Source organism: Acipenser ruthenus, chromosome 60 (assembly GCF_902713425.1).
Source record: "Acipenser ruthenus chromosome 60, fAciRut3.2 maternal haplotype, whole genome shotgun sequence".
NCBI classification, from domain to species: Eukaryota; Metazoa; Chordata; class Actinopteri; order Acipenseriformes; family Acipenseridae; genus Acipenser; species Acipenser ruthenus.
Window position 1 is genome coordinate 1,951,111 of NC_081248.1, and position 71,316 is coordinate 2,022,426.

The 71,316-nt window shown below is 44.1% G+C and overlaps 4 protein-coding genes across 8 annotated transcripts; all 4 read right to left on the reverse strand.

Moving 5' to 3' along the window:
- Positions 1-470: 470 nt before the first annotated feature.
- On the reverse strand, positions 471-21,476 carry LOC131696620 (protein tweety homolog 1-like). Of its 4 annotated transcripts, none has more exons than XM_059018573.1 (14): positions 20,723-21,476; positions 16,994-17,205; positions 15,525-15,636; positions 13,308-13,591; positions 12,955-13,050; positions 11,953-12,025; positions 11,554-11,629; positions 7,607-7,662; positions 7,378-7,470; positions 6,996-7,088; positions 6,748-6,887; positions 5,505-5,565; positions 4,742-4,820; positions 471-1,539 (listed from the first exon to the last, which is right to left on the reverse strand). In XM_059018573.1, exons 1-13 carry the CDS (start codon positions 20,846-20,848, stop codon positions 4,782-4,784), a joined length of 1,461 nt encoding a protein of 486 aa, XP_058874556.1. In that variant the 5' UTR covers positions 20,849-21,476; the 3' UTR covers positions 471-1,539; positions 4,742-4,781. The 4 variants fall into 4 exon arrangements, with proteins under 4 accessions (XP_058874556.1, XP_058874553.1, XP_058874554.1 ...); XM_059018570.1 differs by having other exon boundaries at positions 5,383-5,565; positions 20,723-21,475; XM_059018571.1 differs by having other exon boundaries at positions 5,383-5,565; positions 16,994-17,324; positions 20,723-20,851.
- A 715-nt stretch (positions 21,477-22,191) lies between these two features.
- On the reverse strand, positions 22,192-29,712 carry LOC117409930 (leukocyte receptor cluster member 9). Its single transcript, XM_059018579.1, has 5 exons — positions 29,379-29,712; positions 26,906-27,068; positions 26,134-26,239; positions 24,871-25,484; positions 22,192-23,906 (listed from the first exon to the last, which is right to left on the reverse strand). Exons 2-5 carry the CDS (start codon positions 27,030-27,032, stop codon positions 23,125-23,127), a joined length of 1,629 nt encoding a protein of 542 aa, XP_058874562.1. The 5' UTR covers positions 27,033-27,068; positions 29,379-29,712; the 3' UTR covers positions 22,192-23,124.
- Positions 29,713-32,637: 2,925 nt separating this feature from the next.
- Positions 32,638-45,893, reverse strand: LOC131725071 (josephin-2-like). 2 transcript variants are annotated; one of them, XM_059018559.1, is made up of 4 exons: positions 45,630-45,893; positions 45,173-45,298; positions 40,950-41,070; positions 32,638-34,906 (listed from the first exon to the last, which is right to left on the reverse strand). In XM_059018559.1, the coding sequence occupies exons 1-4, from the start codon at positions 45,755-45,757 to the stop codon at positions 34,838-34,840; spliced, it is 444 nt and encodes a 147-aa protein (XP_058874542.1). In that variant the 5' UTR covers positions 45,758-45,893; the 3' UTR covers positions 32,638-34,837. The 2 variants fall into 2 exon arrangements, with proteins under 2 accessions (XP_058874542.1, XP_058874541.1); XM_059018558.1 differs by having other exon boundaries at positions 40,876-41,070; positions 45,630-45,884.
- A 6,381-nt stretch (positions 45,894-52,274) lies between these two features.
- LOC117966760 (pancreatic alpha-amylase-like) lies at positions 52,275-67,469 on the reverse strand. Its single transcript, XM_059018557.1, has 11 exons — positions 67,182-67,469; positions 64,694-64,897; positions 64,073-64,219; positions 61,730-61,927; positions 61,195-61,425; positions 60,427-60,560; positions 57,260-57,382; positions 56,284-56,383; positions 53,805-53,926; positions 53,340-53,465; positions 52,275-52,490 (listed from the first exon to the last, which is right to left on the reverse strand). Exons 2-11 carry the CDS (start codon positions 64,862-64,864, stop codon positions 52,301-52,303), a joined length of 1,542 nt encoding a protein of 513 aa, XP_058874540.1. The 5' UTR covers positions 64,865-64,897; positions 67,182-67,469; the 3' UTR covers positions 52,275-52,300.
- Between the last annotated feature and the right edge of the window lie 3,847 nt (positions 67,470-71,316).

Consider the following 71,316-nt stretch of genomic DNA (forward strand, 5'->3'; position numbering starts at 1 on the left):
ACTGCAATAGGAGCAGTCAAGGAGTGTGTGCAGGCTGTCTGTCGGTCTGTCTGATACTCTTGCATTTTCACGCATATCTAGAGAAGCGTTGGTCTGATTGTGATGACACTTTCTAAGGGCCTTCTTTAGCACAAGTTAATGAGAGTTTCAGAATCTGGGAGTGTCTGTTTGCCACACATTTTCTCATATATCTAGAGAACAGCTTGTCTGATTGTGATTAAACCTGGTGTAACATGATTTACCAGGAGTTATTGAGAATATCAGAATCCGTGTGTGTGTGTGTGTGTGTGTGGAGGCTGCCTGCTTGTCTGTACATCCATCTGTATGTCATGAAACTTGGTATTATTAGCATCAGTAGCTTCAGTGCCTGAGAATATGAGATTCTGTGAGTGTATGGAGATGTAAGTCATTTCCTCATTAATATGAAGCTGTCATCATAGATTCCACATTTAAACAGAAACCAAACCACATTTAAAGGTAAACAAATTGTTTTATTAAAGGTTAAGTTTTAAAAAAACACACAAGGGTGCAAGACGACAGTGAGAACACCATTTCCACTTCCCCCTAATCGTAGTGCATTTACAGGGGAAGTTTCTACATAACTAAAGGGTTATTCTATAGTAATAATTGTATATTTCAGTGCATTCTTTTCCATCAATAATTTACTAGAGATCTACAGCAGCTACCCAACATGGTGCCTATATAATGTTGTAATCTAATGCGCTGGCATTGCCTGCTGTGTGCTGGGCAGAGCCTCGCTGTGCTGTACTGTACACAGGGCAATGCTGGTGGGTCCACACTGTATAACACTATGCAACCCTGTGTATAATTACAACAGCTACCCAACACACTATATAATACAAAATAACCCTTTAGATTATTTGATATCTATATAATAGTCATAATATTAAATAATAATAAAAAAAAAAACATAATATAATTTTGTTCGTACAAATATTGCTTGGGGTAAAAAACGTTTTTACAAAATATTTCTATTCAGGATTTCACATGTTCAGGGAAAGTATTGCTTTAAATATTTTAAAATATGAGTATTCAAGATAAGTGACAATGTAACATTACAAACTCCAGTTACAATGTAATTCTAGCACAGTCTAGTAAAATGATATTAAACTCCAGTTCCAATGTAATTCTAGCACAGTCTAGTCAAGTTTTATATGTTATACAGCAACACCAAACATGATTCAGACAGTCCCCCTGAGTTTCAATAGCCATACTTGTATGCTGCAAACTATGGAGATTGAAACTCAGGGGGACTGTCTGAATCATGTTTGGTGCCACTGCTATATAATCTATAAAAGTTAGAGGGGCTGAATAATTAACAGGTAGAAAAAAGGTATTAATACATTTAAAATTACAAACTTTGAAGGTTATTATATTTGTATTTTTTCTTGCATGTCTGTCCACATGTCCAAATGTCCACTTGTCTGTCCAACATTAGGACAAGAACTCAGTCCTGCTATGTCCAGCTGCACTGTTTAGTTGTGGGTCTCCGAATCCTGTTAACATGCTTGGAGAATACTGTCCAGTCAGAGTACAGGGAGAGCCGGAGGGGGAGGAGTCACGGGGGGAGGAGTCAGAGGGGGAGGAGCCAGATGGGGAGGAGCCAGGCAATACCGTAGTTGAAGGAATGTGTGTGGGGGGGGGGGGGTTGGTGGAATTTTGTGGGTTAGTTCGTTTTGTTATTTTTTAGATTGATTTGGGTGTGGAAAGATTTTAATGTTTGAAATAATACATTTTTTTACAAATGAACAAAAAATATATATTTTTAAAAACAGTTGATTTTGGAGGATAAATCAATTTTAATTGAAGAAAAGACAGAGAAAGGGAGGAGGAGAAAAACAAGAGTACAGTTTATTAAATACATCTAGAAAATGTAACGTATTAACATATTGACAAGACTGGACACTTGTATTAGTTCAGTGAGGAGACAGACAGTAGTCTTGTACCCTAAGAGACAGGGAGAGGGGGGTTGACTGGACTCTTGTATTAAGCCTCTTTCACACTGGTGCTCCTACCCGAGTCTCAACCCCGGCAGCGACCCGCCTCAAGATGTGGATCGACGCGCTTTGACCAGGATCGAGGGAGACAAAATGCATGATGGGCGTTCGTAAACTGGATTACTTCCGCAAGGAACTTTTCTGTTTATTCTGTTTAGCCTTGTTTCTGTTGATTGAGACACACCATGAGGCCGATTGCAGCAGGGATGAAGAAACATTCGCTCCAATCAACTGTAGCAAGAGCCCTGCGTGTAGATCTGTGATTTTGTGATTTGAAAAAGAATGGATTATTGTTTTAGTTTGATGTGGTTTGGCAGGGGCGATGTTTGCCTCTCATCTCTGCCAGACAACATCCTGTGAGAACGCACGGTCAGCAGCTAATGATGTATTACAAGTTGGCTGTTGAGCATGCATAATAAGAATCTCATGCAGAATGTAGCCAGCTCAGCATTGATGAAATGATTGCTAGTTTGGAGATGGCCACATAGATGAAAACCTGCAGCTATTGCTGACCGGGTTTTTGAATGGAGAAGGAGCGAGAGAGAGAAAGAAGGAAGGAGGTAAAGATTAAGGACCTGCACAATACTTGTTTTGGGACGGCGTTTTTTGTGTTCGAGATTTGTTTTTGTTTGAAACTTTTATTTTGGCTCTGCAAGCTGTGTTTTTGTTTATTTTTGTTTCAATAAATATGCAGTTAGCGCTTCAACCTTGTGTACTTGTAAGAACATAAGAACATAAGAAAGTTTACAAACGAGAGGAGACCATTTGGCCCATCTTGCTCGTTTGCTTGTTAGCAGCTTATTGATCCCAGAATCTCATCAAGCAGCTTCTTGAAGGATCCCAGGGTGTCAGCTTCAACAACATTACTGGGGAGTTGGTTCCAGACCCTCACAATTCTCTGTGTAAAAAAGTGTCTCCTATTTTCTGATCTGAATGCCCCTTTATCTAATCTCCATTTGTGACCCCTGGTCCTTGTTTCTTTTTTCAGGTCAAAGAAGTCCCCTAGGTCAACATTGTCTATACCTTTTAGGATTCTGAATGTTTGAATCAGATCGCCGCGTAGTCTTCTTTGTTCAAGACTGAATAGATTCAATTCTTTTAGCCTGTCTGCATACGACATGCCTTTTAAACCCAGGATAATTCTTTGCACTCCAGAGCAGCAATATCTTTTTTGTAACGAGACGAACAGAACTGAACACAGTATTCTAGGAGAGGTCTTACTAATGCATTGTAAAGTTTTAACATTACTTCCCTTGATTTAAATTCAACACTTTCCACAATATATCTGAGCATCTTGTTGGCCTTTTTTATAGCTTCCCCACATTGTCTAGAGGAAGACATTTCTGAACATAAACTCCTATTTCTTTTTCATAGTTCCCTTCTTCAATTTCAGTATCTCCCATATGATATTTATAATGCACATTTTTATTGCCTGCATGCAATACTTTACACTTTTCTCTATTAAATGTCATTTGCCATGTGTCTGCCCAGTTCTGAATGCTGTCTAGATCATTTTGAAATGGTGTTTGCTACTCCTATTTTTGTATCATCTGCAAATTTAACAAGTTTGCTTACTATACCAGAATCTAAATCATTAATGTAGATCAGGAATAGCAGAGGACCTAATACTGATCCCTGTGGTACACCACTGGTTACCTCGCTCCATTTTGAGGTTTCTCCTCTAATCAGTACTTTCTGTTTTCTACATGTTAACCACTCCCTAATCCATGTGCATGCATTTCCTTGAATCCCTACTGCGTTCAGTTTGAGAATTAATCTTTTATGCGGGACTTTGTCAAAAAAATGAACCATGTCGTATGCTTTGCAATTATCCATTGTTGATGTTGCATCCTCAAAAAAGTCAAGTAGGTTAGTTAGACATGATCTCCCTTTCCTAAAACCATGCTGACTGTCTCCCAGGATATTGTTACCATATAGGTAATTTTCCATTTTAGATCTTATTATAGTTTCCATAAGTTTACATATAATAGAAGTCAGGCTTATTGGTCTGTAGTTACCTGGTTCGGTTTTGTCTCCCTTTTTGTGGATCGGTATTACGTTTGCAATTTTCCAGTCTGTTGGTACAACCCCTGTGTCAAGAGACTGTTGCATGATCTTGGTTAGCAGTTTGTAAATAACTTCTTTCATTTCTTTGAGTACTATTGGGAGGATTTCATCTGGCCCAGGGGATTTGTTTATTTTAAGAGCTCCTAGTCCCTTTAGCACTTCTGCCTCTGTTATGCTAAAGTTATTTAAAACTGGATAGGAACAGGTCGACATGTGGGGCATGTTGTGTGAGTGTCCACTTCCTGGTCTGGGGACGTCACCACTTAGCTGTCCTGTCACATCAACATTTGGGCCAACGATTCAATCCAGAGAAGCTGAACAGATGAAAGGATGGTCCAGTGAACGATACTGCTTCCAGGGCATTGGGTACGCACGTTGTGTGCTTGCTTCTGTCACCCAGGGTTGACCCTGCTTCTTCAAAAAGCAGTGTGAACTCACATAGCCAACCCAGGTAGAGCATGCCAGTGTGAAAGGGGCTTTAGTTTAGTGAGGAGGCAGACAGCAGTCTTGTACCATAAGAGACAAAGAAAGGGAGGTCGACTGGACACTTCTATTAGTTTAGTGAGAATACAGACCATAAGACACAGGGAAAAGAGTTCACATATGTAGTAATGCATTTAGTATTATTCTTTAAAAAATAAACTATATTTTCTTACCGAGGGGGGTGGCGACTGTCTTTCGATCAGCGGGACGCTTTCAAATCGAGGACTGCCACTGAATAAAGCGTTTTGAGCCCTGGAACAATATAGAGATCATATAAGCACAAGGATCAGTCTGTATATTGAAATAACAGACCTGTATAACTGTAAGGTCTGACATACTGTATTACAATGTCTGGGTTAGAATAAAGCATTGTGAGCCCTGGAGCAATATAAAGACCAGTGTTAAAGGCCATATAAGCTCTAGGACCGGTCTGTATATTGAAATAACAGACCCATGTAACTATAAGGACCGGTCTGTATAGTACAGTGATACCCTGCTCCTGCTCCATCTCCCAGCACCCCAGTATAGTGTGGGTGTGTCTCTGTGTGCTTTATATCAGTGCTTTGTGTTGTGGTATATTGTGTTAGAGTGTATTGTATTATATTGTGTAGAATTGTGTCTCAATGTTCAGTGTTTTGTGGTATTGTGTTGTGTCTCTTCACTCACCTGCAGTGAGAGAGGGATGGGGTGTGTGTGTACTGTATTGTGTAATGTGTTGTGTTGTATTGTGTTGTGTTGTGTCTCTTTGTATTGTGTAACGTGTTATATTGTGTTGTGTGTATTGTGCAGTGTTGTATTGTGTCTCTTTACTCACATGTAGTGAGAGAGGGGCGGGGCACTGGAGAGGGGAGGAGCCGAGGCCCCCCCCTGGTAACTATAGAAACCTGGCAGGACCCCTGATGGCCCCGCCCTGCTCGTGGGCATCTGTCTACGTGCCTGATGAGAGCCGAAGGGGTCCTCGCTGTCATCATCAGAGTCGTCGTAATCACCAGAGTCACTGAAAGACAGAGCGAGAAGGGGAGAGGAGGGAAAGGAGGAGGGGAGAGAGGTGAGAGGAGAGAGAGAGGAGAGAGCAAGGGAGAGAGAGAAAGGGAGAGGAGGGAAAGGAGGAGAGAGGGAGGAGGGGAGAGAGGTGAGAGGAGAGAGATAGGAGAGAGCAAGGGAGAGAGAGAGAAAGGGAGAGGGGGAAGAGAGAAAATGTAAATGTGACAATATAGATGGACGGATGTATGGACAGACAGACACCCCCCTATATCCCCAGAGTCTGATAACTTCCACGAAATAATGTTAATATCAAGTGTCATGACAATCTGAGTCGCGATTCTCCGGATACATGGAAATGTGTGAAGTGTGACACGTACGAACGGCCACCTGTATTTAAAGATGGGTAGCACTCCTTTAAAGGAAGGACCAGTGATAATATTAATAAAGACAATAAGATGTAAGAGAACACATTTTAAAGATGGTGTAACAGGGGAGATCTGTGCTGACTGTCTGGCGCATGCGTGGTACTGCAGGAAGGGGGCAGCAGACTCGTAGATCTGCCTGTCAGTCATGGCAGTGACACAGAGAGGTGGGGAAGAGGGTGTGTGGGCTTTCCCTCTCTCTGAGTGGCTGAGAGGGGGGCCTTGGGGGATTGCTGACCCTATAAGATAACACTCTGTTGTTCACTCAGCCTGACCCTCTAAGACAAAACGAGCCAGCTGGCGGAAGCTCTGCTGCCAGACCGAGCACGGCCAGAGAAGAACGAGCACAACAACCGATTAATTAAAAAGAAAAAGAAAAGGAATTTTTAGGAGCGGGGAAAAGAACTTGGGCAGAACCCCGAACAGTATAAGCAGGTTGAGGGCCCTGCGGATCGCGACAGTCGGGGTAACGCTGCCTGTAGTTTTATTACAAATAAAGTTGTCTCCTCTGTCAGTGAATTGCCCACCACCCTTCCACAGATGGTTAGCACTCCTTTAAAGGGGGCAGTGATAATGTTAATAAAGCTAATAAGAGGTGAGAGAATGGATTTTAAACATGGTCAGCACTTCTTTAAAGGGAGGGGCCAGTGATCAAGTTAATAAAGCTAATAGAGGTAAGAGAATGGATTTTAAACATGGTCAGCACTGATTTAAAGGGAGGGGCCAGTGATCTTGTTAATAAAGCTAATAAAAGGTGAGAGAATGGATTTTACCTGTGAAACTGGTCCCAGGCTCTCGGCAGGGTGCAGAGGAGAGAGGAGAATGAGAGAGCGGAGAGGAAAGAGAAGAGAGAGAGATACAACACTCCCTCCATCCCATCATAACACAGGCCCTTTATAGCATCTAGATAGTCCTGCAGAGAGAGAGAGAGAAAGCGAGTGAGGGAATTAGAGAGAGGGGCAGACACACACACACACACACACACACACACACACACACAGAGACTCTCACACACACACACCTTGTTCAGTGCTCTGCAGTTCAGTAGTGCCACCAGCTGCTGGAAGTTTCCCTCGGTGACGTTGAGAACCTGCTGCAGCTCAGAGAGGCTCTTCTAAGGAAACAAGAAGAAAAATACAAGGAATACATATTTATTGATGATTACATAAATAATTACATCAAGAGAGGAGAGGACAGGGGGAGATGGAGAGGAGGGGGGAAGATGGCAGGTGGGGAGAGAATGGGGAGGAGAAGGAGAGCGAGAACGAAGGGGTAGAAAGATGCCTGAGCAAGATACATCAAAATTGTGAGGAAAGGGAGAGAGACAGACAGGCAGGGAGAGAGACGGAGAGAGACAGGCACAGACTGGGAGAGAGACAGGCAGCTGTGTGGGCAATACTGACTTCAGCCTGAGGGAATTGTGGGATAGCCATGGCCTCCAGGCCAGTGAGTTGAGCATGGATATTAGACAAAGCTCTCTGAGACTGAGTGAGTCGCTGACAGAGGGAGAGAGAGAGAAGAGAGAAAGAAACGTGTCAGAAATGTGTGCCCAGTCTAATATCGCAGCCTGCAACCTCCTCATTGGAAGTGCCTTTCAATACATCTGCCTTTCAATAAGAATAATAAGAATACCTGTTGGAAAGGACTTCTCATTCCCTTGTTGCAGAGCAGGTAATACTCCAGGACATCTGAAACAAACAATGATGTAAACAAGGACGAGAGAGAGGGAGAGGGAGAGGGAGAGAGAGAGAGAAGGAGAGAGAGAGATTGAGATTGAGATTATCCCTTGCCCCCCCCCCCCTCTCCCCAGCACAAAGTTTTTGGCTTTCGATGGCATCCAATGGGGATCTGAAAGAGACACCAACACAACCGCCCCCACGCCCCCAAAACACATGCACTTTTAACATTAATTCTCATGCTGTGCTCTGTTAGGGGTGTAAGAACATAAGCAAGATAACAAAGCATGATGTCATGTTTCACCCTGCATGCTGTGTGCTTGCAAACAACACTGTGTGGTCCAGTGGTTAAAGAAAAGGGCTTGGAACCAGAAGGTCCCCGGTTCAAATCCCACCTCAGCCACTGACTCATTGTGTGACCCTGAGCAAGTCACTTAACCTCCTTGTGCTCCGTCTTTCGGGTCAGACTTTGTTGTAAGTGACTCTGCAGCTGATGCATAGCTCACACACCCTAGTCTCTGTAAGTCGTCTTGGATAAAGGTGTCTGCTAAATAAAAAATAGTAACCACAGTAATACAGCATCGTGGGAATACAAGCTTTTTGCGATTTTGTTACATTTCTTTTTATTCATATTTTGGTAAGATTCTCATTTTTATTATTAAAATGCCACCTACAAGTTGGAGGGCGAAATGAGATTGTTGTAAAAAAGAAATGAGACAAGCTGAGCTTGCTCATCACACAAATGTTTTTTCTTTACAAAACACTGCATTAAGGAGATGATTTAAGGATACGTGCAAAGTGATTTGCGGGTGCAAAACCCACACATATGTGTTATTTCAACTATCGATGTTTTCCCTTGGCTCTTTTTTCGCTGTGCAGAGATTTCCGTCCTTGTCCGTGTCCCTGTCCACTGAAGTCCAGAAGTCAGACACGGGGCATCTTGCTTTCAACTGAATATCGTTTTGAAGATGAAGAATCTCCATTTCCAGTTCAACACAATCCAAATTAAACTGTTCAGAAATGTCACTAACATTCACATCCATAAAGGGATTCGAAGCAAACATTACATATTCCAGCTGCTGAAAATCATGAAATCTGTCATTAAATTCTTGCCTAAGGATTTTTTTTTTCTGCAGCTGTTGCACCCAATACTCCAACTTTAATTTGAAAGCCTTCGCAGCGCTAATCATCATGTCTGGCATTGTAAAAATGCCAAGCAGTCAACACACTGTGCACAGCTTTCATTTCTTGACTCCAATGAAGTTGTAATTTCTGACACAAGAGAATGAAATTGGCACAGTACTCTCTCTCTGCTAAGCCACCTCAAATTCAAATTCAAATTCAAAAAAATGCTTTATTGGCATGACAAAATGGAATTGAGTCTTGCCAAAGCAATTCAAAAATGAACATTATCACAAAACAATCCAGACAATACAATACAACAACAACCCTCCCATTTCCCTCCCTCCCTCTCTGTATTTACAGTGGACATGGGTGCGCATGAGTGCCTGGTCCCCGTGCTCCAGGGTGTCTACACCAGGTTCTGTCTCGCTGTCTCTCTGTCTCTCTGGCTGTGGCAGGCAGCTACATGCTGGGCAGCTAGCTCTGCTGTCTGCTGCTCCTCTCCTAACAGAACTGGCAGTTTTTCAGTCAGAGAGCAGCTGGAATGTTGTGGCCTGATTGGCCAGTTTGGGGAAGTACGTGTCCCTGATTTGCTTATACTGGGGACAGTGTAACAGGAAGTGCATTTCTGTTTCTACCTCTCCCAGATCACAGTGACAGCACAGCCTTTTTTCTTTGGCAATCCAGGTTTTTTTGTGCCGGCCAGTTTTGATGGCCAGGCTGTGGTCACTGAGTCTGTACTTGGTCAGGATCTGTCTATGTTTTGTGTTTTTGACCCTGACCAGATATTCTGCCAGGGTAAATTCTTTTTTTAGGGCCAGATAGCATTGTAATTTATTGTGAGATTCAATTTTGTTATTCCAATGTACTTTATAATTGTTTTCCAGATTTAGATTAATTTGTTTCATTTTTTGTGCTGGGAGTTTTTTGTTGGTGGTGTTCTGAAGCTCGCTAGTGTTAATTTGGCTCAATTGGCTGAGTTTCAGTACCATTCTACTGAGGGGATTCTCTTGTGGGGGCTGTGTGCAGCTCCGCAGTGCAGTGTGGTGGTAGGACTGCAGATCAGCCTGCTGTAGATTTATTTCACAATAAGCCACCTTATTTCACAAGTTTTGGTCCATTCTCTGAGGATCTCTGAAAAAGCTGGTTGCTGTTTGGTCGTATTCAGAAGTCTCTGCCTTCAAAGACAGCTCTTGTCTTTACTTACATTCTACAAAACACTTCCCTATAGTGGAATGTAAGCATAATCTTAAATTTATATCTCACTTATATTGAAGCATTGCTATAGGGATGGGAGTTATGTTTTAGCTTTAGAAAGTGACATATTAGATGCTTTAGGATTTTTAGCAGTGGGTGTTTATTAGCGTTTTGCATGTCTAGCCCAAGGGCAAGATATGTTATAACCATAATTGTTTGAAGTATTAACGCTGTTACGTTTGTAAAGGTACTGGACCTCCCAGATTGCCTATTGGCTGGGATCCGACGTGGTCTGTAACCACTGGATCCATTTTTAAGCATTTAATAACTTGAAGGAGTACGGTTAATGCTCTAAATCGTTGAAACTTCAAATTGAATGGGTCTGTGAGATTATTCTTGATTAAAGGTTGTCAAAGGTAGACAAACTATGTACTTTAGGGTCTGAACCATCTATATATCTCCCTGTTAGCCTCCCCTGGGTTCTCTGATCAAGAACCAAGGAGGCTGTGTGGTCCAGTGGTTAAAGAAAAGGGCTTGTAACCAGGAGGTCCCCGGTTCAAATCCCACCTCAACCACTGACTCATTGTGTGACCCTGAGCAAGTCACTTAACCTCCTTGTGCTCCGTCTTTCGGGTGAGACGTAATTGTAAGTGACTCTGCAGCTGATGCATAGTTCACACACCCTAGTCCCTGTAAGTCGCCTTGGATAAAGGCGTCTGCTAAATAAACAAATAATAATAATAACTAAAGTAGTGCTTGAAATGACAAGCTCCACAGCTTTTACAGCTGCCTGCACCTGACACATCGCTTTCATCTGCGACACAAGTATGAACCAACCCATAAGGCCATATTTATTATTGGGATTAGTGGGTATTTGGTTACACGCGTTATACCTTTCTATATATTCGTTCCATCAAAAGTTCTCAATTATAAATAAAGTATTTTAAATGCATAATTCCCACGATCAGCTAGTTTATTTATTTGCTGACTAATGACAATTTCGACTCCCGTTTGTACTTCTCCCCTCCATTTCAAACTTATAAATAAATCATGTTATCAATTTATTCAATGTCATATTTACTGTAGATTCCCCCGATAGGTTGTTTTTCTTTGCTGTGTCTGCGATACAACCCACAATACTCACACAGGCTTTTGTATATCTTCAGTGTTTTTTTTGTTTGTAATTCTAGTTTTATGTTTTTGAAATGAAGTTTGGCAGGGATAGGGTTAAAATCCCATCTCTGTGATAAGCCATGTGCAGAATGCGGCTGGGTGCTGCTTGTTTGTCAATGAATCCTGGCCACATGATATAGAAGAGCAGCCAGCCCCTTTGTTCAGGGCAGGAGTTCGTTTAGGAAAAGGACTGGGAGCAGCAGGCTGAGACAGCCTTTGCTTGGGTACGGATTTTTCTTTTGTGCATTTTGTTTGCTTAGTTGTTTGTTTTGTTTTGTTTAAAAAAAATATCGCAGAGAAAGCGCTCTCCTGTCTCTGCTGCTCCCTCCACTAGTCTTGACAACAACATTAACTTCCACAATACATTCACCCTGTTATATATACATACTTATATATATATATAAAATGTACCTTGTCTTACTCCGAGATCCAACTGTGTTGTATTTAATATGTAGGTGTCTGGATCCACGCAAAAATCACTGAGAGCCTGAGAGAGAGAGAGAGAGAGAGAGAGAGAGAGAGAGAGAGAGAGAGAGAGAGAGAGAGAGAGAGAGAGAGAGAGAGAGAGAGAGAGAGAGAGAGAGAGAGGCATTACTATTGTTCTTGTACTGGCTGACACAGTTCTGGCCGAGAGCCCAAATGAATTATCTGATGAGTAAATAGAAAGAATAGGAGCCATCGCCACTGCAGACAAACAAACAGACAGACAGACAAACAGACAGACAGACAAACACCCGACCCAACAGTTTATTCACAGCACTGACTCTCTCATTCTCTCCCAGTCTCTCTCACTCTCTCCCAGCGCCTTACCACAGCAGTAGCAGTCTCCAGACCCAGTGAACCCCAGCTGAGAAACAGAGCGAGCCAAGAAAGAGATGACATTCTGAAAGAGAGGAGAGAGGAGAGGGGAGAGAGAAGAGAGAGAGGAGGGGGGAGAGAGAAGAGAGAGGAGGGGAAAGAGGAGAGAGGAGAGAGAAGAGACAGAGGAGAGGGGAGAGAGAAGAGAGAGAGGAGGGGGGAGAGAGAAGAGAGAGGAGGTGGGATAGAGAAGAGGGGGAAGAGAAGAGAGAGAGGAGGGGAGAGAGAGAAGAGAGAGAGGAGGGGGAGAGAGAAGAGAGAGGAGGTGGGATAGAGAAGAGGGGGAAGAGAAGAGAGAGAGGAGGGGAGAGAGAGAAGAGAGAGAGGAGGGGGGATAGAGAAGAGGGGGAAGAGAAGAGAGAGAGGAGGGGAGAGAGAGAAGAGAGAGAGGAGAGGGGAGAGAGAAGAGAGAGAGGAGGGGGAGAGAGAAGAGAGAGGAGGTGGGATAGAGAAGAGGGGGAAGAGAAGAGAGAGAGGAGGGGAGAGAGAAGAGAGAGAGGAGAGGGGAGAGAGAAGAGAGAGGAGGGGGAAAGAGGAGAGAGAAGAGAGAGAGGAGAGGAGAGAGAGAAGAGAGAGAGGAGAGGGGAGAGAAGAGAGAGAGGAGAGGGAAAGAGGAGAGAATGGTCATCACCTTTTTCCTCACACTGACAGCTCTAGTTTTGAATGCGCAGCCATGGCGATGGGGGCTGAATGTTACTGAAATACATCCATAACAATTACACTTTATAGTGCTGAATTAAGTATACCGAATACATTCAATAAATGAAGATCTTTCTCTGTGTCTTCAATGTAAATTCAGTGAGAAACAACTGGAGGTCTTTCTCAGTGTCTTCAATGTAAATTCAATGAGAAACGACTGGAGGTCTTTCTCAGTGTCTCCAGTGTAATTCAATAAGAAACGACTGGAGATCTTTCTCAGTGTCTCCAGTGTAATTCAGTGCCTCAGATACTCACAGCACCAGCAGCCAGCGTGTTTCCTTAGCGAGAGCCAAGAGGATGAAGAGACAGATGAGGAGGTCTAGAAGAAGCAGAAGAACGTAGGAGAGCCATCTGCGAAAGAGAGGGAGAGGGGAGAGATTTCACTGTGTTAGGAAAGTGTATGTAGTTATACATGTTTTGTTTTAAAAACTGACACATACACACAAAAAGCACACCAAAGTGTAATAAAGCTCAGTGTAAGCATGGTAAAGCACAAAGAGATGTGGCAAAGCATGTTAAAAAACAACAGGGAAGCATTGTAAAGCACAGAGAGGTAGATCCATGGTAAACTTTCTCAATATGAGACTGATTCTCTCTCTGTCTCTCACCTGTATTCCTCGAGGGACCCCACTCTCTGTGCTGCCCAGTCCACACTGACTGCGCTCTCTGTCTGATTCTCTGCAGTATAATTCCCCTGGGTGGTTAGCTGCGCTGCACTCAGGGGGGGTGTGGCCTGGAGGGGCAGGTTCGACAGCAGGTCAATCACAGCCTCCGCTTGCCGACGGGCATTCCGAGCGACGATAATGAGGTCATCGCGCCGGGACAGGAGCTCCTCCAATCTGGTGAGCTGATCAGAGACTGCCAGACCCAGCAAGGACACGGTGTCTGAGACCTGTCAATGACGAGACACAGACATAAAACTACAATACAGAGACCTGTCAATGACACGACACAGACATAAAACTACAATACAGAGACCTGTCAATGACGAGACACAGACATAAAACTACAATACAGAGACCTGTCAATGACGAGACACAGACATAAAACTACAATACAGAGACCTGTCAATGACGAGACACAGACATAAAACTACAATACAGAGACCTGTCAATGACGAGACACAGACATAAAACTACAATACAGAGACCTGTCAATGACACGACACAGACATAAAACTACAATACAGAGACCTGTCAATGACACGACACAGACATAAAACTACAATACAGAGACCTGTCAATGACGAGACACAGACATAAAACTACAGTACAGAGACATGTCAATGACGAGACACAGACCTGTCAATGATGAGACACAGGCATTATAATACAATACAGAGAGACAATACAATACAATACAAACACACTGAAACATGAAAAACGAGACACGTGCACACTGAGACACACACATATACACACAAAGACAGACTGACACATGCATACACACACAAACTGATACAAACACACACACTGAGATACACACATAAGAACCTAAGAACATAAGAAAGTTTACAAACGAGAGGAGGACATTCAGCCCATCTTGCTCGTTTGGTTGTTAGTAGCTTATTGATCCCAGAATCTCATCAAGCAGCTTCTTGAAGGATCCCAGGGTGTCAGCTTCAACAACATTACTGGGGAGAGACAGTGTGTGAGAGACACACACTGAGACACACACACTGCTAGACACACTCACAGGCACACAGAGACACACACACCAGACACACAAACACACTGAGATACACACACACACTAAGACACACACACAAACAAACACACACTGATACACACACACACACACATAGACACACAGAGTCACACATGTACACAGTGACTCACACACACACACACACACACACAGTGAGACACACACACAGTAAGATATACACACACACAGTGAGACACACACAGTGAGATACACACACAGTGACATGCACACATGCACAAACAGACACACACACACATTGAGACACACAGGCACAGAGTGAGACACACACACACACAGTGACACACACACAGTGAGATACACACACAGTGACACGCATACAGTGACACGCATACAGTGAGACACACACACATGCACAAACAGACACACACACACATTGAGACACACACACAGAGACACACACACATGCATACAGTGACACACACACAGTGACACACACAAAGTGAGACACACACACAGAGACACACACATGCATACAGTGACACACACACAGTGACACACACAAAGTGAGACACACACACAGAGACACACACATGCATACAGTGACACACACACACAGTGACACACACACAGAGACACACACATGCATACAGTGACACACACACACACAGATACACACACAGTGAGACACACACACAGAGACACACACATGCATACAGTGACACACACACACAGTGACACACACACAGAGACACACACATGCATACAGTGACACACACACACAGTGACACACACACAGAGACACACACATGCATACAGTGACACACACACACACAGATACACACACAGTGAGACACACACACAGAGACACACACATGCATACAGTGACACACACACACAGAGACACACACACAGTGAGACAGAAATCTCACATGCCTATGGAAGCGTAGCTAGAACTGAAGAGCAGCTCCTGAACTCACAGTGAAAGCAACACAGACTGAGCAAATATTAAAAACAGTAAATGATTTGAGTAATTGCAATCATAAGAAACATTCTGAATGATTGCAAACATCATAACAAGGTAAGGGGGACAATTATATTTTTTCCAAACACTTGACAACATATGACATCATACTGCTTGCCTCTGATTGGTTACTCACCAGAATGTCAATGGAACTCAGCGTGTGATTGGCTGTCGCCAGGGAGTAGGTCATCTGATACATCCCATCATTGGCTTCGCTATTACCATAGAAACCAATTCCAATAGCAGCACTGAGAGAGTGAGGAGAGGGGAGGGGAAAGAGAGAGATGGAGAGAGGGAGAGAAGGGGGAGGAGAGGGAGGAAGGGAAATAATAAAGAGAGGGGTGAAAGAGGGAGTGGAGGAGAGAGAAAGACAGAGGGTTATTTTTTTGTTAACTTACACCCCCAGATTCTGATACTCTCAGAAATATTAACTTCTCTAGAAATATTTCCAAATATAAGTGGTACAGACAGACAGACAGACAGTCTCCTTACACCCCAGATTCTGTTTCTCTCAATAATTTGTGTTAAAGAAGGACATAAGAAAGTTTCATCACAATCGGACAAGCGGTTCTTAGATATAGATACATGTAAAACTACTGTCGTGGTTAACTCCTTTAAAGGGTGGGCAGTGATAATGTTAATATTAAAAAAGTATGTCCTCCCATTCTCTACTGCTAAATGGATTGACCCAGCATCTGTCTCCAGAAAGTCCCCTTCTCATCCAGCACAGATGGATCAGTCCAAACTTGATTTGAAAAACTGACCCAGATACTGTGAGGCAAGAGTGAAAATATAACACTGAGCCTGAGGGAGGGAGAGAGAGAGAGAGAGAGAGAGAGAGAGAGAGAGAGAGAGAGACTTTCCAATGCATCTGCTGCTCTGTTCAAACTGGGAGTCTGGTATATACTGAGGATATAGTGTGAACATTATTTAGTTACTGAGAGTATCCATTTCTGGGGATATAGGGGGTGTCTATCTGTCACACTAGACACATTATTATTTATTTCTTAGCAGACGCCCTTATCCAGAACGACTTACAATTGTTACAAGAGATCACATTATTTTTACATACAATTACCCATTTATACAGTTGGGTTTTTACTGGAGCAATCTAGGTAAAGTACCTTGCTCAAGGGTACAGCAGCAGTGTCCCCCACCTGGGATTGAACCCACGACCCTCCGGTCAAGAGTCCAGAGCCCTCACCACTACTCCACACTGCTGCCCTATTAAATGAATATACTATTAAGTGAATATACTAATTGTGTCCCTGATTATAGTTATGGATGAGGTTTTAACATAAACTGCCTCGATGGGATTCAAATTCCAAGCCCCGTCTACAAGTCAGGGTTCCCAAGTATTTTCAACCATTGAGGTATTTTGTGGTGAGATATGGAACTGCAAGCATTACACATGTTTCCATTTATCTGAAGAGCCGCTTATCCTGGGGACTTTTTAAAAAGTTTAAAACAAACCATGTGGTCTCAATAGAGCTCTCAGAATCATGTCTGAACTACATCAGGTACATCAGAGTGGAACCATTATTAACCTGCCCCCCTGCAACACTCTGCCCCCCTAGTGGATGGAAGCAACACTACATTTCTTACCAGCAAATCACAACGGCCCCGACAGTACCCCATGTGACACAGCAGAGCCGACGCCCTCCAGTGACATCATCACACTCGTCATCGTCATCGCTGTCATCGACCTCCTCGTGGTTACCACGCCGACGGCAGCACCAGCCAATCAGAGAGGAAGAGACCCCGAGCAATGAGAGGAGGAGACAGAGCGCGGAGAGAGAGGAGAGAAGGAGTAGAGTCTGAGAGAGAGGAGCAGAAGAGAGAGAGAGAAAGACAGGGGTGAGGAAGAGAAAGAGAAAGACCATTTAAAAACAATGCCGCACGTTCAGTCTGTATCTGTTACAGAATAGTTAATTTACTATGAATAAGGCAAAGGGACAGGAGAGAGGGGAGGGAGGAGAGAGTGGAGAGGAATAGAGGGATTAGGAAAGAGGCAAGATGAAGGAGAGAGGACAGAGAGAGGGGAGAGACGAGAGAAGAGAGGGGAGGGAGGAGATAAGTCATAGGACAGGGGGAGAGTGGAGAGGAATAGAGGGATGAGGAGAGAGGCAAGATGGAGGAGAGAGGACAGAGAGAGGGGAGAGGAGAGGAGAGAGGAGAGAAGAGAGAGGAGAGAGGGGAGGAAGGAGATAAGTCATAGGAGAGAGGGGAGAGTGGAGAGGAATAGAGGGATGAGGAGAGAGGCAAGATGGAGGAGAGAGGACAGAGAGTAGAGAGGAGAGAGGAGAGAAGAGAGGGGAGGGAGGAGAGGGGAGAGACGAGAGAAGAGAGGGGAGGGAGGAGATAAGTCATAGGACAGAGGGGGAGAGTGGAGAGGAATAGAGGGATGAGGAGAGAGGCAAGATGGAGGAGAGAGGACAGAGAGAGGGGAGAGGAGAGGAGAGAGGAGAGAAGAGAGAGGAGAGAGGAGAGACGAGAGAAGAGAGGGGAGGGAGGAGATAAGTCATTGGACAGAGGGGGAGAGTGGAGAGAGTGGAGAGGAATAGAGGGATGAGGAGAGAGGCAAGATGGAGGAGAGAGGACAGAGAGAGGGGAGAGGAGAGGAGAGAGGAGAGAAGAGAGAGGAGAGAGAGGAGGAAGGAGATACGTCATAGGAGAGAGGGGAGAGTGGAGAGGAATAGAGGGATGAGGAGAGAGGCAAGATGGAGGATAGAGGACAGAGAGAGGGGAGAGGAGAAGAGAGAGGAGAGAAGAGAGAGGGGAGAGGAGAGAGGAGAGAGAATTTAAACAGTGCTGCACTTTCTGTTTGTATTTGGGACTCCATAACAACATGTTATCATCGTTTAGATGCTAAACAGCACACTGAAGACTGAAGCTGTTCAAAGACGGCGCTCACATTAAAAACAATGGTAAGTAATAACTTTAAAATGAGCCGAATTGCACAAGCGCGGCTGCAGAGGATTCGATACACACAACAAGACAATAGACAACCTCTGTAGATACCCCTCCTAAGGTAGAGAAGGAGAAGCAACTTCCAGGGGAAATATTCCACTTCTGGATGCCACTTACAGGCAGCATTCCCCTCAATAAACCCTGTGCTTTCAAATACTCAAACTACAGGACCTTACTACTGTCTGTCACACTTCACACATTTCAACATACAGGCAGTGGACAAAAAAATGGAAACATCTGGGTAAAGGAGGGACACCAAGTATATTGAAAGCAAGGGCTTCCACACAGGTGTGGCTCATGCGTTAATTAAGCAAATAACATCCCAGCATGCTTAGGGGCATGTATAAAAATGCTGGACAGGCCTGGTTGCCTATAATTATGGCTAGCATGGCTGCAAGAGGAGACCTCAGTGACTTTGAAAGAGGGGTGATTGTTGGGGTGCGTTTGGCAGGAGCTTCAGTGACCAAGACAGCTCAACGTACTGATGTTTCACGAGCAATGGTGTCTAAGGTGATGTGGGCATGGAACTCTGAGGGAAAGACATCATCAGCAAAGGGCAGCAGTGGGCGGAAGCGCATACTCCAGGATAATGATATCTGTGCATTAATTCGAAGTGCAAGGCAAAACAGGCGAGCAAGTGCAGATCAACTGACTGCAAACTTCAGCCTGGGGCACGAGCAGCCAGTTTCATCAAAAACGGTCCGCCGAGAACTCCACAGAGCGGGATACCATAGTGGCCCAACACCCTATTAAGTGAATTTACATTGGTGCTTCCATTTTTTTGTCCTCTTCCTGTATATCTGGAGAACCGCTTATTCGATTCTCATGAAACTTGCTATTGGCATTGCTTAGCTATTGAGAACATGCGATTCTGGGTGTACAGGGGGTGTCTGCCTGTCTGTACAGCTGTCCATACATTTCTGCATCTATCTGGAGAATCGCTTATCAAAATTTGATTAAACATTTCATTGCCATTTCTTCTTCTGTTCTGTACATACTGTTGATATACAGGGGGGTGTCTGAATATTGAATTCAGGGGGTGTCTTAATACTGAATACAGGGGGTGTCTGAATATTGAATACAGGGGGTGTCTTAATACTGAATACAGGGGGTGTCTTAATACTGAACACAGGGGGTGTCTTAATACTGAATACAGGGGGTGTCTTAATACTGAATACAGGGGGTGTCTTAATACTGAATACAGGGGGTGTCTTAATACTGAATACAGGGGGTGTCTTAATACTGAATACAGGGGGTGTCTTAATACTGAACACAGGGGGTGTCTTAATACTGAACACAGGGGGTGTCTTAATACTGAATACAGGGGGTGTCTTAATACTGAACACAGGGGGGTAGTTTTAATATTAAATACTGGGAGTGGTCTTTTTTTTCAAGTCCCTCTCACTGGTTTTTATTTATTTATTTTTTTTGCTTTTTGTTGCAGAGCTACTAAACCAAGGATTAGAATAAGCATCCAATCCCAATGCAGTTGAGAGGAGAGATTAACTGTAATCTCACAGAGGCGACACAATACTAAATGCTTTTTACTGGAGAATGTCCTCAGCAAGTTTCATTACAATCAGACAAGCGGTTCTGTAAATGGGCGGTTCTGTAAAAGGGCAGCAGTGTGGAGTAGTGGTTAGGGCTTTGGACTCTTGACCGGAGGGTCGTGGGTTCAGTCCCAGGTGGGGGACACTGCTGCTGTACCCTTGAGCAAGGTACTTTACCTAGATTGCTCCAGTAAAAACCCAACTGTATAAATGGGTAATTGTATGTAAAAATAATGTGATATCTTGTAACAATTGTAAGTTTCCCTGGATAAGGGCGTCTGCTAAGAAATAAATAATAATAAATATAATGTGAAAATGTAAGTGTGGCAGACAGACAGACAGACAGACAGCCTCCACAGCCCCCCAGATTCTGATCACTTGTGCTAAAGAAGGTCTGCAGCAGGTTTCATCACAGTTGGACAAATGGTTCTGTAGATAGTTGTAAAAATGTAAGTGAGATACAAACCTCAAAATTCAAGTTTCCCTCATGCTTTCCCATGGTTATGCTATGCCATGTCTTTTAATATGCTTTACCAGACCTCTCTGTGCTTCACAATGCTTCCCTATGCTTTACCAGACCTCTCTGTGCTTTACAATGCTTCCCTATGCTTTACCACACTTTCACTGTGCTTTATCACACTCTGCTGTGCTTTTACTGTGGGACACTTCTATAAGGGTTAGTTTATCATGGTTTGTTTTTTAATCTGCCTCCCACGCCTCTCTGTGCTTTACACTGCTTGCCTATGCTTTCACTGTGCTGCTTTATCACACTCTGCTGCGCTTTATGAAGATCAGTTAACAGCTCTGATCCTACCTGCTGATATTCCCACACCTCCGGCTGGAATGTGTTCCCTCGGCTCTCCAATCCGAAGTCCAACCTGGGAATTCTGTGGCAGAGCAAGACCCACTGGGAAGGGGAGTATCCCAGGAACGCTGCCATGGCGACGGGAATACCAGGAATTCCAAAGAAGTAGTATTCCAAACAGTGTAGTGAGGGAGAGAGAAATGGAAAGACAGAAAGAAAGAAAGAAAGAAAGAAAGAAAGTCCAACTGGTTTGGTAAATGAATAAAAACGACTCAATCAATAAATATGTGATTTTAGTAGAGGGGTGGAGAGAGAGAGAGGGAGTGATGGAGAGGTAGAGAGGGGATGAGAGTTAAAGAAAGTTTAGGGAGGGAGAGGGAGTGAGGGAGAGGTAGGGAGAGGATAAGAGTTAGAGAAAGTTTAGAGAGAGGAAGGAACATGCTAGTTTAAAAAGAGAATGGAGACAGCAGAGAGGGATGAGAGAGAGGAAGAGGTCGTATCAGAGAGGGAGTGAGAGAGGAGGGTAGCAAGGGAGAGAGATCATAGAGGAGAGGGGTAGAGAGGAGGGAGGTCAGAGAAATAAACAGGGTAGTATTGATACAGCGAGTGTGAAGGAGAAAGCAGGTGGTAGAATAGAGAGAAGTGAATGGAAAGATAGAGGTACTAGTTTAAAAACATGAGTTTAGATATAGAGTGAGAGAGAGAGAGAGAGAGAGAGAGAGAGATGGAGTGCTGATCTCGCTGCTAGTGCATCTGCTGTAAACATCTCTCAGAGACACAGGGAGGGAGAGGGAGGAGTTTGTGTGTGAGAAACACAGAGAGGGGGAGAGTGTGTGAGAGAAAGAGATGGCTAGAGAGGGAGGGGGAGGGAGAATTAGTCTGTGTGAGAAAGAAAGAGTGAAGGGATTAGAGAGGAGGAGATTCTGAAAGAAAGGAGGGAAGAGAGAGGCAGATGGAAAGAGAATTAGAGAGCATGGGGAAGGAAGGGGAGTGTTTGAGAGTGAGGAGAATTGGCAACAGGAGAGTCTGTGTGTGAGGGGGAATAAAGAGAAGGGAGAGAGGGAGAATTGGAGGAGTGTGTGTGAGAGAGGGCTAGAACAGGAGGGTATGTGAAGATTTCAGAGGAAGACGGCGAGAGAGCTTATCCAGTTCCCATTAAACTCTTCATTGGCATGTCTTATTCTGCACGGCTCTGTACATGCTGTTGATACACGTCATGCTCATGGTCTTTCCCTCACACTGAGAGCTCTGATTGTGAATTGCCAGGCACTGAGTGAAATAATCACAGCAGTGCTCTGTGTGCATGCAGGGAGTGTTTATCTAACAATGTGTGGAAAATAATCTGTTTCTAAACCTGTCTGTCTGTTCGGTGGGTCTACAGTATGCACCTGTCTCCAGTGTGAGTCCATTAAATCCATTTGCTAGTCGTGTCCGTCTGTGTCTGTCTATCTGTCTGTCTGAAATAATGAGGGAGGCAGTTATAAAATTAAAGTATTTTAATGACATCATAGTGTTGTTTACAGTATAGGACATACAGGTAGTGGACAAAAAAATGGAAACACCAATGTAAATTCACTTAATAGGGTGTTGGGCCACTATGGTATCCCACTCTGTGGAGTTCTCGGTGGACCGTTTTTGATGAAACTGGCTTCTCGCGCCCCAGGCTGAAGTTTGCAGTCAGTTGATCTGCAGTTGCTCGCCTGTTTTGCCTTGCACTTCGAATTAATGCACAGATATCACGATCCTGGAGTATGCGCTTCCGCCCACTGTTCCCCTTTGCTGATGTCATTCCCTCGGAGTTCCACGCCGTCATCACCTTAGACACCGTTGCTCGTGAAACATCAGTACGTTGAGCTGTCTTGGTCACTGAAGCTCCTGCCAAACGCACCCCAACAATCACCCCTCTTTCAAAGTCACTGAGGTCTCCTCTTGCAGCCATGCTAGCCATAATTATAGGCAACCAGGCCTGTACAGCATTTTCATACATGCCCCTAAGCATGTTGGGATGTTATTTGCTTAATTAACGCATGAGCCACACCTGTGTGGAAGCCCTTGCTTTCAATATACTTGGTGTCCCTCATTTACCCAGGTGTTTCCATTTTTTTGTCCACTACCTGTAGTTCATTCACTCTTTCCATAGGCACTTTATAAATATACATTTATAATTCTATATTCTCATTTATTAATTTACTATACAGGGTATAAATAAAGAATTGGAAACAGAACGCATTATAGCTAGTGAAAAAGGGGAAATCTCTGAATCATGTTTGGTGTTGCTGTATAATATATAAAACTATGAAGATTGAAACTCAGGGAAATGGTCTGAATCATTTTTGATGCCACTGCTGTATAATATATAAAACTATGGCTATTGAAATTCAGGGGGACTGTGTGAATCACACTGTGTGGGTTCAGTGGAGTCGGATAGCAGCCAGGGTGTTATAAAACCCATCACAGCCCCTTGCTTTCCCCATAGAGCACAGCTCTAGAGTGTCTACAACCTGGCAGCCAAAATCAGCCGCAGGAGCCTGGCTGTAAAGCTCTTCTGGGATGCACTGGACAGTTTGGGAGCTGGCCTCCGTTCCTTTGGGCAATTTCCGCACCTTAGCCAGCGTTGCGTGCAGTTTGATGCCTTTAGGACAGAGATTCTCACTCGGGCACGTCACAGACAGCCCTTTGTCTTTAAACGCCCTATCCAGGGACCTCACAAGGGCATGGAGCCGGGCCAGAGGCTCGGGCTGAAGGTACAAGACTGTGGATTTGAAATCTCTGAGCCCGTGAGGGAAGGACAGGACTAACGGCGGAGGTAGGAGGCGTCTGTTATTAAACCCGAACTCCTGTAATGCGTCCCTGGCTCTCTGCACATCCGCCTGGGTGTCTAGTCTCAGGAGACACAGGGAGATGTGAAGGGTCTCAACCGGTACAAAGTGTTCCGCTAAACCGCTAACGAGTCGCGTCAAGTAGTCCCGGATTTGTACGGAGGCCTGCCGGAACTCCTTTCCCAAGAGGCGGATTGCTACGAAGTGGTTCGGTCTGCGGGGGCGTGGCATGGTCGGGGTCTGTCCCAGGTGCTCTGGTTCTGGTTCGAACTGGTCTGCGTCGTGTTCCGTATCGGAATCTATTGTTTGAGGTCGGTGTTGGACAGAGAAAGAGCTCGTTTCTATTCTGACGTTTTCTAGCTTTGTGTCAATTCCTGTGAAGGTAAAAAATACAGAAAGGGGGGGGGCGGGACAGAAGGACCAAAGTGTTATAAGATATCTCACTGCAGACACTGAGAAAGACTTCTCATCAAAACGTGCGTCACTGAACTTACACTGAAGATGCCGAAAAAGACTATTGAGTATTATGGATGACTACTGGACTAGTCGATGCAATTAATGAATTAATCAGGTTTCAGGTTTCAATATATATCAGGCTGGTGCCACACACCCCAAAAGTACTGGCTATGTTAATTTAGTCATTCACAAAGCGGGACAGGTGGAAGTATGTCATCACAACACCATCCAATCAGTGACGAGTGGGCGTGAACATTTACTCCACATGCGGGGTGAGCAGGTTTCTCAGGGCTTAATATTCTCATATCGTTTTTTTTTTTTTGTAACAAAAAGCTTCAAAAAATTGTTAGGATTATCAAAACATGTGACCTTAGCCGCAAGGCTTGCTGGGAAAGAATCACCAACAAGCCTTACAATGCATTAGTAAGACCTCGTCAAGAATATTGTGTTCAGTTCTGGTCACCTCATTACAAAAAAGATATTGCTGCTCTAGAAAGAGTGCAAAGAAGAGCGACCAGAATTATCCCGGGTTTAAAAGGCATGTCGTATGCAGACAGGCTAAAAGAACTGGCTTTTGGAAACGAGGTACAAGTGCGGTCTGAGCAGTGCATACTCACACTAACATTTTTGCATATATCTGGAACTTATCCAATTCCCATTAAAGTCTTCATTGGCATGTCTTATTCTGCACGGCTCTGTACATGCTGTTGATACACGTCATGCTCATGGTCTTTCCCTCACACTGATTGTGAATGGCGAGCCGGTGCAATGGGGGATAGACGTTACTGACAAGCTTGTTCTTATTATAATTGCTATTATCATCATTATTATTATTGCACAATAACTATCACTATCATTACTAAAATTAACATTCTTTTCCACCTTTTTCATTCCCTTCTTTTTCTGCTTGGTCTTCGGTTGCTTCTTCGTTCGCCCGTTCATCTGTTTTCTGTAATTCTCCATCAAATTCTTCATTCTGTAGCGTCTCCCTGCCTTCCTCCCTCTCCCTCTCCCTCTCCCTCTCCCTCTCCCTCTCCCTCTCCTCCTCCTCTCTCATCACGTCCCCGATGCTCCTCCCCTCCCCTGTAGATCCGAACACCAGGTCTATCCTCTGGTTCTTGTCCCAGACGATCCGGTCCCGGTATTTGAAGTACTGGATCCTGTGCTGGGGCACAGCCAGGGTCTCGTACTGGTCCACAGAGGCTAGGTCCTCCCAGGAGAACTCGGAGAAGGGCCTCTCCAGCACCCCCACGAAGCGATCGAGGTACCCCACCGAGAACTCCTCTGCTCGGAGCTCCGGGTCCCACTGGACCCTGGCGATGACGTCCTCCGCCGTCTTCATCCGGGGCTTCTTTCCTGCTTTCTCGCGCGGCCCCTTTTTGTTTTCGTTTCCGGGGGGTTTCATTTTCGCCTTTGTCCCTTGGCTGTTTTTCTGGGGTCCCCCCTCTCCCTCTCCCTCTCCCTCTCCCTCAGGAATATTTCCTCTCCTAAGATTGCTGTTGAAAAAAAAAACCACAAGAGATTGGGATAAAATTAATGTTTTTCTTACAGGATAGAAATCAGACTCCTATTGCATAGCAGTCTCACCCACTCCAGGTTTTACTACGCACTTGATCAGCCCCAGTGTACAGGTAACACGCTCAGGGGAGTCTTATTAAACTCACAGGAAAACCAGCAATGGATCAAACTGCTCTGCAATCGGACTCCTATTTCCAGTCCTGCATAATATAATTACTCTTGCTCCTTTTCAATATTAATTTTTCAGGGGCTCACAGAATACTGTAATAAATCCCTCAGCTGTCAGAGTAACTTATTGTCTGAGTAGTACACTACAGTGCCTGAAAGTACCCTGTACTACCTCACTGTATAGCGCAGTATACTGTAGTATCTGACACCACAGTATCTCACACTATAGTGTACACTAGGATCTCGTAGGGCATATACAGGGATGAAAATCAAACCCCTATTGCATGTGTCACCCATTCCAGGTTTTACGATGAGCTTGATTAGCCACAGTGTGTATAGGTAACAAGCTCAGGTGTGTCTTAATAAACTCACAGTGAAACCAGGAATGGATCACACTGCTATGCAATGGGATACCTCTGTTGTAGTGCAGTGATATCACAGCCCGGCACACACACTCACCTGTGCAGATTTCGACACTTCGACCCGAAGTGGCAGCGTCCCAGCAAGTAGAACTTGCACAAAGCAGCCCCCTCGCCTGTCACTTCCTGTCCTGTTACATCTGTTCCTGTAACGTCAAGAACAAACGGCAAAAAACTACAAAACCCTTCCCACAAAGCAGTCTTTTTTTCTTCCTTCCTTCCTTTCTTTCTTTATCTATAGTCTAGGAAGAAGGCTAAACTGAAAAAATGTAGTAAACTAACACAGAAGCCAAGAAGAAGGGATTATATTGTAGCGTCAAACTAAACAGGATTGTGGGGCTCTGTCTGTCTGTCTGTCTGTCTGTCTGTGTGTCTGTCTGTCTGTCTGCCAGTCTGTGTGTCTGTCTGTCTGTCTGTCTGTGTGTCTGTCTGTGTGTGTCTGTCTGTCTGTCTGTGTGTCTGTCTGTCTGTGTGTCTGTCTGTGTGTGTCTGTCTGTCTGTCTGTGTGTGTCTGTCTGTCTGTGTGTCTGTCTGTGTGTGTCTGTCTGTCTGTCTGTGTGTGTCTGTCTGTCTGTGTGTCTGTCTGTCTGTCTGTGTGTCTGTCTGTGTGTGTCTGTCTGTCTGTCTGTGTGTGTCTGTCTGTCTGTGTGTGTGTCTGTCTGTCTGTGTGTCTGTCTGTGTGTGTCTGTCTGTCTGTCTGTGTGTCTGTCTGTCTGTGTGTCTGTCTGTCTGTCTGTGTGTGTGTCTGTCTGTCTGTGTGTCTGTCTGTCTGTATTTTCATTCTTAAATAAAATAATAAATTAATAACAGACCTTTCTGCTCATTACTCAGCACTTCCTGTTCTTTCCCTCCATTTTCTGTGACATCACAGGCGGTCCCTCCTCCATGATTCTCATTGGTCAAGCTGTGGTGTGTTGAATCTCGACTTTCAAATGCCATTTAAAGCAATTAGAATTTTTTTTTAAAGATTTCTTCCTGCAAAAAAAAAAAGCCAATTTCCTACATGCCAATTTTGATGATACACTTCAAAAACACAGGAAACACGTCTACACTGCGTATTTTGAAGTTCATTAGGACAAGATCGTGGGGAGGCTTTCTTGACTGTACGCGACTGCTGCATCACCCCGTCATTCACACGTTTACTGCTTTATCACCATATAGTAATACAACATGTCTACCTTTTTATTAAGTATTATTATTATTATTATTATTTGTTTATTTAGCAGACGCCTTGATGTATACTTGTATACTTCGTTGTGATGTTTGGTTTATTTTTCAGTTAACCAGCGATGGTGCTTAAAACAGTGATAAATGGTGGGGCTCCCGAGTGGCGCATCCAGTACAAGCACTCATGTAGAGTACAGGATGCTCCCTATAGTCTGGACGTCGTCGGTTCGGATCCAGGCTATTCCTTTGCCGACCGAGGACGGGAGCTTCCAGGGGGCTGTGCACAATTGGCCAAGCGCCGCCCAGGGGGAGGGAGGGTTAGGTCGGCCAGGGTGTCCTCGGCTCACCGCACACCAGCGACCCCTGTAGTCTGGCCGGGTGTCCGCAGGCTTGCCTGTAAGCTGCTCGAGAGCTGCGTTGTCCTCCGACGCTGTAGCTCTGAGGTGGCTGCATGGCTGTAGTGTGCTGACGGCACGCGCTACGGAGGGCAGCGTGTGTTCGTCTTCGCCGCTCCCGAGTCAGCGCAGGTATGGTAGCGGTGAGCTGAGCTAAACAAAAATAATTTGACACTATTAAATTGGGGAGAAAACTACAAAAAAACTAATTGGCGACTACTAAATTAAAAACAAACGAAAAAAAAAAACAGTGATAAATGAATCACGTTCTGTTTTAAGCAAAATAAATCGACGACTGTTTTACTATTTCAATTTGACTGCGGTTTCCTATTAATTTAAAGCCGAGGGGATGCTAGTCTACATATTGTAAGAAAACTGAAAAGGGATTTTTTTTTTTTTTGTAGAAGGTGCAAACTTTAACTTTGGGGGAACTGTATCAAAGGAGAAGCAACATTACATCATAGGAATAGTAAACCAATGAAAAGTCATGAGAGAATGGCTGGCTAGCTATCTCGCCGGGAAAGGCTGAGAAATAATGGAGGTGAAGCCAGTGTAGGGTGTTGTCAGAGAAAGTCTCCTGATGGATTTTTCCAAGGTGGGTATTGTATATATGCAATATAAAGTTATAGTTAACTTGCATACACTTTGCTGGTCTCTGTTAACAATACTTTACATGCATGGTTCATGTATGTATGTGTGTGTGTGTGTGTATGTGTCTAACTCATCTCGACAGATAGGAGAGGGAGGATGTCTCTCTGAGAAAATTAGAGGTAGTCTGTTTTTATTTATTTATTTAAAAAAAAAAATGAATATACATTTTTTTTTTAAATGCAACACAGATCTGAAGATCAGTCTATTAATTTTCCTGAAAAACACAACTAATGTTTTTTTGTTGGTTTTTTTCTGGATTCCTGGGGGGGGGCTATCTGAGGACGCCCATGGTTATAGGTAACAAGCATAAGAACATAAGAAAGTTTACAAACGAGAGGAGGCCATTCAGCCCATCTTGCTCGTTTGGTTGTTAGTAGCTTATTGATCCCAGAATCTCATCAAGCAGCTTCTTGAAGGATCCCAGGGTGTCAGCTTCAACAACATTACTGGGGAGTTGGTTCCAGACCCTCACAATTCTCTGTGTAAAAAAGTGCCTCCTATTTTCTGTTCTGAATGCCCCTTTATCTAATCTCCATCTGTGATCCCTGGTCCTTGTTTCTTTCTGGGTCGACATTGTCTAAACCTAACAAAGCCATTTTCATTTTAGCTGTAAATGCACTGCGGTTCGAATAATTAAATTTAAACCGAGGTTCCCTGATCAGTCAAGAGTCGACCTGTCTCGAAGGAGATGATAAAACATGATTATTAAAGTGAGACAGAACCTTCTGCTCCAGTAGAAATCTGTATAATACTGTGTTACCTGTAGCCTGATATGCTGCGCCATCATAACTACAGCTATGAGTTAAATTAATAAGCCCTCCGTTTGAAATACTTTGTTTCTTCTAGCGACAGTAATAGATGAAGTGAGTGTTTTTCAGGGTAGTTTGGTGTTTCGGGGCTCGTCAATATAAATATACCTGGGTTTGTTGTACAATGAAGCACAGAAAGGTGTTCCATGAACTAGAATCGACTTTAGAAGCAACATATTTCGTTCGAAATTTTCTGGCGACACACTAGTGTGCCCTCGGCTGGTTTTTCATATAATTTTAATATTTAAACTTTTTAGACCCACCTGCTTTAATGAGTTTTCAAAGAACTGCTCTTCCTCGAAAGTATTTTATTTGTGTGTTTGTTTGTTGTCTGTATGTTGATCTTCACTTCCGTATCCAGCTGTAGTGACGCGACTACCGTATAATCTAGAAAATAAGCGCACCAGCGGCGGTAAATGCGCTGTTTTATGTCAGAAAAGAAGCCGTTTATTTTTCGTTTGCTTGTATGGAGTCCAAACCGTTTAATATGACATCAGAGGGATTTGGCAAAATGTGATAATAAGCGGGGTTTGACTTTATCAGGAATTCAGCAGTAACCGGGACAAACAAGCATTCAAATCACATAACAAATATTACCGTATTACTCTGAATTACCGACGCCCATGAATAAGCGCGGCACTCAGATGTTAGATTTGTAATAGACACGCCGCCGCTCTCAATAATGAAACATGTATATAGATACAGGCTATGTAATAACTGCAGAACTGTATAAGAACGATACAGGCTATGTAATAACCGCAGAACTGTATAAGAACGATACAGGCTATGTAATAACTGCAGAACTGTATAAGAACGATACAGGCTATGTAATATTATTTATTTCTTAGCAGACGCCCTTATCCAGGGAGACTTACAATATACCACATTATTTTTACATACAATTACATTATTATTATTATTATTATTATTTTTTTTTTTTATATACAATGACCTATTTATACAGTTGGGTTTTTACTGAAGCAATCTAGGTAAAGCACCTTGCTCAAGGGTACAGCAGCAGTGTCCCCCACCTGGGATTGAACCCACGACCCTCCGGTCAAGAGTCCAGAGCCCTAACCACTACTCCACACTGCTGCCCTAATAACCGCAGAATTGTATAAGAACGATACAGGCTATGTAATAACCGCAGAACTGTATAAGAACAATACAGGCTATGTAATAACCGCAGAACTGTATAAGAACGATACAGGCTATGTAATAACCGCAGAACTGTATAAGAACGATACAGGCTATGTAATAACCGCAGAACTGTATAAGAACGATACAGGCTATGTAATAACCGCAGAACTGTATAAGAACGATACAGGCTATGTAATAACCGCAGAACTGTATAAGAACGATACAGGCTATGTAATAACCGCAGAACTGTATAAGAACGATACAGGCTATGTAATAACCGCAGAACTGTATAAGAACGATACAGGCTATGTAATAACCGCAGAACTGTATAAGAACGATACAGGCTATGTAATAACCGCAGAACTGTATAAGAACGATACAGGCTATGTAATAACCGCAGAACTGTATAAGAACGATACAGGCTATGTAATAACCGCAGAACTGTATAAGAACGATACAGGCTATGTAATAACCGCAGAACTGTATAAGAACGATACAGGCTATGTAATAACCGCAGAACTGTATAAGAACGATACAGGCTATGTAATAACCGCAGAACTGTATAAGAACGATACAGGCTATGTAATAACCGCAGAACTGTATAAGAACGATACACGCTATGTAATAACCGCAGAACTGTATAAGAACGATACAGGCTATGTAATAACTGCAGAACAGTATAAGAACGATACAGGCTATGTAATATTATTTATTTCTTAGCAGACGCCCTTATCCAGGGCGACTTACAATATACCACATTATTTTTACATACAATTACATTATTATTATTATTATTATTATTTTTTTTTTTTATATACAATGACCTATTTATACAGTTGGGTTTTTACTGGAGCAATCTAGGTAAAGCACCTTGCTCAAGGGTACAGCAGCAGTGTCCCCCACCTGGGATTGAACCCACGACCCTCCGGTCAAGAGTCCAGAGCCCTAACCACTACTCCACACTGCTGCCCTAATAACCGCAGAATTGTATAAGAACGATACAGGCTATGTAATAACCGCAGAACTGTATAAGAACGATACAGGCTATGTAATAACTGCAGAACTGTATAAGAACGATACAGGCTATGTAATAACCGCAGAACTGTATAAGAACGATACAGGCTATGTAATAACCGCAGAACTGTATAAGAATGATACAGGCTATGTAATAACTGCAGAACTGTATAAGAACGATACAGGCTATGTAATAACTGCAGAACTGTATAAGAACAATACAGGCTATGTAATAACCGCAGAACTGTATAAGAACGATACAGGCTATGTAATAACCGCAGAACTGTATAAGAACGATACAGGCTATGTAATAACTGCAGAACTGTATAAGAACGATACAGGCTATGTAATAACCGCAGAACTGTATAAGAACGATACAGGCTATGTAATAACTGCAGAACTGTATAAGAACGATACAGGCTATGTAATAACTGCAGAACTGTATAAGAACGATACAGGCTATGTAATAACCGCTGACAGATTTTATATAGCAGTAATGCTGCTCCACAATCAGGAGAATATATAGTTTTCCCTCCATAATGAATTATAAAGTGCAAACGCCAACCCCCCCCCCAGGATGAGGAGGCAGTTTCGTTTGAATTCACAGAATATGGGCAGCAGTGTGGAGTAGTGGTTAGGGTTCTGGACTCTTGACCGGAGGGTCGTGGGTTCAATCCCAGGTGGGGCACTGCTGCTGTACCCTTGAGCAAGGTACTTTACCTCGATTGCTCCAGTAAAAACCCAACTGTATAAATGGGGAATTGTATGTAAAAATAATGTGATATCTTGTAACACTTGTAAGTCACCCTGGATAAGGGTGTCTGCTAAGAAATAAATAATAATAATATTATGAGCCCCCCCTGCTGGTGGAGGGGGTGTAGTGCAGGTGGTCGTGCTCACGCAAGTTCACACATTTCAACATCTGGTGAAGCGCTGATCCCATTGTCATGACACTGGCTATTAACATTATCTAGCAGAGGGTCTTGGGAATATCAGATTCTGGTGATATAGGGGGTGTCTGTCTGTCACATATTTGCATCTGGAGAAGCGCTTATCCCATTGTGATTGAAATATTCATCGCCATTTCATATTCTACACTGTTGTGTACGTGCTCAAACTGTACAGCCTTGTCCTCACTGAGAGCTCTGATTGAGAACGTGCAGCCGTGGCGATGGGGGATGGATGTCACTGACAGGCTGGTTTTTTAATTGGTTTGTACTTACTAATGCATCAGCGATGTACACTGCTGGCCATTTTATTAGAGACAGACTGACAGGTATAGATGGATAACTAGACATGCAGAACGATGGATGGATAGACAGACCAACAGATAATCAATAACTCACAGGAAGGCGTGCGGCGCATCAATGCATTTATTATTTTTTATTGTAAAACGTTGTCGTGTTTTCACTGCAAAATGTATAAATTACATTCTCAAGCCATACTGAGGTATGTGATAAAAACAGAGAAAGAAACGCTGTCAATAAATCTGCGGACCAACCAAACCACAGAGAGAGTGTGACTGGAAGTCTTTTTCAATGCCTTCAGGGTTAAGGGCTTCCAGTCAAAGTGTTTGTCATTAGATGTATTTAGTAAGCATGTCTAAATTCGACGCTGTGTAGTGTTTATTAGTTATGGATGACATTGTAGATGGATAAATAGGAAGGGTGTAACAATGCATTGTGTATCAATGAATCGTGATGCTTTCTTTACATGACATATCATAACAGAATTCTGTATCATCTGTACCATGACTCAAGACCAGAAGCACAGCAGTGCTCCCTGTAGTTCACAGAGTGGTTCTTGAATGAAGAAGAGGCATGTTTTATAGTTGATATGGATACACACTCTCCCTGCCTCGTTTCATTTGTGTCTTTTAACAAAACGTCCTGTCATTAAATGACCATTTGATTTTATTGTGCATCATACAAGTCACACATCAGGACCATCCTGTGTATTGTGACACATACTGTGTCAGGACTTGCCTATTGTGATACAATTAGTATATCATTACACTCCTAATAGAGAGATCAAGAGAGATAGATGCATAGATATATAGATAGATGCATAAAGACAGATAGATAGATAGATAGATAGATAGATAGACAGATAGATAGATAGATAGACAGATAGATAGATAGATAGATAGATAGATGCATAAAGACAGATAGACAGATAGATAGATAGACAGATAGATAGATAGATAGATAGATAGATAGATAGATAGATAGATAGATAGATAGAATATTGGACACCTGAAGCTTTAAGCTGAAATTAAATCAATTCTAAAACACTTTTCTCCCATATTCTCAAAGCTTGTAAATATTTGCATATATTAACTTGCATATACTGTATGTGTAATAGGCATTTAAACCTTTGCGGTCCATTGTCGGACTGGGTCCGACATTGCAATTATTCCTCACAGGTCCTTTGTCGGACTGGGTCCGACATCATTATAGCAACGCAATAAACAGGTGTTTAGTCATTTTTTCTCCGGAAAAAGCCGAGAAAACCATTCAATTGCCGAGTGGGAGCGACAGGAGCCGAGACAAGTCGGGAAAAAAAAAAAAAAAGGCGTATCTCATGAATAGTCATACATGGTATCAGGTATCAGATAATGGGCGTCCACAGTAAACAAGCTGGCTGAGTGCGTCAGCGCACAGAGACTATCATGGGCATTTGCAGAGCTTTTTTCAGATGTTATAGTAATAAAATAATGACTTGGATCGCATTATTGAGGAGTTTGGTGATAAAACGAGTGATCTGGAGATGATCGATCGGTATGTACGACTATTATTATTATTATTATTTATTTCTTAGCATATGTGAAAGCGATAGCAAACGAAAGGGTGGGGCTGGGCTGGAGATGCCTAGTGAATGCTTTGTTGATATGCAGGGCCATTTAAACCTGTTTGACTGTGGAAAAAAATACTTTTAAACAGCGCGTATAAAATTAACTGCGCGTGTGAAAATCAATTAGACCTGGCGTGCCTGACGCGCGATTAATAAATGGACCGCAAAGGGTTAAAAATATATATATCTCAGTCCAAGCACGAACACTTCTACGCATTAGACAGCTGTCTCTGTCTGTCTGTGCCACCTAGCCCTCCAGACTGGAACCCAGGCCTCCAGAGAAAGGTTCAATATCACTGATACCAGCTCACGAGCAGCACCTTTACAAACAAATGCATTACACTGTCTTTTTGTAAAAGCAAATAACAGTCTACCAACTGAATTCATTTAGTAAAATCAGTCCCCCTGACAAAATAGCAGGGGGTCCGTCCATTAATTTCTTCCCCCGCTGCAACAAACCTCCACTCAAAAAATAAAACAGCATCCGTGTAGGGTTCCGTACCTAAAAGCATTCCCCTGCGTACTTGCTCCCCAGGGATGGTATAAGACTCCTATTGCACAGCAGTTTCACCCAGTCCAGGTTTTACTAGCTTGATTAGCCACAGTGTGTATAGGTAACAAGCTCAGGTGTGTCTTAATACACTCCTAGTGAAACCAGGAATGGATCAAACTTGATCCCTGTTCTCAATTGGGGCTCATCCATGATCCGTCGTCCTCAACCTCCCTCTGGACAACAAGCAGCATCTCGCAGGGATCCTGGGAGATTTGTTCCTCCAGAAACTTCCTGTAATAAAAAAATAAGGAAGTTACTGATATTATCAGATTCTGGGGGTACAGTGGGGTGTCTGTCTGCTTGTCTGTACATCCGTCAGTCTGTGTGTCACACTTCTGCACCTTGAGAACACAAGAAGTTATTCCACACACTGTAAATCATTTCAATAGACTTTACCAGGACACCTCATTGGCTTACCTAACGAAGGTCTTCAACACCACTTACCCAATTTCCATTAACCCTTTGAGGTCCATTTATTCAGCGCGTGTCAGGCTCGTCAGGTCCAATTTATTTTCACACGTGCAGTTTATTTTAGACACGCTGTTTAAAAGTATTTTTTTTCACAGTAGAACAGGTTCAAAAGGCTCTGCATATCAGCAGGACACTCAGTACTGCATCTCCAGCCCCGCCCCACCCCTTGTTCACTATATTTTTCACATACGTCTTAATAATAGTACATACCGATAAATCATCTCATGATCACTCGTTTTATCACCAAACTCCTCAATAATGCGATCCAAGTCATTATTTTATTACTATAACATCTCAGAAAGCTCTGCAAATGTCTGTGATATTCTCTGAGCACTGGATGCAGAAGCAGCTATCTTGTTTGTTTATGTCCGTGTTATCTATGTGGTGTCGGGGCTATCTGTATTCATGAGATATGCCCCCTTTTTTTTTCGGTTTCTCTCGGCTCCTATCGGTCTCACTCGGCCATTGAATGGTTTTCTCTGCTTTTTCTGGAGAACAATCAACTAGAGACTTGTTTTTTGCGTCTTTTTGATGATGTCAGGCAGGGTCCGACATTGGACCGGAAAGGGAAAATTGCAATGTCGGATCAGGTCCGACATAGGACCACAAAGGGTTAAACGATTCATTGGCATGTCTTATTCTGTCCATACTGTCCATACACAGGACATATACGTCATGGCGAGTGCATTGATGCCTCTGATTTACACTTATATGTTGATAGTTGTAGTAAAAAAAAAACAATACTTCCTGAATCTGACCTGTCCTGCACTTTCATTCGCTACAGGGGTCTCAGATGTGCAGTTTAGGAAGATGTTGAGCAAACAAGGATTTTCATTGTATCTGCTGCTACACCAGGGTAAAGAAATCTCTGTTTGCACAAGCCATGCTTTCAGATCACACTGCACTTCCTTGGTCACCTGGGGGGTTAAATGACCCCATATTGGACATTTTAACTGATATAAGAGACAGGGTTGTCTGGACATATTAACTGGTATTAGACACAGGGTCGCATGGACATATTAACTGGTATTAGAGACAGGGTTGCCTGCACATATTAACTGGTGTTAGAGACAGGGTCGCATGCACATATTAACTGGTATTAGAGACAGGGTCGTCTGGAATTATTAACTGGTATTAGAGACAGGGTCGCCTGGACATATTAATTGGTGTTAGAGACAGGGTCGCCTGCACATATTAACTGGTGTTAGAGACAGGGTCGCCTGCACATATTAACTGGTGTTAGAGACAGGGTCGCCTGCACATATTAACTGGTGTTAGAGACAGGGTCGCCTGCACATATTAACTGGTGTTAGAGACAGGGTCGCCTGCACATATTAACTGGTGTTAGAGACAGGGTCGCCTGCACATATTAACTGGTGTTAGAGACAGGGTCGGCTGCACATATTAACTGGTGTTAGAGACAGGGTCGCCTGCACATATTAACTGGTGTTAGAGACAGGGTCGGCTGCACATATTAACTGGTGTTAGAGACAGGGTCGGCTGCACATATTAACTGGTGTTGGAGACAGGGTCGCCTGCACATATTAACTGGTGTTAGAGACAGGGTCGCCTGCACATATTAACTGGTGTTGGAGACAGGGTCGGCTGCACATATTAACTGGTGTTAGAGACAGGGTCGGCTACACATATTAACTGGTGTTGGAGACAGGGTCGCCTGCACATATTAACTGGTGTTAGAGACAGGGTCGCCTGCACATATTAACTGGTGTTAGAGACAGGGTCGGCTGCACATATTAACTGGTGTTAGAGACAGGGTCGGCTGCACATATTAACTGGTGTTGGAGACAGGGTCGGCTGCACATATTAACTGGTGTTGGAGACAGGGTCGGCTGCACATATTAACTGGTGTTAGAGACAGGGTCGCCTGCACATATTAACTGGTGTTAGAGACAGGGTCGCCTGCACATATTAACTGGTGTTAGAGACAGGGTCGGCTGCACATATTAACTGGTGTTAGAGACAGGGTCGGCTGCACATATTAACTGGTGTTAGAGACAGGGTCGGCTGCACATATTAACTGGTGTTAGAGACAGGGTCGGCTGCACATATTAACTGGTGTTAGAGACAGGGTCGGCTGCACATATTAACTGGTGTTGGAGACAGGGTCGCCTGCACATATTAACTGGTGTTAGAGACAGGGTCGGCTGCACATATTAACTGGTGTTAGAGACAGGGTCGCCTGCACATATTAACTGGTGTTGGAGACAGGGTCGCCTGCACATATTAACTGGTGTTAGAGACAGGGTCGGCTGCACATATTAACTGGTGTTAGAGACAGGGTCGGCTGCACATATTAACTGGTGTTAGAGACAGGGTCGGCTGCACATATTAACTGGTGTTAGAGACAGGGTCGGCTGCACATATTAACTGGTGTTAGAGACAGGGTCGGCTGCACATATTAACTGGTGTTGGAGACAGGGTCCCCTGCACATATTAACTGGTGTTGGAGACAGGGTCGGCTGCACATATTAACTGGTGTTGGAGACAGGGTCGGCTGCACATATTAACTGGTGTTGGAGACAGGGTCGCCTGCACATATTAACTGGTGTTAGAGACAGGGTCGCCTGCACATATTAACTGGTGTTGGAGACAGGGTCGGCTGCACATATTAACTGGTGTTAGAGACAGGGTCGCCTGCACATATTAACTGGTGTTGGAGACAGGGTCGGCTGCACATATTAACTGGTGTTGGAGACAGGGTCGGCTGCACATATTAACTGGTGTTAGAGACAGGGTCGGCTGCACATATTAACTGGTGTTGGAGACAGGGTCGGCTGCACATATTAACTGGTGTTAGAGACAGGGTCGCCTGCACATATTAACTGGTGTTAGAGACAGGGTCGGCTGCACATATTAACTGGTGTTGGAGACAGGGTCGGCTGCACATATTAACTGGTGTTAGAGACAGGGTCGGCTGCACATATTAACTGGTGTTGGAGACAGGGTCGGCTGCACATATTAACTGGTGTTAGAGACAGGGTCGCCTGCACATATTAACTGGTGTTAGAGACAGGGTCGGCTGCACATATTAACTGGTGTTAGAGACAGGGTCGGCTGCACATATTAACTGGTGTTAGAGACAGGGTCGGCTGCACATATTAACTGGTGTTAGAGACAGGGTCGCCTGCACATATTAACTGGTGTTAGAGACAGGGTCGCCTGCACATATTAACTGGTGTTAGAGACAGGGTCGCCTGCACATATTAACTGGTGTTAGAGACAGGGTCGCCTGCACATATTAACTGGTGTTAGAGACAGGGTCGGCTGCACATATTAACTGGTGTTGGAGACAGGGTCGGCTGCACATATTAACTGGTGTTGGAGACAGGGTCGGCTGCACATATTAACTGGTGTTAGAGACAGGGTCGGCTGCACATATTAACTGGTGTTAGAGACAGGGTCGGCTGCACATATTAACTGGTGTTAGAGACAGGGTCGGCTGCACATATTAACTGGTGTTGGAGACAGGGTCGCCTGCACATATTAACTGGTGTTAGAGACAGGGTCGGCTGCACATATTAACTGGTGTTGGAGACAGGGTCGGCTGCACATATTAACTGGTGTTGGAGACAGGGTCGGCTGCACATATTAACTGGTGTTAGAGACAGGGTCGCCTGCACATATTAACTGGTGTTAGAGACAGGGTCGCCTGCACATATTAACTGGTGTTGGAGACAGGGTCGCCTGCACATATTAACTGGTGTTGGAGACAGGGTCGCCTGCACATATTAACTGGTGTTGGAGACAGGGTCGGCTGCACATATTAACTGGTGTTAGAGACAGGGTCGCCTGCACATATTAACTGGTGTTAGAGACAGGGTCGGCTGCACATATTAACTGGTGTTAGAGACAGGGTCGGCTGCACATATTAACTGGTGTTAGAGACAGGGTCGGCTGCACATATTAACTGGTGTTGGAGACAGGGTCGCCTGCACATATTAACTGGTGTTAGAGACAGGGTCGGCTGCACATATTAACTGGTGTTGGAGACAGGGTCGGCTGCACATATTAACTGGTGTTGGAGACAGGGTCGGCTGCACATATTAACTGGTGTTAGAGACAGGGTCGGCTGCACATATTAACTGGTGTTGGAGACAGGGTCGCCTGCACATATTAACTGGTGTTGGAGACAGGGTCGGCTGCACATATTAACTGGTGTTAGAAACAGGGTCGCCTGCACATATTAACTGGTGTTAGAGACAGGGTCGCCTGCACATATTAACTGGTGTTAGAGACAGGGTCGGCTGCACATATTAACTGGTGTTAGAGACAGGGTCGCCTGCACATATTAACTGGTGTTGGAGACAGGGTCGCCTGCACATATTAACTGGTGTTAGAGACAGGGTCGGCTGCACATATTAACTGGTGTTAGAGACAGGGTCGCCTGCACATATTAACTGGTGTTAGAGACAGGGTCGGCTGCACATATTAACTGGTGTTAGAGACAGGGTCGGCTGCACATATTAACTGGTGTTGGAGACAGGGTCGGCTGCACATATTAACTGGTGTTAGAAACAGGGTCGCCTGCACATATTAACTGGTGTTAGAGACAGGGTCGCCTGCACATATTAACTGGTGTTAGAGACAGGGTCGGCTGCACATATTAACTGGTGTTAGAGACAGGGTCGCCTGCACATATTAACTGGTGTTAGAGACAGGGTCGGCTGCACATATTAACTGGTGTTAGAGACAGGGTCGGCTGCACATATTAACTGGTGTTAGAAACAGGGTCGCCTGCACATATTAACTGGTGTTAGAGACAGGGTCGCCTGCACATATTAACTGGTGTTAGAGACAGGGTCGCCTGCACATATTAACTGGTGTTAGAGACAGGGTCGGCTGCACATATTAACTGGTGTTAGAGACAGGGTCGCCTGCACATATTAACTGGTGTTAGAGACAGGGTCGGCTGCACATATTAACTGGTGTTGGAGACAGGGTCGCCTGCACATATTAACTGGTGTTAGAGACAGGGTCGGCTGCACATATTAACTGGTGTTAGAGACAGGGTCGCCTGCACATATTAACTGGTGTTAGAGACAGGGTCGGCTGCACATATTAACTGGTGTTGGAGACAGGGTCGCCTGCACATATTAACTGGTGTTAGAGACAGGGTCGGCTGCACATATTAACTGGTGTTAGAGACAGGGTCGCCTGCACATATTAACTGGTGTTAGAGACAGGGTCGGCTGCACATATTAACTGGTGTTAGAGACAGGGTCGGCTGCACATATTAACTGGTGTTGGAGACAGGGTCGCCTGCACATATTAACTGGTGTTAGAGACAGGGTCGGCTGCACATATTAACTGGTGTTAGAGACAGGGTCGCCTGCACATATTAACTGGTGTTGGAGACAGGGTCGCCTGCACATATTAACTGGTGTTAGAGACAGGGTCGGCTGCACATATTAACTGGTGTTAGAGACAGGGTCGCCTGCACATATTAACTGGTGTTAGAGACAGGGTCGGCTGCACATATTAACTGGTGTTAGAGACAGGGTCGCCTGCACATATTAACTGGTGTTGGAGACAGGGTCGGCTGCACATATTAACTGGTGTTAGAGGCAGGGTCGGCTGCACATATTAACTGGTGTTGGAGACAGGGTCGGCTGCACATATTAACTGGTGTTAGAGACAGGGTCGCCTGCACATATTAACTGGTGTTGGAGGCAGGGTCGCCTGTCCGCAGAGAGATGCACTCCGTTTACCTGAGCTCGGTGTCACTGCCGATTCGGGCGGGCTCCTTTAGTTTGGAGTCCAGATTGTAGTAGGACCCGTTTACCTGACGCACCGCAATCCAGTGCCGTCTCTTGATGGGGAGGGACAGGAAGCCGAGCAACACCAGAGAGGGGATGTTGAGGATGAAACCAAAGACCCTGTCCAAACAGAGAGAGTCCAGCGACCTGAGAGACAGAGAAGTGCTGTGATAATAATAATAATACACACACTGAGACTCACAGACACTGAGACACCTTTCTCCTCCTCTCTCTCTCACACATTCCCCTCTCTGTCAGACACCCCCCTCTCACACTCTCCCTCTTCCAAACACACACATTCCCCTCTGTCAGACACACTCCCTCTCTCACACACCCCCTCTTCCAAACACACACCCTCTCTCACTCCCCCTCCTCTCCCTCACACACACTCCCTCACACACACACTCCCTCACACACACTCCCCCTCCTCTCCCCCTCATACACACACTCCCCCTCCTCTCCCCCTCACACACACACACACTCCCCTCTCTCACACTCCCCCTCCTCTCCACCTCACACACACACTCCCTCACACACACTCCCCTCTCTCACACTCCCCCTCCTCTCCCCCTCATACACACACTCCCTCTCTCACTCCCCCTCCTCTCCCCCTCATACACACACTCCCCTCTCTCACACTCCCCCTCACACACACACACCCTCTCTCACTCCCCCTCCTCTCCCTCACACACACTCCCTCTCTCTCACTCCCCCTCCTCTCCCCCTCACACACACCCTCTCACACTCCCCCTCCTCTCCCCCTCACACACACCCTCTCACACTCCCCCTCCTCTCCCCCTCACACACACTCCCTCTCTCACACTCCCCCTCCTCTCCCCCTCACACACACTCCCTCTCTCACACTCCCCCTCCTCTCCCCCTCACACACACTCCCTCTCTCACACTCCCCCTCCTCTCCCCCTCACACACACTCCCTCTCTCACACTCCCCCTCCTCTCCACCTCACACACACACTCCCTCTCTCACACTCCCCCTCCTCTCCACCTCACACACACACTCCCTCTCTCTCACTCCCCCTCCTCTCCCCCTCACACACACCCTCTCACACTCCCCCTCCTCTCCCCCTCACACACACCCTCTCACACTCCCCCTCCTCTCCCCCTCACACACACTCCCTCTCTCACACTCCCCCTCCTCTCCCCCTCACACACACTCCCTCTCTCACACTCCCCCTCCTCTCCCCCTCACACACACTCCCTCTCTCACACTCCCCCTCCTCTCCACCTCACACACACACTCCCTCTCTCACACTCCCCCTCCTCTCCACCTCACACACACACTCCCTATCTCTCACTCCCCCTCCTCTCCCCCTCACACACACACACACACCCTCTCTCACTCCCCCTCCTCTCCCTCACACACACTCCCTCACACACACTCCCCCTCCTCTCCCTCACACACACTCCCTCTCTCACACTCCCCCTCCTCTCCCCCTCATACACACACTCCCCTCTCTCACACTCCCCCTCACACACACACACCCTCTCTCACTCCCCCTCCTCTCCCTCACACACACTCCCTCTCTCTCACTCCCCCTCCTCTCCCCCTCACACACCCTCTCTCACTCCCCCTCCTCTCCCCCTCACACACACACTCCCTCTCTCACACTCCCCCTCCTCTCCACCTCACACACACACTCCCTCTCTCACACTCCCCCTCCTCTCCACCTCACACACACTCCCTCTCTCACACTCCCCCTCCTCTCCACCTCACACACACACTCCCTCTCTCACACTCCCCCTCCTCTCCCCCTCACACACTCCCTCGCTCACACTCCCCCTCCTCTCCCCCTCACACACACACTCCCTCTCTCACACTCCCCCTCCTCTCCACCTCACACACACACTCCCTCTCTCACACTCCCCCTCCTCTCCCCCTCACACACTCCCTCTCTCACACTCCCCCTCCTCTCCACCTCACACACACACTCCCTCTCTCACACTCCCCCTCCTCTCCCCCTCACACACACACTCCCTCTCTCACACTCCCCCTCCTCTCCCCCTCACACACACACTCCCTCTCTCACACTCCCCCTCCTCTCCACCTCACACACACACTCCCTCTCTCACACTCCCCCTCCTCTCCACCTCACACACACACTCCCTCTCTCACACTCCCCCTCCTCTCCACCTCACACACACTCCCTCTCTCACACTCCCCCTCCTCTCCACCTCACACACACACTCCCTCTCTCACACTCCCCCTCCTCTCCACCTCACACACACTCCCTCTCTCACACTCCCCCTCCTCTCCCCCTCACACACACACTCCCTCTCTCTCACTCCCCCTCCTCTCCCCCTCACACACACCCTCTCACACTCCCCCTCCTCTCCCCCTCACACACACCCTCTCACACTCCCCCTCCTCTCCCCCTCACACACACTCCCTCTCTCACACTCCCCCTCCTCTCCCCCTCACACACACTCCCTCTCTCACACTCCCCCTCCTCTCCCCCTCACACACACTCCCTCTCTCACACTCCCCCTCCTCTCCACCTCACACACACACTCCCTCTCTCACACTCCCCCTCCTCTCCACCTCACACACACACTCCCTCTCTCTCACTCCCCCTCCTCTCCCCCTCACACACACCCTCTCACACTCCCCCTCCTCTCCCCCTCACACACACCCTCTCACACTCCCCCTCCTCTCCCCCTCACACACACTCCCTCTCTCACACTCCCCCTCCTCTCCCCCTCACACACACTCCCTCTCTCACACTCCCCCTCCTCTCCCCCTCACACACACTCCCTCTCTCACACTCCCCCTCCTCTCCACCTCACACACACACTCCCTCTCTCACACTCCCCCTCCTCTCCACCTCACACACACACTCCCTATCTCTCACTCCCCCTCCTCTCCCCCTCACACACACACACACACCCTCTCTCACTCCCCCTCCTCTCCCTCACACACACTCCCTCACACACACTCCCCCTCCTCTCCACCTCACACACACACTCCCTCACACTCACACTACCCCTCCTCTCCACCTCACACACACACTCCCTCTCTCACACTCCCCCTCCTCTCCACCTCACACACACACTCCCTCTCTCTCACTCCCCCTCCTCTCCCCCTCACACACACCCTCTCACACTCCCCCTCCTCTCCCCCTCACACACACACTCCCTCTCACACTCCCCCTCCTCTCCCCCCTCACACACACACACACCCTCTCACACTCCCCCTCCTCTCCCCCTCACACACACACACTCCCTCTCTCACACTCCCCCTCCTCTCCCCCACACACACACTCCCTCTCTCACACTCCCCCTCCTCTCCCCCTCACACACACACACACCCTCTCACACTCCCCCTCCTCTCCCCCTCACACACACACACACCCTCTCACACTCCCCCTCCTCTCCCCCTCACACACACACTCCCTCTCACACTCCCCCTCCTCTCCCCCCTCACACACACACTCCCTCTCTCACACTACCCCTCCTCTCCCCCCCTCGCACACACACTCCCTCTCTCACACTCCCCCTCCTCTCCCCCTCACACACACACTCCCTCTCTCACACTACCCCTCCTCTCCCCCCCTCGCACACACACTCCCTCTCTCACACTCCCCCTCCTCTCCCCCACACACACACTCCCTCTCTCACACTCCCCCTCCTCTCCCCCTCACACACACACACACACACCCTCTCACACTCCCCCTCCTCTCCCCCTCACACACACACACACCCTCTCACACTCCCCCTCCTCTCCCCCTCACACACACACTCCCTCTCACACTCCCCCTCCTCTCCCCCCTCACACACACACTCCCTCTCTCACACTACCCCTCCTCTCCCCCCCTCACACACACACACACCCTCTCACACTCCCCCTCCTCTCCCCCTCACACACACACACTCCCTCTCTCACACTCCCCCTCCTCTCCCCCCCTCGCACACACACTCCCTCTCTCACACTCCCCCTCCTCTCCCCCTCACACACACACACACCCTCTCTCACACTCTCCCTCCTCTCCCCCTCACACACACACACACCCTCTCACACTCCCCCTCCTCTCCCCCTCACACACACACACACCCTCTCTCACACTCCCCCTCCTCTCCCCCTCACACACACACTCCCCCTCCTCTCCCCCTCACACACACACTCCCTCTCTCACACTCCCCCTCCTCTCCACCTCACACACACACTCCCTCTCTCACACTCCCCCTCCTCTCCACCTCACACTCCCTCTCTCACACTCCCCCTCCTCTCGTACCTGCGCTTGTCCCACCACACCGCCGCCAGCCCCCGGCTCTGCAGCGCCGCCATGATCACATTCACATCGTAATTCCCAGTGCCGAGAAAACTGCGGTGCGGATTCATGCGGGACTCCGGGGATAAACTAGAGAGAGAGAAATGGAGTGAGAGAGAGCGTGGAGAATGTAACTCCCAGGTTCCCTTTCTCTAAACTCACAATAACATATAAATACGTCTCTCTCTCTGCAGCCCCGATGGTGTTATCGGCAGTGGACTGTCTGGGGGAGTCTTACCGCTGTCGTGTTATTATTTTCAGCTAAGAAAGCAGAGGCATGCCCATTCTCAGCCGAAGAGCAACGTATTAAGGACGCCTCCACTCTTAAAGAGCATTCTCCCCTAATGTCTGCCCTCATCTCTAGTTCTGAAAGGTTTTATTGAATCAGGGGGGTGTGTGTGTTTTATGTTACACCGCATACCGTTTGCAAATGTCATCCGCGGCTTCTTTGGAGAAGATCCGTTCCTGCAGCACGTTATTGAGCGCATGGATCGCGCATAACTCCAGCCGCTGCTTCTCGTGGAAAACGTCTGGACTCGGCTCACACATATTTTAAATATATATTTGTAATCATAAATAAAAACCCCCACGTTCATCCGTCACATAACCAAAACAAAACACCGCCGGATACAGACAAGCACAGAAACACGCCCCGGAGAGGAAGCTACGTCAGGACGGGCGGGCGCCATCTTGAGTGTGGCACAATGTTGTCCAAAAAAAGCGCGGCCATTTTAAGTGTGACTGTATGTTGTTAAATGGATGAGGCTAAAAGGTCGTGTTAAATATGAGGTTACACAAGGAATTCTGTATATTTGAAAGCGTTCGGTGGCTATCGCTAATCAAACAGAGAATCACGTTTAAACAGGGAGGGTCCTGCCCACGCACATTTTAAACAAGGGGGTGTTTTTGAATACCTTGAATCCCATCATTCTTTCAAAACACAGTGGCACAGATATGTCAAATAAGTCCACAACCTGAACTGTGTTGCGAGACAGTAATCCTAACGTTTCGCTCGCTGTGCCGCCAGCTTCTACAGAGGAGCAATGAAGCTTTTATCAAATCACATGGTTAAGAATGAGTGCAGAGAAGCCGGGTTTATGCGCGGTAGCGAATGCTGCTACATCCGTCATCTTGTAACACCATAGAACTGTTGAAACATGTGTTACCATTTCATGTAATTTGTGTCCGAAGCAGTAAAGAAGAAATACTGTAGACAGCTGTTTAATATTCTTTATCAATATGTTATTGTCAATGTAAATGCTGCACATGGTCATTTTTAAAAAAAATGTGTTTTACAAAACAAACATTTAATTTATTCTGAAGTAAAGTAAACGATGTTTGTGGGGTACCGCTCACTACCCGACATTCAGATAACAAGCTCATTATTAGTAGTAGTCATAGTAGTAATGTAGTAGCAAGACAGATATTTCATTATAGGGGGAAAAGTGGTTCAAACAAGATTATTTTTACATAGAGCTGTGAATACATTCGCAATGTGCTTGTTTCGTGATGCAGCTCCGCTAACACTTAAGTAAATCAGAGGAGAGACCACAACACAAATAATTGCGTTAGGAAGCAGTCATTTGTCATTTCCACCATTTCAATTTCGTCCGTCGTGCTCCCCACCAGGTTTGTGCTTTTACTGTGGGAAACTATTATAAGGGTTTTACACACAAAACGTGCCCAGTTGATCTGTACACTGCAGTGGCATCCAGTCACTGGCAGTGATGGGTTCAGGGGTGGCATTCGAATACTAATCTGGCTGCTTCTGATCTTGTACAGTTCACACGAGTTCATGTGTGTACTGTAATGATTAACAGTGAGGTGAGCTGCCATCATAACACATTTCAAACTTCCCACGGAGTGAGCCCAAAAAACCTTTCTAAACATTTGATAAGATTGTATAACTAGTTTTCCAAACGAGCAAGGTCAAAAACCTGTTGAAAAACAAATAAGTAAAAAATATATTTTTTACGGCCTTGATTTTAAAATTGAACCTGTAAGTTCTCACTAATAAAAATCTCTTACACTAAAAGCATAGTAAAGTGAAGTAAAGCACAGTGAAAGCATTGTAAAGCACAGAGAGGTGTGGTAAAGCATAGGGAAGCATTGTAAAGCACAGCGAGGTCTGGTAAAGCATAGGGAAGCATTGTAAAGCACAGAGAGGTCTGGTAAAGCATAGGGAAGCATTGTAAAGCACAGAGAGGTGTGGTAAAGCATAGGGAAGCATTGTAAAGCACAGAGAGGTCTGGTAAAGCATAGGGAAGCATTGTACACCACAGAGAGGTCTGGTAAAGCACAGGTAAGCATTGTAAAGCACAGAGAGGTCTGGTAAAGCACAGATAATCTGTAATGACATTCTGTGAGGTTCTGTTCCTAACACAGTGCAAGAGTAACCTTGCATGCATACAGGGAGATTTTAACATTGGCTTTACTCCCAATGTCATATTTAGGCTGTTCAAAAAACGTGGCCCCCCCTGACAGCCTGACCCGTACCACGGTTGGTTGTTATGTGGTTGCTTTTACGATGGGAAATAATGTAACATTTTCATTTTCCATGCTTTTATTGTGTAACACAGGATTACAATGGCAGATAATGTGATATTTTCTCTTTTCATATGAACATGGGCTCTATGTGATATGACTAAGAATACAAAGAGACTAATATTTCAAATGGGAGTTGAACCCAAGGTACAAAATCATATTACAGCCTCCATAGAACTGGAAGACTGCAGTGCACAGGTGTAGAAGTGATGCAATGCGTAACAGATGACAGACAACAAAATTCACGGTCCAAACAATTCTTTATTGGTTTTATTTGTAATCCAGGTCGTGTTGGCGACAGGAAATAATAATCCCAGGCAATACACAGCAATGTGTATTACACAGTTATAAACCACGGGTTACAGTCCTGAAATAATAAACACAGTATAACACACACACACAAAGACACACACAAGATCACAAGTCCGGAGTGAATGCTAACGTGCAAGTGGTGAAATATCATTTATTAGTGCACTGTGGTGAAGTGTTGTGGGGGTTGGTGCTGGCCTTAAGCAACAGCTCCCAGTACGTGTTAGCCGTCTATAAGAACAAACGAGTACAATTAGAAACGACAAAAAAAAACAAACACAACACACTTATGCTTACTTTTTATTTTCCTTCAGCGGTTCCCTCGCAACCATAACAACGGAACAGATCGCTAAGCCACGTCCCCTTTTGTACTGTCAGTCACGCCCCCTTGGTTAGCGAGTGCAACCGTTTCTCCTCCAATCCGCAGTTGCCACATCGCTTCCCGTCTGCAGTGATGACTTGGTGCACCGTGGCTTCTCCCCCTTTCTAGACTTCCACCTTTCCCTGGAATGAATTGTCAGACCATCCAGTCCGGGGCACACTGTTCCCTTTACACAGCGCCCTCACAGGTCGGGAGGGAGATTTATAACCAAGATTCATTCTTTCTCTGTCACAAGAACAAACATCAAATAATTCAGAGTGATATATCTGGTGACATGGCCTACATGTCAGCATGCAATGATAGGCCCCTATGTATGCATGTACAGATCTGGCCAAAAGTTTCGCATCACCCTATAGGATTAACTAATTTTGCTTCATAAAGTTGAAGGAAACCTGCTAAATAATGTTACGTTAACATATTGAATTACACACCGCTTTGTAGTTTTCTATATAATGAACCAATAAATTAATGAACTGATTTGGCCTGCTGGCACTAGTCAAATTTACAGTAAGATGTTCACACCAGACACTGAGCGAGACTGGGTTTGTCCGACCAGGAATAGAGACAAACTACTGCAAGCACAGACACGCACCACATCCTTCACTGCACAGCACAGACACGCACCACGTCTTTCACCACTGCACAGCACAGACACGCACCACGTCTTTCACCACTGCACAGCACAGACACGCACCACGTCCTTCACTGCACAGCACAGACACGCACCACGTCTTTCACCACTGCACAGCACAGACACGCACCACGTCCTTCACTGCACAGCACAGACACGCACCACGTCCTTCACCACTGCACAGCACAGACACACACCACGTCCTTCACCACTGCACAGCACAGACACGCACCACGTCCTTCACTGCACAGCACAGACACACACCACGTCCTTCACCACTGCACAGCACAGACACACACCACGTCCTTCACCACTGCACAGACACACACCACGTCCTTCACCACTGCACAGCACAGACACGCACCACGTCCTTCACCACTGCACAGCACAGACATGCACCACATCTTTCACTGCACAGCACAGACACGCACCACGTCCTTCACTGCACAGCACAGACACGCACCACGTCCTTCACCACTGCACAGCACAGACACGCACCACGTCCTTCACCACTGCACAGCACAGACACGCACCACGTCCTTCACCACTGCACAGCACAGACACGCACCACGTCCTTCACCACTGCACAGCACAGACACGCACCACGTCCTTCACTGCACAGCACAGACACGCACCACGTCCTTCACCACTGCACAGCACAGACACGCACCACGTCCTTCACCACTGCACAGCACAGACACGCACCACGTCCTTCACTGCACAGCACAGACACGCACCACGTCCTTCACCACTGCACAGCACAGACACGCACCACGTCCTTCACCACTGCACAGCACAGACACGCACCACGTCCTTCACTGCACAGCACAGACACGCACCACGTCCTTCACCACTGCACAGCAGACACGCACCACATCCTTCACTGCACAGCACAGACACGCACCACGTCCTTCACTGCACAGACACGCACCACGTCCTGCACCACTGCACAGCACAGACACGCACCACGTCCTTCACCACTGCACAGCACAGACACGCACCACGTCCTTCACTGTACAGCACAGACACGCACCATGTCCTTCACCACTGCACAGCACAGACACGCACCACGTCCTTCACCACTGCACAGCACAGACACGCACCACGTCCTTCACCACTGCACAGCACAGACACGCACCATGTCCTTCACCACTGCACAGCACAGACACGCACCACGTCCTTCACCACTGCACAGCACAGACACGCACCACGTCCTTCACTGTACAGCACAGACACGCACCACGTCCTGCACCACTGCACAGCACAGACACGCACCACGTCCTTCACCACTGCACAGCACAGACACGCACCACGTCCTTCACTGTACAGCACAGACACGCACCATGTCCTTCACCACTGCACAGCACAGACACGCACCACGTCCTTCACCACTGCACAGCACAGACACGCACCACGTCCTTCACCACTGCACAGCACAGACACGCACCATGTCCTTCACCACTGCACAGCACAGACATGCACCACGTCCTGCACCACTGCACAGCACAGACACGCACCACGTCCTTCACTGTACAGCACAGACACGCACCATGTCCTTCACCACTGCACAGCACAGACACGCACCACGTCCTTCACCACTGCACAGCACAGACACGCACCACGTCCTTCACCACTGCACAGCACAGACACGCACCATGTCCTTCACCACTGCACAGCACAGACACGCACCACATCCTTCACTGCACAGCACAGACACGCACCACATCCTTCACCACTGGAGAATTATTGTTTTGAATTGTTGAAAATATTATATAAATATGTGTTTTGCCCTACAAAACCTTGCCTGGACAGTGTCCTTTTTACCCACACACTACTCACCTCCTGACAGGGATATATTTAACAACAGGTTGCTGAAGAGCTGATTATAATTTCGTAGTATCCTATTAATTCAAATTTACTGAGTTTGTATTTTGATAATTTTCCTGACTCATATATATATTCAAACAGTTATCATATTTGCATGTTATATTCATGCTATTTGCTTATTGATTTAAGAACCTTGCTATTATTATAGAAAGACAAATATAAATGTTGATGAATACTTGCTTTTACTTATAATTGACATGTCACATTGAAGCTGAAGTTTGACCTGAATACTGTCCATTGCTAAACTTGATGTACTGATAATTTTTACACTAATTAACGTTCTTACATTTGTACCGTATCACTGAACTCACTTTGATCAAATGTGTCGACTATATAACCATGTTGTGCTGTTATTGTTCGACTGGGTTTCACTTTCTGGATCTTGAGCTTGGTTGGAAGTTATTGATAACTAAGAGTGCTAATTAATTAAAAACATGACTCATATCAGCTAGTTACTCTTGATTGGGTATTGTAGCCAAATCGAAACAGAGGAAGCTATGTAAGAAAAGGGGTAGTTGGGGGTAGTGGATGAAACGCTAAGTCAACTAGACAGTACGGAGAAGCTATGAAAGATTATATAGCCAAGACAGTTGAATTGAAATCTAGAGAAGTTATATTAAAATTATATAATCCACCGGTACAACCACATCTAGAATACTGTGTACAGTTGTGGTCCCCATATCATAAGAAAGACATTGAGGCATTGGAGAGAGTACAGAGGAGAGCAACGCAGTTCATTCCAGGATTGAAGGGAATGTCATATATTAGAGGTATTTAAAATGGTCAAGGGGCTTAACAAAGTAACTGTTAAGAATTGTTTTTCACAGAGAACAGAACCAGGGACCATGGGTGGAAGCTGAAGAAGAGCATATTGAGAATTGAGGGGAAAAGGAGCTTTTTTCACGGAAAGGGTGTTGAACCATTGGAACAGGCTGCCGGACAGAGTTGTTGAAGCAGAGACTATCGGATCCTTCAAGAATAGACTGGATGTTGTCATGAACAATAATGTATAACCCTCTCTGTGACCATAATAAGACCTTTAGCTAGCCACCTGGAGGAAGGGCAGTCCGTTTAGCCATCCCATTTCTCCTACTAACCTGGTTAGGGGGGTTTGTTTTTGCTCTACTGAGTGCTAAAGGACCACACTGGAACCAAAGTGAGCGAGCACAGGTGGGCCGAATGGCCTTTTCTCGTTCTTGAATTTCTTATGTTCTTATAAAGGTAAGCATTATGCTTTGGTGCAAGGATATCCAAACCATGATGTGAAACCTGACCCTCATCAAGCAGACAAGCGACACTGTGTGCATGTTGATTAAATCTTTATTGGTAGCTCTGTGGTTCACAGCTTGGCGTTGACGTGAATGGCGATGAAGGGATCCTCGGCGGTGTTGCTGATCTGGAATCGAGCCCGCCCATCTCCCTCGACGGAGATCTGGCTCCCGGTGCAGCGCCCCCCGTCCTCCTGCCCCGAGATCACGTCGCAGTACAAGCCAGCCGGCAGCCCGGTCTGCAGAGTCACATCCAGATTCCTGCAGGAGCAACACACTTTACATTGTGGGATTGTAGTCTTGGGCAAGATATACTCTCTAAATAAACTCCACAAAGAAAGACATATCCCGGTTTCCACAGCGGTAGCTCTTGAGTTAGGTTGAAGGAACAGTTGAATTTGCTAGTCTTGCAGCATATTTGCATTGTCAATTTACAGCCTTGGTTCGGTAGTACTGTAGTAAACATGTCAGCGCCATGGATGAGAAAATTCACTTCCAATCGGCTTTTAAAAACATAAGAAAAGTTTACAAAACGAGAGGAGGCCATTCAGCCCATCTTGCTCGTTTGGTTGTTAGTAGCTTATTGATCCCAGAATCTCATCAAGCAGCTTCTTGAAGGATCCCAGGGTGTCAGCTTCAACAACATTACTGGGGAGTTGGTTCCAGACCCTCACAGTTCTCTGTGTAAAAAAGTGCCTCCTATTTTCTGTTCTGAGAAAATCTTTTAACCCTTTCATGAATGGCGACCTCATATTATTATTATTTATTTCTTAGCAGACTCATATGGGGACATATGGAAGATGCAAATGCATGATGACCTCATATTGGGATGGCAGTTCTCATATAAAGCAATATTCCATGCATGAAAGGGTTAAAACACTCAATGCGGAAGTTAATTGCCATTGATTGGTACTCAGTTGTAAAGGTGAGGGAAGGACAGTTTTTTTTTTTCTTTTGAAATCAACACATTAATTAATGGATTTATTTAATACCTGCCATAAATACTTAAAGGTAATTACTTGGAAAATGCGAGTATCAGCAGGGCTCTGGTTTTTACTTATGAGATCAATGTGGTACACAAGCACACATTTAAGAGTCATGCTCACTCACCAGTCATCGTTGTTGAACACGATGAAGCCTTTGTTTCCACGCCCGAACGCCACCTGGTTGCCTCCATTGTCCCACCAGTTAGAGAACGGCTGGCCATTCACTACATTCCGGAAAATAACCATGTTTCTGGAAAGAAAACGAGAGACCCTTCTTGTACGGCAGTATAAAAGATTGATTTCAGGGGTTTATTCAGAATCGGGCAGAAGGAAAAGAGAGCCCATCAGAATAAAACAGAACTAGAAGAAACTAGAAGTCAAGTAGAAGCTATAAGAAACTAGAAAAACTATAAGCAGTGATATGAAACGATATACAACACACATGGTACACTAACCCTTATAAAACTAGAAGTCAAGTATAAGAAGTAATATGAAACTAAAAGTCAAGTATAAGGAGTGATAGTCAAGTAGAATTGTTCTTTTTTTCTATCTAAAAATCGCAGTAAAAGTTTTGAGCAGAGATACAAACTTGATTTGGCGCCATCTGTGTTCGCAAACCCAGCCGTCTCCACAGGTGCTGTCTGGATTAATGGGAACAGGTTTGGTCCTCCCATCACTATAGCTTGGGGGTCCAACCCAGTCATTCTTATCCTAACAAAAAGAAGAGGTCTGGTAAAGCACAGCCAAGTGTAATACAGTGAAAGCATGGTAAAGCACAGCCAAGTGTAATACAGTGAAAGCATGGTAAAGCACAGCCAAGTGTAATACAGTGAAAGCATGGTAAAGCACAGTCAAGTGTAATACAGTGAAAGCATGGTAAAGCACAGCCAAGTGTAATACAGTGAAAGCATGGTAAAGCACAGCCATGTGTAATATAGTGAGAGCATGGTAAAGCACAGCCAAGTGTAATACAGTGAGAGCATGGTAAAGCACAGCAAGTGTAATACAGTGAAAGCATGGTAAAGCACAGCCAAGTGTAATACAGTGAAAGCATGGTAAAGCACAGCCAAGTGTAATACAGTGAAAGCATGGTAAAGCACAGCCAAGTGTAACACAGTGAAAGCATGGTAAAGCACAGCCAAGTGTAATACAGTGAAAGCATGGTAAAGCACAGCCAAGTGTAATACAGTGAAAGCATGGTAAAGCACAGCCAAGTGTAATACAGTGAAAGCATGGTAAAGCACAGCCAAGTGTAATACAATGAAAGCACGGTAAAGCACAGCAAGTGTAATACAGTGAAAGCATGGTAAAGCACAGCCAAGTGTAATACAGTGAAAGCATGGTAAAGCACAGCCAAGTGTAATACAGTGAAAGCATGGTAAAGCACAGCAAAGTGTAATACAGTGAAAGCATGGTAAAGCACAGCCAAGTGTAATACAGTGAAAGCATGGTAAAGCACAGCCAAGTGTAACACAGTGAAAGCATGGTAAAGCACAGCCAAGTGTAATACAGTGAAAGCATGGTAAAGCACAGCCAAGTGTAATACAGTGAAAGCATGGTAAAGCACAGCCAAGTGTAACACAGTGAAAGCATGGTAAAGCACAGCCAAGTGTAATACAGTGAAAGCATGGTAAAGCACAGCCAAGTGTAATACAGTGAAAGCATGGTAAAGCACAGTCAAGTGTAATACAGTGAAAGCATGGTAAAGCACAGTCAAGTGTAACAGAGTGAAAGCATGGTAAAGCACAGTCAAGTGTAATACAGTGAAAGCATGGTAAAGCACAGTCAAGTGTAATACAGTGAAAGCATGGTAAAGCACAGCCAAGTGTAACAGAGTGAAAGCATGGTAAAGCACAGCCAAGTGTAATACAGTGAAAGCATGGTAAAGCACAGCCAAGTGTAACAGAGTGAAAGCATGGTAAAGCACAGTCAAGTGTAATACAGTGAAAGCATGGTAAAGCACAGTCAAGTGTAATACAGTGAAAGCATGGTAAAGCACAGCCAAGTGTAACACAGTGAAAGCATGGTAAAGCACAGTCAAGTGTAATACAGTGAAAGCATGGTAAAGCACAGTCAAGTGTAATACAGTGAAAGCATGGTAAAGCACAGTCAAGTGTAATACAGTGAAAGCATGGTAAAGCACAGCAATGTCACAGGTAATGTATTGAATTTCACAAGTTGTGCGTATATAATTTCATTTGTTTTAAAAGCAACAAAGACGAGTAAAATAATTACAATTCTTACATTGAACACCATTTGGATCTGATCTCCACTTAAACGTAAAGATGTACAGCAGTGCTGAGCTCCACTTCAGACTATGTACATTGGCCTTAAGGATTTCAACCCATGGCCGTAGTTAGCTATGAGGTTAACATTTTAGCTTAAATGTTCATTTATTACTTAAAATAATTCATTCATTATTTAAAAATATATATTCTGGGAAATCATTGAAACGGTTAACTAAACAAAATTGAATCAAATTTAATTTAGTGGCATTTCTAAGTCCTGATATGTCTTAACCAATTGTTTATTTTATGTGCAGGTTATTTTTAAATGGATAACAGATACTTTTGGACCTGCTGAAAGCTTAGAACAAGTCTCTCCACTTTGATGACTACAATGACAAAAAGTCAGGGTAGGTGTGTTGGGCTATTACCTTTGCTTAGCCATGATTTCACTTTGCTTTTACTCTGGGAAACGTTTATAAGGGAATTGTCATAACTTGGTATTAACAATATTTAGCAGAAGTTATTGAGAATATCAAAAGGTCTGGAACCAACTCCCCAGTAATGTTGTTGAAGCTGACACCCTGGGACCCTTCAAGAAGCTGCCTGATGAGATTCTGGGATCAATAAACTACTAACAACCAAACGAGCAAGATGGGCTGAATGGCCTCCTCTCGTTTGGAAACTTTCTTATGTTCTTCTGTTCTTAAAAATATAACACTGCGATGAGGACAACACAGACACAGCAAAGGTAACGCAAAAACGATGCAAGGGGTTCTGGAAGACTACAGGAAACAGGAATGCAGGCAACTTCCATGCCTTCACAACCCTGTGCAGACCCACCTTCCCATTCTCTATGTATCTTGGCCAGCGGAAACTTGACATCACTCGAGTCACTCCATAGGGGTGAGCCAGCATGAAGCCAGATGCCATTTTGTACAGCCTGCAGGAGATTTCAAGAGTTCAAGTCAGTGAAGCGTTTTTCTGAATGAGGAGCTGGATGCACCGACTAGCCCTTGTTTCAATCTGGCTTACGTCATGATGAAATCGGTTTAGTGGTTTCGCATCTTGCACCATTGAAACAACTACAAATAAGGCACAAAACTAAAGAAATAAGGTAGAAAAGTAAAAGGAAAAACCCAAGAAAAGCATCCCACAGTAAAAAGTGTAATAAAGCACAGGGAAAACATGGTAAAGCACAGAAAGGTATGGTGAAGCATATGAGAAACTTGGTAGACTAACACTTATAAAAGTAGAAGCACAGCAAAGTGTAATAAAGCCAGTGGAAGCACGGTACCAAACTAAAGGAGTGGTTTACGTGGTAGGAGTAGTGGTTAGGGCTCTGGACTCTTGCCCGGAGGGTCGTGGGTTCAATCCCAGGTGGGGGACACTGCTGCTGTACCCTTGAGCAAGGTACTTTACCTAGATTGCTCCAGTAAAAACCCAACTGTATAAATGGGTAATTGTATGTAAAAATAATGTGATATCTGTATAATGTATAATGTGATATCTTGTAACAATTGTAAGTCGCCCTGGATAAGGGCGTCTGCTAAGAAATAATAAAGAATGGAATGCAGAGCTCCGTATACACTGCAGGGATAGAAATAAGATGCCCATTGCATAGCAGTTTGATCCAATCCTGGTTAGACACACCTGAGCTTGTTACCTGTAAACACTGGGGCTAATCAAGCTTGTAGTAAAACCTGGAATGGATGAAACTGCTATACAATGGGAGTCACATTTCCATCCCTAGAGAAGGTACACAACTAAAAGTAATACAGCACAAAGTGTTTTAAGCCCCTGAGGAGGTATTCTCTACCTGGAGTCCCAGAATGTGAGGACAGAGTTCCCTCCAGGTCCGTGGCCCCTCTGGTTGTCATGATTATCCACGAACACCAGGGCTCTGTCAGAGGGCATGAACGCCCAGCCCTCACCCCAATTCCTAAAATTTTTTTTAAAAATTGGAAGAAAAAAAAATTAAACGCTGTAGCAAACCGGCAGAGTAAAACCATAACTGGGTAAGCCTTCTTCCTCTCAAACCATAATCAATCAATCAATCAATCAATCAATCAATCAATCAATCAATCAATCTTTATTTCTTACACGCTCTTTACATGAATTGCATACAAAAGAGATGTGAGGATAATATACCCTTTAAATTACATTCGTAAATGATATAAAGTGTTTAAATCTTACTTTAAAAAGCAGTGACAATAGATACATTAGTTATTCTAAAATAAATAATTCAAATAGGATGATACATTTCCCCTTATAATACATTTTCAAATTAAAAATTCCAATGTATCTCAATGAGTATTGCATTGCTGTGCTGTATCTCAATGAGTACTGCATTGCTGTGCTGTATCTCAGCGAGTATTGCATTGCTGTGCTGTATCTCAGCGAGTATTGCATTGCTGTGCTGTATCTCAGCGAGTATTGCATTGCTGTGCTGTATCTCAGCGAGTATTGCATTGCTGTGCTGTATCTCAATGAGTATTGCATTGCTGTGCTGTATCTCAGTGAGTATTGCATTGCTGTGCTGTATCTCAGTGAGTATTGCATTGCTGTGCTGTATCTCAATGAGTATTGCATTGCTGTATCTCAATGAGTATTGCATTGCTGTGCTGTATCTCAATGAGTACTGCATTGCTGTGCTGTATCTCAGCGAGTATTGCATTGCTGTGCTGTATCTCAGCGAGTATTGCATTGCTGTGCTGTATCTCAGCGAGTATTGCATTGCTGTGCTGTATCTCAATGAGTATTGCATTGCTGTGCTGTATCTCAGTGAGTATTGCATTGATGTGCTGTATCTCAGTGAGTATTGCATTGCTGTGCTGTATCTCAATGAGTATTGCATTGCTGTATCTCAATGAGTATTGCATTGCTGTGCTGTATCTCAATGAGTATTGCATTGCTGTGCTGTATCTCAGTGAGTATTGCATTGCTGTGCTGTATCTCAATGAGTATTGCATTGCTGTGCTGTATCTCAGTGAGTATTGCATTGCTGTGCTGTATCTCAGTGAGTATTGCATTGCTGTGCTGTATCTCAGTGAGTATTGCATTGCTGTGCTGTATCTCAATGAGTATTGCATTGCTGTATCTCAATGAGTATTGCATTGCTGTGCTGTATCTCAATGAGTATTGCATTGCTGTGCTGTATCTCAATGAGTATTGCATTGCTGTGCTGTATCTCAGTGAGTATTGCATTGCTGTGCTGTATCTCAATGAGTATTGCATTGCTGTGCTGCATCTCAGTGAGTATTGCATTGCTGTGCTGTATCTCAATGAGTATTGCATTGCTGTGCTGTATCTCAATGAGTATTGCATTGCTGTGCTGTATCTCAATGAGTATTGCATTGCTGTGCTGTATCCCTGTATCGCTCTCCAGATTAAGGCTGTAGAGAGCAGGTATGTACATTTATTGATATTGAGGCGATAGAACCATCTGAAATGTCTTTACAATATATAGCAGAGCCTGATATTGATGTGACCCAGCCCTCTGAAATGTCTTTACAATATATAGCAGACCCTGATATTGATGTGACCCAGCCCTCTGAAATGTCTTTATAATATACAGCGCTAGACCCTGATATTGATGCGATCCAGCCCTCTGAAATGTCTTTATAATATATAGCAGACCCTGATATTGATGCGATCCAGCCCTCTGAAATGTCTTTATAATATACAGCACTAGACCCTGATATTGATGCGATCCAGCCCTCTGAAATGTCTTTATAATATATAGCACTAGACCCTGATATTGATGCGATCCAGCCCTCTGAAATGTCTTTATAATATATAGCACTAGACCCTGATATTGATGCGATCCAGCCCTCTGAAATGTCTTTATAATATATAGCACTAGACCCTGATATTGATGCGATCCAGCCCTCTGAAATGTCTTTATAATATACAGCGCTAGACCCTGATATTGATGCGATCCAGCCCTCTGAAATATCTTTATAAGATATAGCAATAGACCCTGATATTGATGCGACCCAGCCCTCTGAAATGTCTTTATAATATATAGCACTAGACGCTGATATTGATACGATACAGTCCTCTGAAATGTATTTATAATATATAGCACTAGACCCTGATATTGATGCGATCCAGTCCTCTGAAATGTCTTTATAATATGTAGCACTAGTCCCTGATATTGATGCGATCCAGCCATCTGAAATGTCTTTATAATATACAGCACTAGACCCTGATATTGATGCGATCCAGCCCTCTGAAATGTCTTTATAATATATAGCACTAGACGCTGATATTGATACGATACAGTCCTCTGAAATGTATTTATAATATATAGCACTAGACCCTGATATTGATGCGATCCAGTCCTCTGAAATGTCTTTATAATATGTAGCACTAGTCCCTGATATTGATGCGATCCAGCCATCTGAAATGTCTTTATAATATACAGCACTAGACCCTGATATTGATGCGATCCAGCCCTCTGAAATGTCTTTATAATATATAGCACTAGACCCTGATATTGATACGATCCAGCCATCCGCAATGTCTTTATAATATATAGCAGACGCTGATATAGAAGAGATACAGCCCTCTGAAATGTCTTTATAATATACAGCACTAGACGCTGATATTGATAGGATCAGCGCTGCTATTTGATTATTGGATTATGAAGATTGAGCCATCCATAGAAAGGTGCTGACAATCAGGTGAGGGTCATTGATGTCAGTCGGGCTAATTTACCATCCAGCTGCTTGAGTTTGGATGGTTGCTGCTTTTCTTGGACTCTGTGGAGAACAGCGATCCACACAAACATAAGCAGCTGTTTCTTCACTCTGAATGGTAAATCAGCCCGATCGACACCAATGACCCTCACCTGACTATCAGCACCCGATTTCTGTAGAGAGCGCGATCCCAATAATCGCTTCGTGCAGCTCTATCAGGTACAAGGAAAATAGAAGGTCCATCTCTGAAAGGTTGTGTTTTAATAAATTCAGCCAATCTCACCGCAAGTAAGCCAATTTCTCCCCGTTCCACTTGCGGAAGACAATTCCTATTTTCGTGCTGTACTTAAACTCCGTGACCCGGCCCAGTCCAAAGTACTCGCTGGCCTTAATCCCCTCTCCTCCGAGATCGATGACCTGGGAGACAGCAGCACATTGATATCGCTCTTTAAAATGGAAAGTGTCAGTTTAGAGGGTCATTCTGAACAGTAGAGAGTAGGGGTGTAAAGGGACTCTACTGTCACAATACACAGCATGGTCCTGATGAGCTACTTGTATGATGCACAATAAGATCAAATAGTCATTTAATGACAGACTGTTTTGTTAAAAGTCTAAACTAAACGAGACAGGGAGAGTGTGTATCCATTAAAAAAGCTTATTTTTCATTCAAGAACCAAAGGCATAGTAAAGTAATAAAGCACAGTGAAAGCAAACTCCCCAGTAATGTTGTTGAAGCTGACACCCTGGGATCCTTCAAGAAGCTGCTTGATGAGATTCTGGGATCGATAAGCTACTAACAACCAAACAAGCAAGATGGGCTGAATGACCTCCTCTTGTTTGTAAACTTTCTTATGTTCTTATGTTCGTACAAAAGTCACAGGGAAGTATGGTAAAGCAGATTGCAAAACAAATCATGGTCAACTATGGTAAATGCATAATATAAGCAATGGGAAAAGCACTGTGGGAAAACTGTAAAAATACCACAGTGAAAATTTATAAGGGGAGAGCAGGTTTTAAAAAAGAACACAGCACTTCAACACTTGAAACACACCTCCTGGTAGATAAAGGCCTTGGAGCCGCTGGGGAACCACTTTGTGTTGAGGGGTTTAATTCTGGAGTAGACAGCGTTCAGATCGCCAGGCCACATGTGTTTACAAGCGTCCACTCTGAAGCCCGCCACACCAATGTCAATGAGGCTGTTCAAATAATCTGCCGCCTTCCCTCGAACGTATTCCTTCTCCAGGGCAAGATCCAGCAGACTAACGAGACGACAGTCCCTCACCTGCCAATAACAAAAATTTAACAATTAAAAAAATAACAGCAATGACCCACTATTATCAACTGTCCAGTTCTACTGGGATTTTAACTGTGACATCCTGTGTATGTTATTCAGAGTTCAGTGGCTAATCATGTTGAGAGGGTATTTCATTCTCCTGATGTAGGCCCCCGACACAGAAAAGAGTGCAAGAGAATGAAACCCACTCTCAACACGATTAGTGGCAGCCACCCAGTTAGAAACACACAGCTGTGGTAATTATCCCAGAGGTTTAATGGAGTACAGTAAGGAGTGATGCGTAAACTCCCACCTGGTAGATATCATTGTAGTTCTCGATGTCACCGCTGTAAGTCCTGCACTTCCCGTCATTAAAGTCCACCGCGGAGTAGGGCACGGAGGGGAAGCTTCTGGCTGCGGCGTTGAAGAAAGTCCCGCAGGAGGAGTGAGTCCCCGATCCTGCCGTAGCGCCACTCATGTGATTGATGACAGCGTCCACATAGATTCGGACCTGAGAACAGAGGGGCGTGGTCAAGGTTGGCTAGCAGCAAAAAGAAAACCAAAAAAGGACGTTGCGCTCCACAGAAATCAGGTGCTGACGGGGTGAATCCACTCCCTTGTGCACACGACTCTATTCTTGTGTTTTCACTTCTTTTTTTCGAGTGCAGTTATAAGTGCAGCACCACGAAGGCTTTCCTCCGTGTTTGAAGCGTACATCAGGAATGATCACGTGCTGCTTGAAAACGCGCTCAATAATCGAATAACCGCTTGGTGCAGCTCCAGTGTGAAAACAGTGTAAGTGATTGTTATAAAGCGGGCAGGACACCTGGACTAGATGATTTGATTGGAATATACTGTTTTACAATCCAATCCAGAAATCTCTAAACAAACAAGGAAAATGAAGTCACTTTCCATTGTGTCTCTAATTCCTACGTATTTACATATTAGTTACATAGTGCAGTACAACGTCACATATCCGACCCCCTGTGGACTGGGGTATAGGCGAATACAGGGAAAAGTCAGATTTGCCAACATCAATAGAAAATGACATGTACACATGCATAAATAGGTTAGTGAACAAAAACATTCAAACTGCTTAAACATGGGGAAATGATTTGCTTTAAAAGTAAGCAAACGTAAACGAGATTAACAAGGCTACAAATACACAGTGTTGCTGTGCGGTTTACTATAAGCCATCTCCACGCAAAGCTTAAAAAAAATACAAAACAAACGGTAAATGTACAGGAACCTGCAACTGATGACTTCTTTCTTAACGCTAGAAGTCCCTGCCTCCCTGCTTCTGTTTTCTTAATATCACTGTCACGGTACTTTGCGCTCTTTCTTGATATTGCCAACAGCTGATAAGAAGCTTGGTTTAAATATTGCTTCGGCTATTTTAAACAAACAGATGGTAAGCATTGCGTTTATTATTTATTAATTCAAATGCGTTTAAAAGCTACAACAACATGCTGCCAGTATCTGCAAGCGTGCGCTCCATCATATAAACACATTGCACAAAAAAAAAGTAAATCACAAAGCTTTCTCAACTGATGTATTGAAACGTCACCGCTACACACAGCTGACTGACACACGCACACAGCCCGTTTCTCTTAAAGGGGAACGCACCAAACGGCTGATTGCTATAACGCTTTCTTTAGAACATAAGAAGAACATAAGAAAGTTTACAAACGAGAGGAGGCCATTCGGCCAATCTTGCTCATTTGGTTGTTAGTAACTTATTGATCCCAGAATCTCATCAAGCAGCTTCTTGAAGGATCCCAGGGTGTCAGCTTCAACATCATTAGTGGGGAGTTGGTTCCAGACCCTCACAATTCTCTGTGTAAAAAAGTACCCCCTATTTTCTGTTCTGAATGCCCCTTTATCTAATCTCCATTTGTGACCCCTGGTCCATGTTTCTTTTTTCAGGTGAAAAAAGTCCCCTGGGTCGACATTGTCTATACCTTTTAGGATTTTGAATGCTTGAATCAGATCGCAGCGTAGTCTTCTTTGTTCAAGACTGAATAGATTCAATTCATTTAGCCTGTCTGCATACGACATGCCTTTTAAACCCGGGATAATTCTGGTTGCTCTTCTTTGCACTCTTTCTAGAGCAGCAATATCCTTTTTGTAACGAGGTGACCAGAACTGAACTCAATATTCTAGGTGAGGTCTTACTAATGCATTGTAAAGTTTTAACATTACTTCCGTTAATTTTCCATCGCGGACAGTGCACTTGCTGCCAATACCATTACTCTTGTAGCCTAATTTTAATATTTATTTATTTATTTATTTATTTAGCGAGGCGGTTAATTGATCAGGGCGGTTATGTGACGGTTGGATATGCGACATTCCACTGTAGTACATTAATGTGTACTTACATGTAATTAAAATGTTATTATGCACAGTTACTTAATGCGTCAATCTCTTTGCACGATATATGCAAGTACACAATTGTATCAGAAAAGGGTTAGGGTTATTGTTATATTGTGCAAAAAGATTTACACATTAAGTGCATTATAACTATGCATAATGACATTGTAATATGTGTAAGTACACATGACTATACTAAGTCACTGCTATGTAACCACACAGTAATTAGACACACAATGTAAAGTGTTAGTGAAACAGAATGGGACGTCCAGCTGGACTCTCTTACCCCGACGTTGTTGCAGCGCGTCACCATGTCCTTCAGCTCGCTGGCTGTCCCCGATCTCGAGCACAGGTTGTAGCTGATTGGCTGATACCTCTCCCACCAGGGCCGGTAAGGATTGGACAACACCACACTTTCACTGGGAGGTGAAATCTAGCCGGACGAAACAAAATATTACAGGACTGATTTACTGTACATACAGAAATACTTCTGAATGTAATTATTATTAAGAAGACTGCTGAGTTTGAATTAGATTTCATGTCAATGGGGCACAAATACATAATTCTCTTAGATAAGTTTCCCACAGAAAAGCACAGCAAAGTGCCATACAGCACAGTGAATGCATGGTAAAGCATAGCCAAGCTTTGTAAAGAATAGTGAGGTATGGAAAGCATATCTATAAACATGGCAAAGCAGGGTAACCTATGGTAAATGCAGGAGTATAACCAGGGGAAAAGCATGGAGGCAAAAATACTGTGCAAAAATACTGTGCAAAAATACAGTGCAAAAATACAGCGATAACCTTTTATAAGGGCAAATAACAATTTCTAAATGAATTGTTAAACTAAAGTGGGTCAGAATCATTCTGAATAATTCTGAGCAGAACAAAATGAAAGAGCTGCTCACCTGAACGCCTCCAAACCCATTGGGTGCGAGATAGCGCTCACACTCTGCCGCGATGTCAGCCCAGCGCCACTCAAACAGGTGAACGATGGATGTTCTCCCAGGCTGTGTGTTGGGGTTATATTGAGCCCAACACACAGAGAGAAACGCTGCGAGGACTAGAAAGAGCTTCATTGCTGCTTGATCCAAGAACGAATGTCTGTGAGCCTGCAGTGCACAGAGATACATATATATGTATATATTTGAAATGGAATGAAGCCAAGTGCGATAAAAAACGTATTTTATCGGTTGTTACTGTAGATAAAATACTCTATCTTGAGCAGAATTACACAGGTGTGCAGTGTGATAGAACTCCCACCGAAATAAAACTTAGGTGTACTTAGATTAAACAAATCAGCGAAATCATGGTAAAGCATAGGGAAGCATTGTAAAGCACAGAGAGGTCTGGTAAAGCATAGGGAAGCATTGTAAAGCACAGAGAGGTCTGGTAAAGCATATGGAAGCATTATAAAGCACAGAGAGGTCTGGTAAAGCATAGGGAAGCATTGTAAAGCACAGAGAGGTGTGGTAAAGCATAGGGAAGCATTGTAAAGCACAGAGAGGTGTGGTAAAGCATAGGGAAGCATTGTAAAGCACAGAGAGGTGTGGTAAAGCATAGGGAAGCATTGTAAAGCACAGAGAGGTCTGGTAAAGCATAGGGAAGCATTGTAAAGCACAGAGAGGTGTGGTAAAGCATAGGGAAGCATTGTAAAGCACAGAGAGGTCTGGTAAAGCATAGGGAAGCATTGTAAAGCACAGAGAGGTGTGGTAAAGCATAGGGAAGCATTGTAAAGCACAGAGAGGTGTGGTAAAGCATAGGGAAGCATTGTAAAGCACAGTGAGGTGTGGTAAAGCATAGGGAAGCATTTGAAAGCACAGAGAGGGATGGTAAAGCATAGGAAAGCATTTGAAAGCACAGAGAGGTCTGGTAAAGTATAATGTAGCATTGTAAAGCACAGAGAGGTCTGGTAAAGCATAGGGAAGCATTGTAAAGCACAGAGATGTCTGGTAAAGCATAGGGAAGCATTGTAAAGCACAGAGAGGTGTGGTAAAGCATAGGGAAGTATTGTAAGCATAGAGAGGTCTGGTAAAGCATAGGGAAGCATTGTAAAGCACAGAGAGGTGTGGTAAAGCATACGGAAGCATTGTAAAGCACAGAGGTCTGGTAAAGCATAGGGAAGCATTGTAAAGCACAGAGAGGTGTGGTAAAGCATAGGGAAGCATTGTAAAGCACAGAGAGGTCTGGTAAAGCATAGGGAAGCATTGTAAAGCACAGAGAGGTCTGGTAAAGCATAGGGAAGCATTGTAAAGGACAGAGAGGCGTGGTAAAGCATAGGGAAGCATTGTAAAGCACAGAGAGGTCTGGTAAAGCATAGGGAAGCATTGTAAAGCACAGAGAGGTCTGGTAAAGCATAGGGAAGCATTGTAAAGCACAGAGAGGTCTGGTAAAGCATAGGGAAGCATTGTAAAGCACAGAGAGGTCTGGTAAAGCATAGGGAAGCATTGTAAAGCACAGAGAGGTATATACAAAGGTTTGCTACAGGGTTTTAAATCTCCCAGTTGCTTTTAAAACCCTCAGTGCAGAAGTGAATTGCTTTTGATTGGTGCTCAGTTGTAAAAGTGAGGGACAGGCAGCTTTTCTTGTTTTGAAATCAACACATTAATGAATGGATTTATTTAATAAATACTTCTTCAAGCCAAAGTTCCAAACACACCCTGTCTAAGTTATTAGTCTGTGTTTCGCTGATTGATTTGTGTTATGTATGGGAGCTGGTTACATTAAACACCTTAAGTATTAAATTTAACTATAAAACTGAAGGATACAGCTAGCTTATTGACGTTAATGTGTTTTCTGCAACAACCTTACACTCAAGGAAAATGAAGGGGGAATTTAACAAGGTATTTTACTGATGCGCTATCATATCCCTGATACTCTGCTGCAGTCTATTCCATGCCACAGGAGCGCTGTAACTAAATGCCGCTGATCGGTCAACACAGGACCTTCTCCGAGGCACTTGGTAATCAAGTGTGAGGCTAGATCATACACTTTACTCGGGTATATTAGCCTGTAGCATCGAGCCTAGGAAACAGACCTATTATAGTTTACTTATACAAGTTTACCACGGTACATTTTCACAGGATTCCCCCTTGCTTTCGTTATATATCATGCATTCATTTTTTTTATATAACCACACCTCTCTGTGTTTTTGAATGCTTCCCTACGCTGTACCATGCTTTCTGTAATGAAGAAGCTCATCACTATAAAAACACACGGACAAACTTCCCGATACAAACTTTCATAGGCTTGTATAGTGTACATAAAAAAGCGTAATTAAAACATGTTTAGATTCAAGACAAAGGTGTGCTTGACATTTTAAAGTACTGTGCGGATTTCAAATGCCTCGCTTTAATTAATAAGTAAGTTAACAAATTAAATATAGATGGCACTTACCTGGGGCAGGGCTAGTAAACAAAAGGAAAACTATGTGTGTTTTTTGTTTTGTTTTGTTTTTGTTTGTAGTTGTATTAAAAATAAACCTGGTCGTTTGCTGGTTAAATAAAAAGGCCTGTTATTTATAGGCTAGCATCGGTTAACGATATTTAAGCTAGACAAGGTTCAGAATAAAAAATGTTTGTTTGAATATCTGCCGCGTAGTTTGTGTGCACGGGTATTCTGAAGTGGCCTTCTATGAGTCCTGATCTGAATCCTATCGAACATCTATGGAAAGAGCTGAAACTTGCAGTGTGGAGAACAGAAATTAATTTTCTCACCACACCCCCAGCAACCCCCCCAACCTTTAAGAAGCACAAAGCGTGGGGGGGTTGCTGGGGGTGTGGTGAGAAAATTAATTTCTGTTCTGCTATTAGGCCTACTTTTCATTGATACATTGGACTATTCTGAAGTGGCCTCCTATGAGTCCTGATCTGAATCCTATCGAACATCTATGGAAAGAGCTGAAACTTGCAGTCTGGAGAAGGCACCCATCAAACCTGAGACAGCTGGAACAGTTTGCTCAGGAAGAGTGGGCCAAACTACCTGTTAACAGCTGCAGAAGTCTCATTGAGAGCTACAGAAAACGTTTGATTGCAGTGATTGCCTCTAAAGGTTGTGCAACAAAATATTAGGTTAGCGGTCCCATCATTTTTGTCCATGCCATTTTCATTTGTTTTATTATTTACAATATTATGTTGAATAAAAAATCAAAAGCAAAGTCTGATTTCTATTAAATATGGAATAAACAATGGTGGATGCCAATTACTTTTGTCAGTTTCAAGTTATTTCAGAGAAAATTGGGAATTCTTCGTTTTTTGTGGAGGGGTACCAACAAATTTGAGCACGTCTGTATATAGGTTTGAAGGAGGTATAACTGCAGTGTACAAAAATAAAAGATATGAAAAAAACAAAACGGCCTAATTTGAGAAACGTTTAATGTAAGGACAAACAATCGTATATAAATCGTATTTCTATGCATGCACAAGCACAAATATAATTTAGTAATAAAACAATTAACCTAAATGTGTTTATAAAAATGCACAACAGCAAAACCGTGTGTGTCGTAGCTATGTATGTGTGTGCCAATACTTTTGATCGCCAATATATATATATAGAGAGAGAGAGAGAGAGAGAGAGAGAGGAGAGAGAGAGAAATATATACAGTAGATGTATAGATGTCTGTGTGCGTGTGCGTGTGCGTGTGCGTGCGTGCGTGCGTGTGTGTGTATTCTCTGTGTCTGCTTAAATTAATTCACCAAATTTTTAAATACCATTTGCTAAATCATTGAGTGTTCATTCCCTTACAAGACGTATAATTGATGTGTAAAATTGAACAATATTTATAACGCTTAATACATTTGTAAATTATATTACTACACATAGAGGGTGTAAATACTTACCAATACAATAAATATGTGCAAATTTCGATACATTGCGGTATGTAAACTTTTGACGACAACTATATCGCTCACAAGCACGATTCATTTACTCCACATGTAGCAGGACTTTTTCTGGTTATCTGTAATTACCCTTGAATGTGAAGTACTCCATTTAATCTTTTCATTTATCAGTCATGAATGTGCAGGCATTGTATTGAACTGTGATAAGATCAGAGAGCCCAGTGAATGTTGTCTTGTAATATGAGCTGTCTATTGTAACTCTACAGCGTCTTGCTGTCTCTTTGAGCATCAGGTATCTGCTGTGATTTACTTTTTGATTCAATCAAGTTTCGGGGGGCGGGGGGCGGGGGGATGCAGAAAGTTAAACCTAATATGATGATGCTTAAGATGAGGTAGAAAATCAACAAGTAAAAAAAATAAGTAAAATAGCTACTTTTAAAGACCCTGCTTCATAGAAAGTTGATTCTAAGTAACTTTTTAATAAAAGTAATGTCCAACTTATATTTGTAGTAATGCAGATTATTATAGCACCTGTAGAACTCCTCTGTTTGTATCCTGGGACACTATCACCCTTTATGTAAATGTGCTTTATTTTGCTCTTATCTGCCCCCTATTTTACTGCATTTAATCCTGTACTTCAGAATACTGTAATCTGCCAAGTGTTTAACCTGTAGTACTTTGTATCTAATCATATCCTGATGTAACTATCACTATTTAATCATATCCTGATGTAACTATCACTATTATCTGCTGTATTATTGAATTGTGGTTTGTCACACTTGTACTTTGCTTGAACAAAAGTTATTGTATTTCTTGCTCTTATTGTATTACTTGTATTGTAACACTTGAAATGTATTTGCTTACGATTGTAAGTCGCCTTGGATAAGGGCGTCTGCTAAGAAATAAATAATAAATAATAATATTGAAAAATAAGCTGGCCATGAAGCCTTATAGTGATGTGATATTAGATATTTCTTACAGCTGCGGCTTTATATTTAAGAGGGTTTGGTCATCGCTCAGCTAGGCTGCTTGTGACAGAGAAGGGTTGTGAAAGCTAACGTGACTGTTTTATGTAATACTGTTTAATACTGTGTGTATCATGGAGCTACATTACAGAGCTCATTATATATATTTTCTCTATTCTGAGCAGCCGTTGTAAATTGCATAATGTTTTCAGCGGATTGCAAGGCAGATTCTCGTAGTGTTCAGAATTTCAACGTGTGGACACTGTGGGTACCGCTACGAGGATTTTGCCCCTGGATATGATGCGAATGGGAAACGGGTCATTTTGCAGGGGTTCTGCGGTGATGTAGAACACAGTGGCTTCTGCTCTATGGAGTGCACAGAAAGATAAGATCCTGGACCTGGAGGGCTCAAGCATTTCACCCGAATCCACCCGAAAATCAGAACCCCTAGTTATAAGCCATAAGGGTAGTCTGTGCCCCAAGGGTCACATCTCTCGGTTTCAAATTTTTTTTTTTTTTTAATTTAATGCGGCCTGGGACCCTTTTCTTTCCTACTTCAATAATCTGCAATTGCAACCTCTGCCTTAGCATTGTTGAAATAGCTTTTCTTTTTATTTATTTTCTTTTTTCTTGTCTCTCTTTTTCTATATCTGAATGTGTTTAATTAGTTCATTTTGTTTATTATTTGTGTTATATAATAACATATATCTCTATTTTCATTCTTATTTATTTTTGTCTGATTTAATAGCATTCTGGTGGGAGGGTGAGTCGGGGGATGGGTGATATGGGGTGACTATCAAAACATTTTTTGTTCAATGTGATTGTTGACTGGATGTTGCTCATGTTAAAATCCAATACAAAAAAAACTGAAAACAAATCAAAAAACATTTTTGTTTGTTGCTTCCCCCTCTGATTAAATCTGAATTACTCTCCTGTTATATTTCCTGTTTGCTGTTGCTTTGGTCTTCCTCTGTTCACGTTTTTTGTTCCTGTTGTCTTTGTTCAGTCACTTATTTCTTTAGATCTTTTATTCAAGCAACCAAAGTGTTCTGCATTCATAGAGTAGTAATCTGGATTGTACTTTTCAAATCTTGGGGTGGGGTGGGGTGGGGTGGGGTGGGGTGGGGTGGTGGGGGGTGTGGGGGGTTGTTCTCAAAGTATGACCTGCTTACTTGTAAATCTACCTTGGCTTAAATTAATGAAACACAGCAGTAGCCTGTCTTTGCATTTCTTCATGTTGTATTTGTTTATAACTTGTATTTTTTGTATAAATTACTTATTGCTTACAAACTTGTATTACCCTTTACACTTGTGAGTCCCCTTGGATAAGGCGTCAGCTCAATAATAATAATAATTAATGTTTGGGATGTTTCTCTGAAATTTGGCAAGTATAAAAAGATATAGGGCCTACTCGTTTGGGATGGTTGCGTCAAATATATAAACAAGACCTTGACAGTGATCATTGCATTGTAAAGTATAACAACATGGAATCAAAATGGATTTAATTAGGAGTTTTTGCCACTTCTGTTTTGTATTTGTAATTAATTTAGAACAATTTGTAGATTTTATTTTTCACTTTGACATCATGGACTTTTTTGTGTTGATCAGTGGCAAAAACTCCTAATTAAATCCATTTTGATTCCATGTTGTAACACAATAAAATGTGGAGAAGTCCAAGGTGAGTGAATACTTTTGAGAGCCACTGTAAGTAACAGTATTGTTTAATAG

What these genes read in the sequence shown, in the direction of transcription:
- LOC131696620 (XM_059018570.1), bottom strand. Translation starts at nt 20,848, where the DNA reads ATGGCAGCGTTCCTGGGATACTCCCCTTCCCAGTGGGTCTTGCTCTGC. An exon ending in TGAGTTCCATTGACATTCTG is followed by an intron (nt 13,592 to 15,524) that starts GTGAGTAACCAA and finishes CGTCATTGACAG; the next exon opens with GTCTCAGACACCGTGTCCTT. An exon ending in GACAGTCGCCACCCCCCTCG is followed by an intron (nt 1,540 to 4,741) that starts GTAAGAAAATAT and finishes CTGACTGGACAG; the next exon opens with TATTCTCCAAGCATGTTAAC.
- LOC117409930 (XM_059018579.1), bottom strand. Translation starts at nt 27,032, where the DNA reads ATGGCATTTGAAAGTCGAGATTCAACACACCACAGCTTGACCAATGAG. An exon ending in GCTGAGTAATGAGCAGAAAG is followed by an intron (nt 26,240 to 26,905) that starts GTCTGTTATTAA and finishes TTGACGTTACAG; the next exon opens with GAACAGATGTAACAGGACAG. An exon ending in AAAAGAAGGGAATGAAAAAG is followed by an intron (nt 23,907 to 24,870) that starts GTGGAAAAGAAT and finishes TTACCTTCACAG; the next exon opens with GAATTGACACAAAGCTAGAA.
- LOC131725071 (XM_059018558.1), bottom strand. Translation starts at nt 45,757, where the DNA reads ATGTGTGAGCCGAGTCCAGACGTTTTCCACGAGAAGCAGCGGCTGGAG. An exon ending in GCGGATGACATTTGCAAACG is followed by an intron (nt 45,299 to 45,629) that starts GTATGCGGTGTA and finishes CTCTCTCTCTAG; the next exon opens with TTTATCCCCGGAGTCCCGCA. An exon ending in GGCAGTGACACCGAGCTCAG is followed by an intron (nt 34,907 to 40,875) that starts GTAAACGGAGTG and finishes TTTTTATTACAG; the next exon opens with GAAGTTTCTGGAGGAACAAA.
- LOC117966760 (XM_059018557.1), bottom strand. Translation starts at nt 64,864, where the DNA reads ATGAAGCTCTTTCTAGTCCTCGCAGCGTTTCTCTCTGTGTGTTGGGCT. An exon ending in ACTACAATGATATCTACCAG is followed by an intron (nt 61,426 to 61,729) that starts GTGGGAGTTTAC and finishes TGTTATTGGCAG; the next exon opens with GTGAGGGACTGTCGTCTCGT. An exon ending in GTGTTCAACAACGATGACTG is followed by an intron (nt 52,491 to 53,339) that starts GTGAGTGAGCAT and finishes TTGCTCCTGCAG; the next exon opens with GAATCTGGATGTGACTCTGC.